Source organism: Strix uralensis, chromosome 4 (assembly GCF_047716275.1).
Source record: "Strix uralensis isolate ZFMK-TIS-50842 chromosome 4, bStrUra1, whole genome shotgun sequence".
NCBI classification, from domain to species: domain Eukaryota; kingdom Metazoa; phylum Chordata; class Aves; order Strigiformes; family Strigidae; genus Strix; species Strix uralensis.
The window spans coordinates 127,042,944-127,113,704 of NC_133975.1; the positions used below are offsets into that span (position 1 = coordinate 127,042,944).

General features: G+C 47.2%; 2 protein-coding genes and 1 long non-coding RNA gene across 3 annotated transcripts in view; 2 read left to right on the plus strand and 1 right to left on the minus strand.

Moving 5' to 3' along the window:
- Positions 1-1,916: 1,916 nt before the first annotated feature.
- Positions 1,917-30,061, plus strand: LOC141943545 (uncharacterized). The gene is made up of 3 exons (XR_012628990.1): positions 1,917-2,127; positions 29,150-29,226; positions 30,013-30,061. It is a non-coding gene; the product is annotated as an uncharacterized LOC141943545 (long non-coding RNA).
- AHNAK2 (AHNAK nucleoprotein 2) lies at positions 30,057-60,467 on the plus strand. Its single transcript, XM_074864978.1, has 6 exons — positions 30,057-30,102; positions 30,875-30,931; positions 31,525-31,666; positions 32,451-32,632; positions 33,282-36,271; positions 36,302-60,467. Exons 3-6 carry the CDS (start codon positions 31,531-31,533, stop codon positions 59,508-59,510), a joined length of 26,517 nt encoding a protein of 8,838 aa, XP_074721079.1. The 5' UTR covers positions 30,057-30,102; positions 30,875-30,931; positions 31,525-31,530; the 3' UTR covers positions 59,511-60,467.
- A 4,428-nt stretch (positions 60,468-64,895) lies between these two features.
- PLD4 (phospholipase D family member 4) overlaps positions 64,896-70,761 on the minus strand; it is a 16,014-nt gene continuing 10,148 nt past the window's right edge. The window contains exons 9-11 of the mRNA XM_074869063.1: positions 67,994-68,159; positions 66,879-66,975; positions 64,896-65,537 (exon numbers count right to left, since the gene is read on the minus strand). Of these exons, the coding sequence (XP_074725164.1) occupies positions 65,329-65,537; positions 66,879-66,975; positions 67,994-68,159 (472 nt within the window). The 3' untranslated portion in view covers positions 64,896-65,328. The remainder of the gene's footprint in view (positions 65,538-66,878; positions 66,976-67,993; positions 68,160-70,761) is intronic.

Consider the following 70,761-nt stretch of genomic DNA (forward strand, 5'->3'; position numbering starts at 1 on the left):
AGGTCTTGCTCCCTTTCTCAGCCTTCACAGTTTACTTTCCTGCTGCTGACCACACCCTAGGAGGCCTTTATTGCTTCTGGTGGCCTCCATCCTTGAGGCAGTTGCAGAATGTCTCGCTTGAAAGATGCCACCTTGAAGAGTCTTACATCCCCTGTGCTGATGCGGTCCCATCGCCTCGTCCCCTTCCTTCACTGCCATACCTCCCTGCACTGGCTACAGCCAATGTATTTCTTTTTTCCTGATGTGGATGCCACACTCACAAGAAGATAGAGATTGTGTTTGAACTGCATAGTACTTCACATAATATTTATATTAATTATATATTATTTTACATATAGTATATAATCACAAATTATATCTATTATATATTTTATATATACACAATATAATCATATAATAAAAGACACATTTTATGAGGTGCTATTGAGGTCATATGCAGACAAACTGTGTATATTAATTAGATAAAATTACATATAGTATTTCTAAATTAAGCTATCTGTGTGATCTTATATAATTAATATGTAATGTATAACTGGATATAATAGTATACTTAGTTACATAAAAATCATTACAGAATTGTCTTTAATATAAATACTGTAGTTCTGTTAAGACCCAGCTTTCACAAAATGCCCATGTTAAGTATCCACACAGGATGGAAGCAGAGCTGTACACTCAGTTTTCCCTGTCAGATTCCCACATGCCCTGTGTAGACACTACGTGCGCCCATTCTAAACTTGGGTCCAGAAATCCAACATCTACAGAATTTCACATCCTGAAACATATTCAGAGCCAACAGCATAAAAATCCCCAGCACAACATTTGCCCTGACATGAAACGAGGCTGCTCTGTAAACACAGGGATCTTCCTTTGGCTGGCATGTTTTTTTACCTGTTCACATCCTGCTCTGGCTGTTGGCAAAGCAGTCGGAGTTCTTGCAGGACACTCCCAGGGCTGTTTATGTGGTGTTTGCATTTTGCACCCTCTCTCACCTCACACCTATTTGACAGCATGCAAAGGAGCAGCCAAATACTTCTGTGAAACAAGGAAGCCTGGACTGAAATCTGTTGCTGTGATTTTTTTAAAGCTTCAGGGAGTAGGAATTAGAGGATCCGTGGAATTCCTCAGAGAGGGAGGAATCAGCTGTATTACAGATTTCTTTTCCTTACAGGGGGTGGGGAAATAGAAACAGGTGAGAGGAGGGGCTGGGAATTTTAATAAATCCTTCTCTTCTGGCACTAAGCGGCTTTCTTCATGTGTTGGTATCAGGACACGATGCAAAGGCAGCACTAAGCACACTGGCACTCCCATGCTGCGAGTCATGATAACGCTTCATTTGGTGCAAGGTCTGCCAGCAGAGCGTTCAGGGTTTTTTTTTTTCCCCAGAAGGAATTAAACATCTGACTAAAAATTATAAAGAAAAATGAACTTACAGAGGACACTAGAACAGCCTTGAAACCCTCCTGAACCACGCTGTTGTGACAGACTGCATCCTGTGTGTGTGCATGCTTGCATGAGAATTTACTAATACATATAACGTTAATTACCCACTTATGTCCTGAAACAAGGCTGGGAATGAATTTCAGGAAAAGAGATGTTTGTTTTGCGCGGGCGCCCACATCCCATATACTTTCAGTCCCGAGGAAATTGCCCTGTATCTCCACCCTGTGTACGCTCGTGCCTGTAGCTGCAGGCAGTGAGCAGGGAGAAGACACGGGAGCTTACGGAAACCCGTGTACCCCCGTTTCTCCCCGTCCCACAGCATGGAAAGCCTGACCAGCAACAAGTCCAGGGTCTATCCGCTGCTCCCGCCTCAGCTGAAGCCGTACAGCTGTTGCCTTAGTAGAAAAAGGGATTGGATTTCACAGGCTGTGTAATCTGCGACAGCGCTCTTTGGCTTGGGGATAGCAACAAGCCTCACCCAGGCTTAGCCATCCCTTTTCTGCCCGTAGAGGAACGCCCCGGTCGACATAGAAGGAAAATTGTTTGCTGAATTTCTGCACAGCCCTCCTTCCAATTGCTGGAGAGAGAGGGGGAGTGAGAAAGAGAAAGAGTTTAAGGCAGGCTCTGCACTGGTGTTCTGGGCTATTTCAACTTCAGGGCAACTTTAGAGAACTTCAGTTATTTTTGGTAAGTTTTTATTTTTAAAAAACAAATCCCCTCCCCTCTCTCTCTTTCTTTCTTTTTAATCTCTGATGCAGATTGCACGAGTTTGCAGTCGATGACGGGCTTTTAAAATTGCAAAGAGATGTGGGCGTGTGTATTTTGTGTCCTTCGATACAGAAACAGGACGTTCTGATTATAAAGATGTAATGTTCCCAGCTGTTGTACTTGATAAGCGAAACCTGAAGATGCTGTGCATTAAGTGATACCACCAGGAAAAAGTATGGCCAGAACTTCAGCCAAGGTGCATCCCACCTGGCGTAAAGCTTTGTCTCTTTCTTGTGTATGGCAAGAAGTGAAATCAGGGATGAACTAATGTGTTCAGCCTGCTAAAAAGTTTCTGATCCACATTCTTAATGCACGGGTTTCAGGCTTGTGCACTAAGCCTCCCAAAGCTTTCAGAGGGATGTTGGTTCTCAGTCCTATACACACCCCTCCATTCAGTAATCTCTATTCCAGATCATGCACGTTGTTTTTCTTACTTCCTCTGTCTGTATACTTAACCCATTTTAGGATCTCAAAGATAGTGAAACTCTTTTGCAGTGCAAAGAGCCAGTCCCAGCTGTTGCAATGCATTGCAAGGTGCAAACTGCAATTTACTTACAGTGAAGTTGGTTTCTGATGAATATGAGTTTTCTGTTATTTGTTTTCTGCATAGATATGTTTGGATTTTTATAGTATCTGTGCTTCTACAAGAGGAATTCTATTCATGTTGATATTATATCTCAATAGATACCATTTTCATTATATATATATATATCATAATATACTGACTTGGCACTAGACTCTCTGTATGTTAGTGGTATTAGAGACTATGATTAACTTTGAGGCATTTAAAAAACAAACCCGTAACCTTGTCAGTAGAAGTGGGAGCCTGTATGTGTTCACTGCAAGGCTGCTGAGGCTAGTTTAAAAAGTACTAGGAAATATGCTGGGTAAAATTATTCTGTCCACTTGTCTAGGTTCTTTGCCCCATCCATGTACCTTAACATGTTTCTGACTACACGTATACAGATGATCAGAAGTAGGATTTGTATCTGTAGCCACCTGTAGAGAGAGAATGAAAAGAACATGTTCTTAAAGCTTTCATAGAAAAGAGAAAAAACATTACTCACATGAGAGAAAATACCAAAAGTCTACTCCTCTACAACAAAATAACCAGTCTTCTTCATAATTTATGAAACAAGAAACACAGGAAGTTGGAAGGTGACTCTTAAGAGATACAGTACTTAGTTTATGATCACCTGTTGCATGCACAAGGAGAAACTTCTAAGTATTGCCTTGCTATATCTCTTACTATAATAAAGAAAAACTTTTGCAGATCCAAGCAAATTAGAGGGAAAGCAGCTTACAACAGCCAATTTACTTCCAAAATCTACCCTAACATAGGTCAAAAATCTAGCATGAAAAAGTTTCAGACGTTTAACAGCACAGGAAAACATATAACATCTCAGAATTTATTGGGTTTTATTAGCTATGTTTAAAAATGATAAGTGTGACTGGAACTTTTAATTGCAGTAACTCTATAACAATGGAGTTAACAATAACTCTTCAGCAATAAACTGAAAACCATAAATCTGCGCCAGGCACTCCGCAGTGCTGACATGTTCCATGATGGCTATAGCTTTTCTGTGGAAGCATGTAGATTTGTTAGCTAAAATTGCATTTTACTATCTTTGGTGTGGCAGTCTCATAAAGTAAACTCTACTATTAGATTACGAAGCTTGTGTAAATCTCCGACTGAAGTCAGTTTGACTCTAGTCAGTGCTCGTAAGCAATCCATCGAGGATGGCTGCCTTCCAACCTCCTCTAGAGCGGGTGTTAACATCTTTTCAGGCGGATGGGGCAGCAGTAATTTCTAGCACTGATTTGCCAGGGGTTTGGAGATGGCACGTATTTTCTGCTTTTAATTGTCTTGGACGCTCAGACTGTATTCACAACTATGAGGTCAACGTGCCTCTATTCACTTTTGGCTGTACTTGAAGCTCATCACTGAAACAAAATCCAACAGTCTGTAATACATGGTCGGGGGAATAGCTATGATCTGAGTTAACCTCCTGTTGACTTCAGTGGGTTCAGCCCCGTGCTCGGAGGCAGCCTCCTCTGGGAAGCCGCTCCAGGAACTGCCCAGGAACTTTACTTAATGTTGTCACTGCAAGTGGAGGGAGTGGGACGTACAGCATCACGATCTTACTGAAGTGTCATGTCTTGTAGGAAGCCACAGGAATGTATATTCCCTTGGTTTGGGCCTCTAAGGAACCATGGAGCTTTGGGTTGGTTATTTTTTTTCCTCATGTTTTCTACTAGGGCAAAGAAGTCAGTTCATCCTACGCAAGTGTAAAACGCTGAGGGATTTAAGTAAGATTTTTTCCAGGATTCCTCACATCAGGAGACCTAAATAATCAGAATATAAGGAAGTGTATGTGAAAGGTGTGAAAATTATTGTCTTATATTAAGAGTAAATATTTGAGTAAATAGATTTAATCCATTTTTTGAATCTAGCTATTTTTGCATTTCAGAATGTCCCCCACATCAGGGAGCAGCAAAATATGCACTGGAAAAATCAGGGTTTCCACCTCTGGAAAAACATCTCACTGTGTTTCTGAGCTCCATGTTGCAGGTTCAATCCAAACCAGTAAGGCTGCAAAAGGTTTCAACATTAGCCCTGCTCTGAGCGAGGAGGGGACCTGGCCCTCTGCACCAGCACAGGCAGATCGAGCAAGGGCAAGCTTTTGCTTTCAGACAGTTTGCCATGTCCCTGAGCCCTAGTGTGCTAAAAAACTGTTTTCCTGACCACATCATCTAACAACTACTGCCTTTCCTGCTTCCCTTAGCTGTAACTTCCAATCTGCCTAGCAGGCTTTTCCCTCCAAAGCCAAGTGGGGGAGCAGCACCGAGTGAAGTAGTGGATTGAGCTCCTGACACAGCTAAGATTAAAACCTACCAAGACTAGTTTGCCATGTCTCCATATTCAACAGGAATCAGGACAGTGCTCTTGTGGCAAGAAAGATCCTTTGGATGACCTGTCTCTGTGCCTAGCCCCAGTGCGGGAGGGTTACAGTTGCACCTAGGGAAACTTTCTAAATCCACATTTGCTCATCTCACTCCAGATCTTAAGGTCAAGGCTAGAATTCATTATTTTATATTGGAAAACAAAACTTCAAGCTAGAAGAGGACCTTTCACATACTAAATACTTCCTACCAACATTTTTACTTCCTGAAAGGAGGCTATAGGTAGCCAAATATATGGAAGTAACTGCTGACTTATTGCAGAGAATGGGTCTTCAGTTTTCTATCAGAGAAGGGGAAACCATGGGTTCACCATCCAAATCCAAACAAACGTGTAGTCTAGAGTGGCTGCAGGCAGTCAAAATGTGTTAAAGTTATTGTGGCATGCAAGTAATAAATAAGCCAAGGTAACTGATAGGGTACCCATCTTCTCCCAGGGATGGCAGCTCTGCAAGGAGTCCCAGGCCATGGTAACAGCCCAAATCCCAGTGAAATTCCATGGAGCAGGAATGTGAATGCCTAAAGAAGAGCAGCCACTAAGCCTACTTCATCTGCCCAATAAAGATAGCAGTGTCTTCAGAGGGCAAAGTTATCTGTTTTTCAAAAACACAAACAAGCAGATAAGGTTTATATGATTTCTAAGCCTGTTGATAAATGCTCGAGACTCCAAAGACATAGTAACTGTTCTTCACTGTTGGGCAAATGTTATTTCTTCTCTGTAGTTAAGAGAACAAACACCACTTGATTTTGATAGCAGTGGGCTGTGCCTGACAATCGCAGAGTCAGGGGAGCAGCTGTTATCCATGCAGCCATCTGATTTTAAATACCTTTCTACCTGCCCACTGACCTCTCAGCTCTCCCCCTTGAAGAACAGTGTGTTTGTGGTCTCAGTCAACCAGCACTGAAAAGCGAAGGTTTCAGTCTGCACATATGTATTCCCATTTCTACAAGTCTTAGCTAAATACTCTAATAAAATACTCTAGTAAACTACTCTAGATAGAAAATCTTCCACCTTGCAGTGAGTCCTTAAAGCTCACATATTTTATTAGTCCAACCATCCCTATTTTTCCTAAGTATCCCATACTCCATACCAGCCCTAGAAAGCTAATGTCATTCAGCTTTCCACAGGTCACCTCTTCATTTTCTTGCTGTGTGGCTTACCCCAGCACCCAGTCCTTTGACGCTCAGCCAGGCACAACACTCTACTTTTCCCTCAAAATAAGTACCTGCAGGAATTTTGCTTTTCCTTGCCTCATGTCATTCTCATTTTAATCCCAAGAACCAGCCTTAGCAAAATTACTTGCAGAAGTGAATTCCAAAATGGAAATTTTAACATGAAGAAGAAACTCAAAGGACATGCATGCAGGAGCAAAAATTAGTTTGGTAGAGAATAGGAAAATCACTTTTCTACACAACAAGAACTGCTTTAACTGTTTGCATTATATTCTGAAGGGGAAAAATGTCTAAGTGGGATTAGGCATCATTACTTTGAAAAATAGTTAGAACTCATGTTTTGGTGAACCTCAAAGAGGTTAGCAGCTCTCCCTCAGATCAGATAAGCATCAAAAGTTTGGGTTTGTCTTTTTGTTTGAAATGTGTGTGGCTTTATTGGAAGGCATAAGAGCTGGAGAACTGTGAAACTATCATGAGAAAGCTGGTGGTTTCGATTGCTGATACTTCCTGGTGTGAACTGAGCTTTCCCTATCCCTGCTTCTAAAATCAGCTGAAAGCAAATAATTTACAAGAACACAAATATGTCATTAAGCATTCCCCAAATATTTTCATATATGTCAGAGTTGATCTGATTTATGCTTTAGTGAAAGGTTGCATTGATTTTCATATGAACTGTGTTCTCATACTCCTTAAGATTGACTTTTTCACATAATGGGCTTGATTATGAGAAAAAAAAAAAAATTGCGCAATGAATAGCTCAGACATCTCAGTGCCTAATTAAAGTAACCAGTTTGTCAGATCCCATTTTGAGGCAAACTGGGCATTTTCACATGAGAGTGATTACATGCGGCATTTGTAATCATGATGATGGATGGCTACAAAGGTAATGATGTGTGCAGTTGTGATGCTGACATTAATCAGGCTTTCCATGAACAGACAGTGCTAGAGTGGTTGTGAAGGGTAATATGTTCTTAGGCTCTGCTATCATATCACTCTCTTGTTTTGGGGCATGTGTTGGACTAGAAAATTATCGACTAAGTGGTGTAAAACAGAGTTTTGAAAGTTATTTCACACACAGGTATTTATAAGGGGAATTTCAGGGATTTACAGAGCTGGATGGAGGCAAGACCCCCACAGAACTGTTATGAAAGGAATACATTTAGTAATGGCACTGTGATCTTACATCTATATTTGGATTATATGTCCATAGTGGATTTAAGAACTTCTTCAGTCAGTCTAAGAGGAATCTGTGAATGAAATGGTTTGAACAGAGATAGCAGAGAAATCATATTTTTCTTTTAAAAATTATCCTTTTTCAGAGATTAAAAAGAAGCTTTTGAATAAATGTACTGGGTTATGCCAGGAAAGCTCATCACAGAGATTAGGGCATTAATTACATAATTATAATGTATACATTGCATGCTTCACCAACCAAATATATAAACCTTATTTATTCTAAAGAAACCTTAAAGCCTAGAGAATAAGCCTAGCACTTGCAGATAAGCTCAAGAATGAACATAATCTCTCCTAAATATACCAGCTTGTTTCTTAGCAGGAAAACAGGGTGCTTGGTGCATGTGTCAACAAATCATCCCTGGGTCTCATGGTGAGGAGATCAGAGCAGCTGTCAGGAGTCTCTGAGGAGCCCAAGCAAACTGTCCACAGCACATTTTCCTAGGAGCTCTGCCCCGTGCTTCCCTCTCCTTCTCTCCCTTTCTCCCTTTTTCTGCTTTGCTACTGTGGATAAACAGTCCCAGTCCTGCAGAACTGCTCACATCCCAACCATGTGGCCAGCCCTAGTCCATGGGGCTCCTCCTGGAGACCTGGACCATCGTTGCCCTTCTGCTGCTGCTGAGCACAGCAGGACTGGGACCGTGGGCAGGGATGTGGACACATGGGGTAGAGGGCAGGGCAGCTGGGTCGATGGTTCAGCAGGTGGGGTGTTTGCATGCAGGCAAATGGTGCTCAGCCCAGCAGCATGATGCTGGCAGGGGTGTTCAGGGCATGCATCACTGAGGGATGCAAGGTACTCTGAAACGCAGGAGTTGAAGTGGCTGAGTTGGATTAACTTGTTGGATGTAGACCATAGCTGATGGCAAGGCTTGGGTAAGAAAACCTGTGGAAAAAATTTGATTTCCTCTTTTCAGTTTCTAGAGTTTTTTTCTGAATAAAAATTTAAATTCATAGAGCACCCGTGAAGGAAGCTTGTGACAGGCCCATCCTTAAGTCCTTTGCAGGCTGGTATCTCTGGGGTCAGTCTGCCCAGCAGAGGCAGCGTTGAAAGAAGATAACCTGACAAAAAGACACATTTGGGAGCTGGGGAGCCCACAGCATGCCCCACTGCCACAGCCCACTGCCACAGCAAGGCTGCCTAAAGGTGCCTGCAAACCCTTGTGATGCAGTGATGGAGTCAAAGATGACCCCGGATCAGGAACAGAAGCAACTGTGAGGGAAAGAAAACCCAATGATTGTGGATTATTTCTCAAGGGCACTGAGAGAGCAAACAACAGGGCCACGCACACAAACATGTCCAGCCATAAACCAGTGAAAACCAGTGTGGGTGAGACGACCCCACTCAGCAAAACCCCTTCCTTGCCCCTGTGGACAACCACAGCATTTCCAACCCAGGGGCAACACCTTGTAGTTGTTGCATCAGGTCCAGGTGCTGTGGAGCTGTATTGGCACACAAGCAGCGAGACATGCAGCCCTCCTCGCAGCGGTCAGGATTTTTGGGGTGTTTCTGCTGACCACTGCCCCCACCATTCTCAGCTGTGTTTTAATTTATTTGCACAATGAGTCTGGGGCTCATTGCTGGTTCACGTTCAGTCTCTGCCCTACTTTGAAAAATGGGGATTGGAGTCAGCAGATCTCCATCCTGCCATGTGATAGGGAAGCAGCGCTTTTGCAATGCTTTCCCAAGTTGTGACATGCATTGAAAACTGATCTTCTGCCAGCAGTCCTCTGTGTGGGGAACTGCAGGTAAATTTGGGTATGCATGAACACCTCTCCATTGTCACACTGTTATTTCATGGCCTGGGCTGACAAAAGTTAGGCCCCTGGGCAGCACACATGGATACAGCCCGTGAGCCTGGGCCTGGGGCTTCCATTTGCACCAGAGGGCAAAAGAAGTATAAAAAACTATGAGCATATTCTCCTTCCCACAAATCCTTTCAAATGCCTGATAAGAGATGGAGAGGGAGAGAAAACCATCATCCTCTAATCCAAAACAGGAGCTGGCTGTCACACCAGCACAAACAGACCACGCTAACTCCTCCACTAACTCTGTTCTTGCAAGGAGACAGAGATGGACTGCGATAAGATTTTGGCACTTGGACACACTTGGAACTATGTGCGAGGCCAGTCAGAGCCTGCGTGCGCAGGGGAAGGAACCTGGGACTTGATAAGTTGGCATTGACAAATTGCAGCAAGAAGCAATGTCCTTGACCTGGCTGTGATAGCTCTGAGAAGGAGTGAGAGTTTCCTGCTTTGCAGAGACTTTGCAGAAGGCAATGTGTCTGACGTGAAGGCAGACTCAAATCTGTCAAACCTACTATTGTTGCACAAAAATTCCACAACCCAGCCATATTTGTGAAAACTTATTCTTGTCTTTTATTGCTGCTACAGTCTGATGGCAGGTTAAGGTCCCCACTGTGTTAAGTGACATATAGCCACCTACCCAGATGTGCCTCAGAGGACTTACAAACTTTGTGTCAAGCAAATCGAGCAAAACGGAGGTGTCAGTAATGAGGAAATAGTGGAAACAGTTTTACAGAGAATGAAGGAAGGCTTTTTTGGGGCTGTGTTTTGGTTTGTTTCATTGTCTAGAAGATCTCAGAAATTCTCAGTCATAATAAATCCCTGTCGGCTGGAGCAAAGCTGTGGATGCAGTTATCCAGCACGTGGGTTAGCGCAAAGTGCTCATGGTGGAGGCACATAGTATGGCTGAGCACGAGCACTGTGGTCTTGCTGTGTATGGGATCTCCTGCTGCTGTCCTGCGGAGGGGCAGAGACCTCTGCTTGGAGACCTGACTGCAAAGTCCTGCATGCGTCAAGAAAAATGAGGGAGTTCTGCAAAGAGGAGTTAAGTATTTTAGGCAACCTGCAGCTGCTAAAGTTTTTGTGCCCACTGTCATGTCCCTTGGGTGTTTGGGGGACAGAAGGATACAATGTTCAATGCTGCTTTTCTTTTTAACTTCTGTCCAGCTCCCCTGAAGTACCCTTTGGTAGCCAAAGCAACACATTGGCACTGGTGTTATAGCAACAGCAGCACAACACCTACACTCCCAGCTGGACTTTTATGATGATAGGCAGGAAAAATTTATCTCAAGGGTGAAAAAAAAGGCAAGTAAGAGCATTCTCAACTGCTCAGAGACATGGACTCACCTTGGGCTGACAGCAGTAAGGATATTTTGCTGACAGGACATGACGTATTCCCTGAAAATGAGATTTACAATGCTTTTGGAAAATACATGGAATTGGTCCTCCACACAGACACCATAGATAGCTTCATAAGCAAATTTTAAATATATGGACATTTTGTTCACAGAATAAATTATTGGAAAATTAATGCTAATTAGCCATCAGTCTTTAAGCAGACCTGAGTGGGTTTAATGCAAGAACCATCCTGACAGACCTTCCTACCTTTCAACAAAGTAAAAAGGTATAGAGGCTTGTTTTAAATCTATACTTACAAAAGTCATGATGCAGTATTTTTTTTTTTTTTAATAGTAGTAGATCAGTCTATTCACTGCTCAGCTGAGTTATTGTTGTGGTTTAACCTCAGCACCACACAGCTGCTCACTCAGTCCTGCCTGGTGGGATGGGGAAGAGAATCAGAAGGATAAAAGTGAGAAAACTTGTGGGTTGAGATAGTTTAATAGGTAAAGCAAAAGCTGCGTGTGCAAACAAAGCAGACCAAGGAATTCATTCACCACTTCCCATGGGCAGGCAGACGCCCAGCCATCTCCAGGAAAGCAGGGCTCCATCACGTGTAACGGTTACTTGGGAAGACAAACACCATCACTCTGAATGTTGCCCACTTCGTTCTTCTTCCTCCAGCTTTATACGCTGAGCATGACGTCATACGGTCTGGGACATCCCTTTGCTCAGTTGGGGTCAGCTGTCCTGGCTGTGTCCCCTCCCAGTTTCTTGTGCACCCCCAGGCTACTCACTGGTGGGGTGGGGTGAGAAGTGGAAAAGGCCTTGACTCTGTGTAAGTGCTGCTCAGCAATAATGAAAACATCTCTGTATTATCAACACTGTTCCCAGCACAAATCCAAAACACAGCCCATACAGCTACTATGAAGAAAATTAACTCTCTCCCAGCCAAAACCAATGCAGTTGCAAAAATAGTATTTTTGTAATTAGTGGTTCTTTGAAAAGTCATGAAATACATATATATTTACAATGCTTATCTATATAAAAACAATATGTGCTTAGATGAGTTTTGCATTGATAAGCTAAGTTGGCAAAGAAATCACTTTTAGTTGTCCATTAGGGCTGGATTCAATAGAAATGTTGGCTGACTTCACTGCCAGCCTTGGAAACCACTGGAGTATTCAAGGCTTAGGCAGTCAGATGCCTGCTTTAATTTCTATTGACAAAGGAAAAGGAGGGATGAGTAAATGCAAAACATTTCCTTCCAGCATCGAGCTAAGAGAGGCAGCGTGGTGCAGGGAGAAGGTGGAATCCAGGACATCTGGGTTGTATTTATTGCTGGTTCTGCTGCCAACTTGCTCTGTGACTTTGAGCAAGTAATTTTTTTGCTTTGCTACCTTACTTTCTGTGAGGCAGGGAGAGCTTGCCTACTTTTACATGGTTCTCTAGGCAGGTGCAGGGGCTTTCTTGGTGACCGTGACCACATGCTGCAGTTGCCAAGCTGGCATATTCATATGCACCAGGCAATGCTGTCTGGGTGATCAATACCTCAGAGGGTGCAAGGGGTAGCTATGCCCTCTGAGAGCCCAAAGGGAAAGACACTCATTAAGTAGCACTGTGCCTGCATAAATACGTATCCATAAGCATGAGTAACCAGTGCCTTCTGCTACTACAGATCAGAACGTCATTCAGAGCAGGAGTTGGGTTGGCATCCCCTTTCACCTATACTTATTCATTTATTTATTCACTTTTTCTTATTTCATTTACTACACCCTTCCCAGGGAAGTCCAGTTGCTTTGGGGGTAAGTGACATGGAATGAGGGAGTTATTTTGAAATGGTGTCTGTATGTGAAGGAAAGAAGCCTGGCATTTTTTTTTTTTTTTCTTTTCTGTAAGATGCATTTTCTGCCAAATGTGAAGAACTAAAAAAGCGTGTGAAAGCAAAGACAGTCATATATGGCCTTCTGCATGTCACCAGCAATTGCTCTGTTGTCCAGAGTGATATTTAGGCTATAGCTGGAAAACTTCTGCCTGTGTCTTATTTGCCTTTGTTTTTCACTTTAAACAACACTGATGTCTTAATGCTACTTGCTGTATACATTAACTGAATTCATGGTTAATCTACAAAGTGCTTGCATTTTTTTTTAAAGTATTTACTCTTACAAGGATGCAGACATGATTACTGTGTGCGGTGCTGTGTGTTGTGCTGGATTTTACAAGATGGAATCAAAGCTGATCTCAGCCCATACCACAGTCTGAATTACAAGATGAGGGTGATGTAGCATGACATATATCGGTTTCATTGAGGTCAATGGATGTTTTGCTTGAGTAGGCACAGAATGAAATCTCAATACTTCACGATTTGATCCCGTGGCACTAAATGACCAGCAGGTATCATGAGAGTCCTACAGATTTTTGTAAACTTCCATTTATGACACTGCCTGTTTATCCTACTGATGGGTCAAGATGTCTTTCACGAACAACCCCTTGGAAATACCTGGAGCACTACAGCTTGGCCAGACCTACCTGTCCACAAAGCTATATATGATCTCAAGACTGTCTGCTGAGTGTTGGGATAGATGGTGGAAGAACTTGACATGAATTGTGATAATTATATGCCTTTATGCACAGTACAGATCTGTGAATAAAGATGTAATATGCAGTCTAGAGCCAGAGTAATTAATATCAATAGAAAACATTGATAGAAACTGATCTGTAGCTATACATTATACAGCAATATTCCCCTTTAATTTTTTTTAACCCATGAAAGAAAGACATTATTCAGAATAACAGGGCAACACTAGTATAAATTTTGCCTGACATAATGTAGCTTTGTTGTAAACTATCCTAGTTTAGGAATCACTTTAGCGGTATTATTTTCTTTCCTCTGCAGGGCACGTAATGTATTCTTCTTCCCACAGTAACGTATTTGGCAACCTGAATCAGTCAACTGAACTGGGGTGCAAGACACCTGGGTTCAACCTCTGATGTGGTGGGTGGTGCAGTCACATCGCCTCTCTGCCTCTGCCTCCCCTCTCTCTCTGTCCATTCTCCTCTTCCTCTAGCTCTCCCTGTTAGTTTGACAGAAAGCTCTTTGTGGCCAGCATTGTTCTCCATTGTGTGTTTGTACAGCTAATGGAGTGTCAGTCTTGGGACAGGCTCTTGGAAACTACCAAAGTATGAATTTTAATAGAAATCAATCAAGTGAATAACAGTGTCCTAGGTGTCAAGACAGAGTGTAAAAAGGATCTAGAGTAAAGAGGTCTGAATGTTTTAAAGAGTGATCCAAAGCTTCTCCAGACTTCAGACGCTTAAATCCATCCATTAACACACAGCCAGGACTTCCTGCAATGCACTCTAGTCCTGCACAGACAGCTTTGCAATGTGAAATAAAAGCTGTATTTGAATCATTGTGGGTTAAAGCCGGTTATTCCCACAGTTCCCATTTCCTAATGTTTTCCACTCATGATGTTCTTCTCTTTTAATGTTCGTAGTAACTCGTGCCAAAATAGGTGTTTCCTATCATGTTCTCCTCACATTGTGTGTTGTGGTTTTGGGTTTTTTTAATTCCATATTTTCAATCCCCAGAGAGCTAAGGTTAGTCATAAACATGCTTTTGGCTATCAGATTCATGTGTCATTTGCTATAGCAACAAACAAAAGCATTAGTCAGAAACTGGCATGAAGCTATAAACACATATTTTTTTGTGATATTACCCAGAGTTAGCTTAATTTATGTGGTACGCTGCTGCCACACAACTGCATCGTAGTTCGACTATTATCCTTGTTGAATAGGATCTTCATAGAAAACCCAGAGAATATATTACAGAGGAATAAGCAAGTCTGTTAAATGATGTTGTCATCTGAAGATCACAAGCCAAATTCTGCTATTGCCCTGGTATAAATCCAGCTGAACTCCTTCAGAATACACATTTAGATCAGAGGACAAAATCTGAATCTGTATCTCTTGAATAAGATGAAAATCATCATCAAGAAAATAAACATTCACTTTGCCTTTGCTGTTTTCACCTCCATAATTTTACTGCAGCAAAATGATTAGAGGTAAGCATTTATCAGATTGCGGTAGATGGTTTAAGTTCACTGCCAACACACTCGGAGAACATCTGCAGCATGGCAGGGAGAGTGAGGCTTAGTTAAAGATAGTGTGTCTCCAGTTGTGTACTGGGAAGGTGCAGTTTGTGCAGAGCCAGTGTCTACCCACCCGCTCTGGGGACAGGGAGGAGTGGCTTGTGCAGCGAGTACTGACTTCCCTGGGGAGTTGGTTAGGTTTGATGGCATTCACTGAAATCCCACAGCTAGACAGCTACTAGTCCCTGAGCCAGCTAGTTTAAAGGTTGCTCTGAAGGCTCTACAGAAGTGGTGATTTTTGCCTAGGCAGAGTAGACACATTCCTGTTAATGCTTTATTCCAAGCATTTGTCTTCACTGCGCCTTTTCAGGAACATGAGCCCTCCTCTTTTTTGACAGCTGCATTTAATAAAAAACACATGCATGAAAAATGTGTTTTCCAGTATCCCTGAGCTGGCACTGCTCGGCAAGGAGAGCTTAAACTTCCCTAGAAATTGTTCAGATACATTTTCAGACCCCTCTCTTCAGACATATAGATGTGAAGTGTTTGTGACCTTCGCTGCTGCAAAGGTGTGCAGAGTAACGTATAAGTAATAGCCACATGTGTCCAAGCGCTAGGAGTAACAAAACCTTCAGATCCTTCTTGTACCTACCAGTCTGGAAGTTTTTAACTGGGCCAGTGGTTCCAGCTGCAGAGGATAATCCTGCAGCAACATGTAGTTTGTATGCAGAGGCCCTCTGAGAATGGGCCTTCAAAGTCCAGGGATCAAGAACAAGATCTAGCACCAAGCATTGGCAAGCTGTGTTCCAAAAACAAAGACCTCTTTTCCCTAACCAAACCCATAAGCAGAAGAACATGCCCCAACAAATCCTACGTTTTAGCCCTGGCCTTGTTCACTGCACTTTGTTTAGTGTTGCTGGTTCTGGATCCTACGCACTTGAGATCCTGGCCCTGGTGTCTTTTCAAAACCCTTCAAGATGATAATCTTACCATGGTAGATTTACCTGCTGTAGAAGTGTAAAAGGACCTGGTTTTCAGTTAGCAGCTCCTGAAGTAGGACTGGGCTATGTGTAGGTTGTCTTTGCCCTTTTCCCATCTGTGCCCAGTTGCATCAAGCCCTGCATTGAAAAATGTCAAACACTTGATTTCTCTGAAAATGGGAGAGCTCTGACTGTTTGTCTTCTTCAAAGATCAGCCCAGTGCTTTTCTGTTTCCTTTATACCCCTTTGGTCAAATGGGGACAGACCTCCCCCATAAGAGTGTTCAAAGTGTGATGAAGTAGTGTTCAAAGTATTTGCAATGAAGAAAAAACAAATTCTGCTCTCAGTGTAGTTGCAGAATGCTGTCAAAACTGACCCCAACAGCACTATATAAAGCAAATATTTCAGTCATTGCTAAAATGTTATTGACATATCAGTTCATGGAGGACTTTGGGACTTCAGTATTTAAAAACGTCACAGTGAGATGGTGGTGGAGCTTTTTGTTCATTAACGGTAAAGTGAAAATTATTCCGCCTTGTAAACAGTCAACAGGATAATGTCATGGTAGCAATCGTTCTCCTTTTCAGGCTTTATTGACTGTAAGCTGTGTATAGTGGTGGGGCAAGGAATGCAAACGCACCTTCCTTAGGAGTGAGCAATAGTGTCTCTGCTGCATGTGATGAACTGCGGCTCACAGACAGAAAGCAGAGAGTCCTCGCTGGGGCCATTGGATGAGGCAGGGTGCAAGAGAGCATAAATAGTAAAGGACCACTGGTTTTAAAATAGTCTTTACAAGGGTGTGGAGAAAAACCTACAGATGGGCTGAGGGGCATCTCCATGTACCTCCCATTCTGTCCTCTTGCACTCAAACCCTCCACAGCTCCACAAATCAAGGTGGTAATTACCATTCTGCAAAGTAGGGTCAAGCCACTGGATTGTCCTCCTGTTGCACAGATTTAAGTGACTCTGAAGAAGCCACCTGAGGGAAGAATCAGATCCACCTACTTGCAGTAGATCTCAAAGACTGTAACTGAAGACATGGGGTCTTCCTTTTCTTTATCCTAGCTTTGTGTTGGTACAAGGCTGTTGATTTCAGTAGAGCACTTGATCTAGCTAAAGGACAAAATGTAATTTACTCTCCCTTATACATTAGTCTGAATCTAGCACAGCTATTCATTGAGAAAAATGTTACCATGTGCCTTCAAAAAGAATGCATCCTGTTTTAACTGAGTTAAAAAAAAAATAACCTGTGTGTGAATAGACCATTATGATAAAGAAACAGTTACTCATTTCCATAAGATATCATTATTTTCTTATTACAGAGAGGCTCTGAATGTTTGGAAATGTTATGAATCAGCCTTAGGGTTGATAATCAAATCCAAGAAATAGTCCTCTTAGTCCTTTCAAACAACTCCACCCATCTCAATTCATTCACTAGTTACTATATGGATGAACTGCAGTGTAGTTACTTTCTCACTATTTGAGTCTTTAATCAAAAAGAAATACAGAACTGCAGTAATGAGTCTTTAAAAAGTGTTTTCTACGTATTGTTTACACTAACCTCTGTGAAACATAAAACTGAAATCTATTTCCTTAACTAAACTGTGTTTTCCTCTAATCTATTAGACAAGCATGCTGGTTTGTTATTTTTGGGTGCCTTGGCACTGGCTAGAAGGCATGAAGAGAGAAAATGAGGACTGAATCTTTTAAAAACCACACACAAAGATTAAAATAATAAATTTTTTTGCAAAAATATAATGCAAAGAAAGTTTGTCATCTTCAGTTCTTCCTTCTATAACTTACCACTCAATTAAAATTCCAATGCTTTTCAGTCTAACATATCTAATTATTTCTAATTTCAAACAATAAAGATTAAGTTCACGGTTTTAATTTTTAAAAGACAGTTATCAAATGGCAAGTTTAGAAAATGCTGGGGAAAGGTATACATCTGCTAGGAAAAGAAATTCAAAAAAGAGGTGAAAACCAATGAACTGAAATACGGAGACAACAGTTTTGAAAAGAATTCGGTAGGTCACCTGTTAAATTCTTTTGAAATCTGACCTTTGTTGGACTGAAAACCAAGTTTATAGTCCATTTATTCAGGTTTGAATTACATTGGTGTAAACAGAACTATACTAATTAATTTATTTATCTGACTCAGTGGATTAATTTATCTGCAAATGAGCTTTTATGCTTTTGTAAACCCACTGTCCTCATCCAGAAATTCTCTGTAATTTTAAAGGGACTCTCCTACAGCACACAAAAACAAGAGAAAGTGAGCTGTGCCAAATACTATTTTGCTACCATCACTGTTTATTGACAGAAAAGATTTTTATCTTAACGCAGTGAGGGAACTGCTAACTTTATCTTTGATGTAAAATATTTTCCCATAATAATTTTCTGTCACCTTTATCCCATATCTCTTGTGTTACATATACATTAAGGAATTTGAAAGCTTAAAAGATATTTTCTTCTATGGTGATTTACATCCAAACAAGTTTCTCTCAAACTGAAAACCTGTTTCCAAGGGCAGATATTTATATAAAAGCCCCCATAAAAGGTTGTGGAAAAACTACAAGGTTTTTGTTGCATTCCTTTTTCGAGAGGGGCTATGCCCAACATACCAGAGAGACAGCCAAAGTAACATCACTCCATTAATATTGCTGCATCTGGGCACTTAATTTTGCACTGCTTTTTATCAGTGGAGTAAAGAGAAATAAAAGACTTCCTAGACCATAAGGATCTTTAATGTGAACTCTATATATATCTACATGTGTGTATAAGTTGCTATTTATATATAAATACAAAAATTTTTACTGTGCATTGATTCTGATGAGGATATTTTTTAAGCAGTGGTTTTGAAGAGCAGTTTGGGCTGAAAAGTCTGTTTCTAATTTGGAGTGGTAAGTGCCATTTATATAAAGCCTATATCAGTTGCTTTGGGCTTTTTGCGTAATGTTAGTAGATCATCTGCTCTTATTCTTATCTTAAGACCTATTCTTAGGGGATAAATGTGTTCTCTACTAAAAGCACCAAGAATTAGTATCCTCCTTCAATGTGTCAGAGAGAGGACAAAGAGTAGTCAGCTTCCCTTGCTACCTCTCTGGGTCAGTACTGGGCTCCCTTAAGAGACAGCTAGGGGTGATGGCCACTGCTTCTCAAGCAATACTGACTCTGCGGCCAGAGAAATTGAGTCTCCAAGTCTGCCAATCAAGCCTACATGGGCAGAATGATCATTTTTTAATAGATGTATTCATTTGATTCATTTCTAAATCTGAGCAGGGCTGTGCTTTGGCAGTGGAACAGGCAATCTGCTCTGAGAGAAGCCTGGATTCCTAGGAGGGTGAATCAGCAAGGAGAAGGAATGTGGGAAAGTTAATTTTTGTGAGCTTTATGGGCCTTATCTGCAGTAGGCACCCACCTGCCTCCACCTCTAGGCAAGTCATGATAAGGGCTGAGTTCACAGCTATCTAACAGGGAGGATAGGAGGTATCAGCTGCCCCTCACTCTGAGACGAAGGCAGCTTTGCATTCACTTTCCAAGACTAGTTTGTTATATAGGTGAAGGGATTTCTTTCAGAGGGAAAAAAGCTGCAACATGCCTGATCAATATATTGGATAACTGAATAACTGCAGAGTAGTTGCTACTAGCGTTTCTGAAGCTGTAAGCAAGTGAGAGCACTTCACTTGGAACATGCCCCTGAAGCCCTTCTTAAAATCCAGACCATCCAGATGGGCAGTGACACCCTGGGAGATTTTAGCTGGGTATCCGTGCAACTATTTACAGCACTGGTAGAGACTCAATCGCAAGTAAAAGCAGTATATCCCAAGAGATATAATTGTTGAGAGTCCCAGGAGATAAAACTGTTGAGGATCACAGTGGATTAGACCAGACTTTATTGCTTTATTTGGCTATGACTCTCTAATTTGCTTTTGCCCCATCCAAAAGGATGGTAAGCAATTTTGGCTCAGTCCAGGAGCTAGGACATACATAACAACAATTGCTAAAAAGTGATTCCTTTCTCTTACTGACTTTGTGAGAATAGAGGCCCTGCAATCCTGGAAAAAATCATAATGGATCATTATCAGAGAGGGTCCTAATGTCACACCATCATCACAATAGTTGTACACCAGAACACCATGGGAATTCACGCAGGAAAGTAAAACACACATTGGAAACCCATTCTGTCATGTAAAACTTGAGAGAGAGGAAAATTCCTGCTTAAGACAAGCAAAAACACAGACATGGGGCAGGACATTACACTTACCTTACAGGCAATTGTTGGACTAAAACTACAGAAATAATGCAGAACTTGTAGTGAGACAGAGCCAGTTGGGTAGGGGAAACAGCACTGAACCTCTGGTCATCTGGTGGCTGCCATGGGCATTTCTCCAGCTGCCTTCTTCACCCTGCCACTCGCAGCTGTATTTTAGCTAGTGAAAGGAGGAATGGACCAAGGGAGATGAATTCAGCTAGCAACCACTGCTGCCTGCTTTTGCTGTCTCTTTTGGACATTGTTCTAATCATGTTCTTACAATAAACTTTGGTGGAGAGGTTATTTTCAAACACTTTGTTACTCCTGTGAAACAGGTGAAATATCAGATTAATAAAATATTTTAGTAAATGTTTTATTCTTGTACCAGAATAGTTATGTGAATCTGGCCAAATTATATTTCCTATATGGCCAAGTAACCAAAAAGTGGTGACAGCTGAATGAAACTCATTAACCCAGGATCTGGGAAATTTCAGTGTGACAACTGAATAATAATAATAATAATAATGATGATAATAATAATAATATTTTTTAAAGTCCCCTGTGCTTTTCATATTTAAATATGACTCAAGCTGAGAAAGTCTGTGCAGAGCCCCACCAGAGTGATTTATTCTCATGCTCTGAAATGTCCTATGGATTCTATTAAGTTTATCTTTACCATCAGAGGAAAGATGGGCCACTATAAGAATAAAGAGCTCCTTTCTGACTAAAGGTTTTGCTTCTATTGTGAAGTGTGAGCAGGCATGCTTTTAATAGTTTTAAATCTGTGGGCAGAGCTTATCAATAAACACACACTCATGGGAAAGCCATTCACTCTCCTCTTCATCTGGGGGCTGTGAGTTTGTCTTTTTATGGTAGTGTTTATATCTGTTCCTAGTTGCCAGTGCTCTTCCACATCTTCCCTGATATTAGTCAACCTGTAGAAAATGCTCTGTAAAACCCTACAGAGATCAGTATGGTCTGTAGGAATCCTCGGTTCCCTAGACTTTTCTCTACTGTGATGTACTTTGCAGAGCAGAGTACTGTTCCTTTTGATAAAAGTAGGAGCTAACTTCATGAACAGGTCTCCAGCCGGGCGAGGAGAGTGATAATTGTAACTCACGTATATTTTCTGGTTTTGGAAGGTTTTGAGATTAGATGATTTGAAGGCTTTTAATGAAGTACTCTAACTGCCGACAAGGGCAGCTTAACATACCAAGGCATTGAATCAAAACATCTTGTTCATGCCTTGAATGGAAGGAAACTATTCACACATTGGTTATTTGGGAGTAGCTGTTCCTTGAGCTCTGCTGTGCTACAAGCCCCTGCTTTTGGCTCCAAAGTCTGAGTTACATTCATCACAGTACAAGTATGCAGCCCAGTGACAGAGTGCAGCCAGGGGGCATTACCAAACCCAATGCAAAACAAAGGCGGGAGTATAGCTTAAACACAGGCCTAGCTGGTTCTGATAGCATCCTGCAGATAATAAGGCCTGTTAAACCCCTTTAGCAGCAAAATCTTTATCTTCATTCCACAGACTAGTCCTTTGTCTTCATCCCACAGAAACACTTAGGGAGACTAGAATTTCAGGGCTTGGTGGGGAGGGTCCAACTCCCAGCACAGGGCAGAGGGGAAACACTGAAGGGGTGGGTGCTATTCCTTACTTTATCACTTTTTCTGAGGCAGAACGGCTGCTTTTTCCACTGTGGCAATGGTTCATTTCAGAGCCAACAAGCTGGTTCGTCTAGGTGGAGCTACCGGGTGCCCCCGCTGTCTCACTGGCAATGGTTCAAGTGAAGTAACACTACATTCCTGCGATGGAGGGCTGGGAGAGGCAGGCTCCTCCGTGACATTGCACCCGCATCTCCCCATTGCCGTGTATCCTGCTCGGATAGAGTGACAGCCACGGCATTCCTGCTGCAGTCCTGCCATGCCCCAGAGCCCTGCCCAGCAGTTGTTGTAACTCAGTCCGCGGGCTCTTGCAGGACAATGGAATGAATCCAGGTCTTTGGAATGTGCTAAGAAATCTCTGTAGAAGATGAACCTCTTGATTTTTTGCTGATGGTTTTCCCCAGCATATTTGGAGCTGCTATTGGGAGTGCCGTGGGCCTGATGGAGCTCATGGTCAAGCCTACACAGACTGTGAAAGAGCCTGTGCCATGACCTGTGCTTTACACCTCATGGCAGCTTCCTCAAGGAACACAGTGCGTGCATAGAAGTCTACTATTTGCAGACACTTTCAGATTCTTATCTTTGCCAGCTGATGCTTGCAGGATGGTTTTCCTCTAGCACTGCTTGCTTGTAAGGACATGAGTCCTCCACCAAACTTCCCACGAGGATTTGGGTGGTGGGGATGATTGGTCTAAACTGCCACGGCCAAGCCCCTCACGCTGGGCAGCTCTGCTGCTCGTGTGTTCCTAGTTGTTCTTGTTCATGCTCTTGGCATTTGCACTTAAGGAAATTCACAACAGAACCCAAGGTGCAGTGTTAGAGCAGATGCTCTTTGCTGTGTAGCCTCCAGACAGCAGTTTTGGACAACTAATCTGCCATGGTTTGTTTCTTTTTAACCATAGGCCTTGAAGCATTAAGTATGGGTAGGCTTTTAGTCCTCTTTAATGTAGCATTAGGTCACTTCCATTTGTAACTCAAGCTGAGGAAAAAAGCTCTGGGGGAAACAAAGAGAAATAGTGAAACATTTCAGGCTGCTGCTGATACTGAGTAACTATTTTTGTGCTTGTACATATCATTTGCACAACATTTTTAGCACAGGGATTGGCAAATTCTGTCTCATCAAGCCAGTTGATGCAATCAGCAGAACACAAAGATCTGCTTGTGGATTCAGAGATCTTTAACACAGCTGATTTTGGGAAGTAGTGAAAATAGTTCTTTGAAGTGCCAAAAATTCATGTTCGTAACCAGAAAATGGTGGCTGAGTCGGAAAAGGTGGTCCTTTTGTTGTCATTGTAACATTGTCTGTGAGGGCTTTTTTAAAAAAAATCTGATTTAGGCCATTTTTCAGTCATGGGAGCTTTAAGGAAACCAAACCAAAAATGAATGCTTGACAATAGTGCCTAGCTGAAGTGACTTTAATTAGCTGGTTGATCTACATTTATTCATCAGTCTCTAGTCTTCTGGGATATCCTAGGAAACCCAAAGAACCCACTGCAAGGTGCATTAATTTAGTAACTCATCAAAATAATAGAGACAGTGGATTGGGATGGGTATAAAAAAGAAGCAGACATGGAAACTGAAGCAGTGATGTTGCCGAAGAAAAAGTAGTGTTTGAATTGCTGCCTTTTTGCCCATAACTCCAAAGTGAAAAATTTCTCTTAGTACACTAAAGTCAGGTGAACTTACCTATCTGAAAAAGTGCTCTTGAAAGGCCAAAACGAATGCCAAGCATGTGCATAGTGTTCCTGTCATCAAGTGCTTTGCTGAACTGGGACCCACGATTTTAAATATTCCAACTATTCTAAATATTCCCTATTTCAAATATAAGAAGTGAATCAGAAGGGACTGCAGGGCTTCGCAGCAGCACTGCTCAGGCGGCCATGAGAGCTCTGAGGGAAGAAAAGGAATCCCAGTAATTGTGATACCTGCAAGAGAGGGAGAACAAGCTGTGAGGGGAAAAAATCAGGCATTTTGAGAAACGGGTTTAATTTAAAAAATGGGAGGAGTTCTGGAGCAGTGCGTTCACGGTGACTAGCCATGCACACATGAGAAGTAACAGACCCATGACAGGGTGCCTGAGGGCACAGGGACAGACAGATCCGCAGGTACAGGGACTGATGGCTGCTGGAAGAGAGGTCTGGTGCAGGAGCCAGGTGAAGCTGCCCGTGACAGTAGCGATGCACAACCTTATTTACAATGAGACATAAGCACATGAGGGAGCACTGTGAAAACTGCTGACCTACATGTATGAATTCTTTGCTGGGTCAAACACAGTGCCAACAAAGACAATGATATTAAATTATTATTGTTGTTGCTTGTCTTGCAATTATTCACTCCTCCTTCTCCTTATTAAGAATACAAATCAGGTTATGTGCCCAGAGTGTGTTTTGCACTGTCAGAAAAGACCTGATCTAAAGATGTCCCAGCCTTGCCCACATGTCAAGGAACAAGTCTTCTAACTGGCCATGGACTCAAAGCTGTTAATTTCCACAATACTGCACAAACAAACAGGACTGGTTTTTTCTTATCATAGCTAAGAAATGGTAACTAGCAAACACCAAGAAAAGAAAAGGCATAGGTTGTGACTTTCATATATTAACAAATAATAATAAATGAGTGAGCAAAGCATACAAGTTTTCACCTGTGGACAGATGTTTACTACAGATCAGGCTTCTGTCTGTTAAGAGAAACTATTTGTTGGAGTGCAGTTAAGATAATTCATACCAGCCAGTACATGGCAAGAAGGAACCTCTTCTGGTGAAGATATTACTTGAGAATGAGCAATATTTAACCTGCTTCTTTGTAAGAAATATGTGCGTTGCAGACGTTGCTACTCTTGGCAGTTTTAGCTGATATACACTAAAATCCCAGGGAAAACAAAACAACAACAGCATTTTAGTTCTCTACAACAAAAAGCAGAACAAAATTAAATAAAATAAAACAAACCAAAGCCACTTTTAGCAGGAAACATAATGCCTAAGAATTTGATGTAAAGAAAAATTATATGCTTGAAGATAAGAGCAGATTACTTAAATTCACTATCTGCATATGCAAACATAACTTCAGTATAAAATCTTGAAAAGCAGAAAGCCCAAGTCTAAGAATTGCAGAGAAAGGATATAATTTGTAATCAAGGAAGCTAGGATGATCAGCAAAAGACGTTATTGTTTCTTTTTTTTTTTAACAGCTCCAATATTCTAATTTGCTGTTTTATTTGATTTTAAAGTGTACAGGTTATGGTAATTTTGTATGCCAGTGTCCCAATTAAAGCTAGGCTTCTCTTCGGTTTGTACAATACACTTGAATTCAATGACACTGTCAAACTTGAAATTGATTATAATGTCCCAAATGTGTTTTTGGAGGCTGTTACCCACTGAATGTGAATACCAAAAAAATAACCTGGTTTTATGTTTTTGTGGTTTTACCCAGAACAGTCCGGCTGGGTTGCGAGAATATTTTTTTTTTTTTTTTAAATTGCATTTAAAAAAGCAAATACACTTTTCAGTCATATGAAATGAAAATATTCCAGCCTATATAATTCCTACTGCCTACTTTCAAAAAATTCCCTTGTTCTGAAGTCAGTTCAGTGCTATTAGAAGTAGTCACTGATGTAAATTCCATCTTGTTTATGAAAACATTTTGAACAAAGCATTTATTGTCCAGGGTTCATAAAAAAAGTTAAAACCTATAAAATGCTGGCATCACTACTATTTGGGGCATGAGAATGACATGCATATAAATCATAGTTTATTGGCACAGTCTTTTATACACAGAAAGAAAGCTTTGCTGAAAATGGAATTCATTGATGTGCTGTAATTCCCCTCTTTTATAGATTTGTTTTTAAAGTACTCTGAATCAAGAAAAAATCTGAAGCAAATCTTACTCTACAGTAGGAATCAGTGGCACAAGAAGTCTTTTATTACATGAGTTAGCTAAGGTAGAGGGGCAGAGTAGGCAGAGTTTGGGGAAATCAGGGTGGATGGAAAGACCGTGGTTTGAAGCTTTGGTAGGGAATGTCATTCGTGTATCTGATGTCCCTCCGTGCAATGTCAGCCACATCTCTATTAGTCCTGGGGACAGTAATCTGTTGCTCCATTTTGTAGGAAAGAGTCCTACTATCACCATTTTGGAGAGGTAACCGTTTACTAAAGGCTTTCACAGGAGGATTCTGTCCCTTCCTACCCATCATGAGGTGGGTGAAAGAGGCCTTTTATGCTGACAGGTTTTCCTCTTAACAGCAGGGAATTCTTCTGGTGATATTTTGGCAAACCTTGATCCACAGCCCCTCTAGCAAGGTCAAGCAATCACCTGCCAACACTTGGCCAAGTATGCAAAGCCACCCTTGTGCCTCATACACAAGCTTTGCTTGATCAACGGCTAGTGAAAAATAAGAGACTTCTTTCCTGGTCCAGGCCCAGATGAGGTGTCATCCATGCCAAGTCTGTCTCTCTACATCCACACTGAACAAGAATTGTCAGTATCATCTGTTGCTTTAAAATGGCATCCTGATGGGAAATAAGTGTTCAGGTCTCACTGAGGGAGGTGATCTAATTCTCTTGGATTTTATGAGTAGCCCAGTCTTAACAACAGGAAGATTTTGAAGGTGCTGGTCACCTAATCATTCTAAGAATCCTTTGTTCAAAACATCTGGTTTTAAAAGCTTCACCTCTGTTAGAACCTATAGGATAGCTGCAGTACCCTAGACTCAAAGAATATGTGCCACTGGATAGTGAAAAATCAGTGGTACAAACTATACAGGACCATTCAAGTCCTGAGAACAGAGCTCCCCATATTTGCATTGCTCCAGTTCTAGACAGCTATAATGTCACTGAAGTTACACCAGAGTAAAACAAGAGAAACAGCAGTGAACCAGCTCAAGAATTCTCCCAGATAATTCTTTCCTTTTTCTTTTCCAGTAGTAAAATTATTGGCAACCACCAGGGATCAATGGTGTAATTAGTCTTGAAGTGCTGCACTGAAGAGCAAACGCACAGGCAATCCAAGCAATATTCTGTTAAGTCATTCTACTGGACTTCAGGACTTTTGGGTGGGATTCTCCCAAGTGAAAAATACAGCAATGCCACAAGGTTAAGTCCTTACTATTTCTTGGAATTTTAGTAACAGCCATAAAATTTGCTCTTGGCACCTGAATGTTTAGAAGCACTAAGCAAATTCAACAATCAAGCCTCAGTCCTGCGGCTCTTTTCCTCATATGATGCTTATTAAAACACATGTGGTGAAGAGCTTCATGAATGGATTCCAGAATTTTCAAGCAGAAATGCCTAAAATCGAGTTCATAAATTTTTTTAGTAAGGTTATGCTCATTTTCCAATTTTCTTGAGCTTCTGAAAATTGCAATTGCTAGAACTTTTGAAAAAAAAATGATCAAGCCAATTTATGAAGGTTTTTAATCTGAATTAGGGTCCAGATTAAGACCATTTTCTAGAATTGTCCATTGTAGGCGTCAGGACTAGTCCTGTGAAGGCTAAAGGAGGCTTGGTGTGGCAGCCCTGATGTGTTCTGAGTTGATCCTAGTTCTCTGGAGCGAAAATACCACAGGAGAGCTGATTAAGATGATGTACATATGGCTAATGATGATGCCTTCTATCAAGTGTGGAAACTTGGCCCGTAGACTGACATTGAATATTCCCACTGGAAGCACACTATTTCCATTCGTTTTAACAAAGTGGTCCATCACTGATCACGTGGCATAACTCTTTCAAAACCCTGCCTGTACTAAATAATTTCATCTTAAAAAAAGTCAAGGAGAAAATAAACGTAAGCGACCAGAAAACTGTGAACAAAGTCCAGCAAAATCACAGCCATTTTAACAAGAGCTTGGCAACTGGTGTATGTTTAGAGTGATTGCATACATGCATGAACTGTGCCAGCTTGTCTGCACATACAGCATGTAATATCCCCATCCAGAAATGTTGTGTTCCAGCCCAAGGATTCTTCATTTAAAATAGGCAATGAGTTGCATAGTTCTGCTTGTGATGGTCTTCTCTAGTGTCTGAGCATATTTTTAAGCCAGAGGATCTGTTTCGGAGAGCCAAAATTATGTATACTAAAGGCAGTTGCAGAACTGGGTGTAAGAGAGCTAGACAGACTGATGGCTTGGCAAAAATGGAGCATGGAGACAGGAGAGAGCCATAGTTATCAGGACCAGGACTTGTGCATGAATTAGAATAGCCTGTGCATCAGGGAATGTGTCATTCAGTCACACTGTCCTCTACTGGCTAAGCCTGGATCTCTGAAAATGATGATCTTTTCATGCTTTTTCATTCTTTAGTGCCCAATTTAAGGCATTTCAACAGAATCATACTTTCAAACAACTCATCTCCTTCACCTCGTCTCTTTCTGTCCTCAGTACTTTTAAAAACCAAGAAAGCAGAGGCTTTATTACTATCAAAGCTTCATGATGTTTACTCTACAGCTTTTGTCTTATGATCTCTGTCAGAAGCAAGGAAGAGTTTCAAGATGGGGAGTTTCAATCAATTTAACATATTGCCAATTAACGAACTTTTTATTACTAATTCTGATATTTTAAAAAAAATAAAACCTCTTAGGGAAAAAGCTCCCTTCCGTACACTTCTCCTCCCCTCTTTCTGGTCTCCTATCTCCTCACTGTGGGCTACTTGGGGAGGTGAGGGCTGGTGCAGGAGACAGGGGTCAGCAGATAGTGGCTGCTTTTCTTTTTTCATTCTTTGCTTCATGCTCAGTTGCACCAGGGTTGCTTCCTATGCTAGCTGCCGACCCATCAGAGTCGAGCCTCCTCCTCTCTGCCCTCGCTCAGGCAGCTTTTCTTCCTCCAGCCACTGCTTGAGGTCCTATTTTGCTCCAGCATTTCTCCTGCTCTGCCATCTCTCCTCTCTCCTCCTGCTCTGGTGTGGTCTTCTCTGTTTTTCTCCTCCTCCTCTAGTGGTGTTGTCTCTTTTTCTCAGCATTTATTGCTCTTTTTGAAACACGTTCACAGAGGTGCAGAAACTCCTCTGATGGATTCAGCATTGCAGGTGGAGCTGTCTGCAAGCAGCTGCATTTGGCTCAGGGTGGTCTGTGTCCTCCTCCCACAGAGACCACCCCACAGCCACACCTCTGCCAAAACCTTGTCAATTCTACCCAATACACACCTTGAGTCCTCCTTGGTCATAAAAAAAAAAAAAGATCTGGTCATCTTCTAGTTCTACATTTTCTCCAATCTGGGGATTTTTTCCTTCACAAAAGCCTTTACATTTCTGGATACGAATATTTCTGGTATCTTTGGAAACATTGGCCTGATGAGATCTGAGATAAGGAATCTAAATGAAAGCAGGCCTTTCTACAGCTGGCCCATGCACGTCCCCTGGGTGTGCTGCTCCAGAGGGCTTCAGCTTGCAAGCCGACTGCTCTGTGCCCTGTGTGGCTCCCGCAGACACCAACAACCTGTATGCTGCTTTCAGGTTCTGGACGGCAGCTGAGACCAGCCGAGCCTCCAGGAGATGCTGATGCTGATGCAGATGCAGAAGACGAAGATTCTGTGAGTTTTTTTAGAGTTGGGGTTTTTTTGGGGATGGGGGTTTGGGAGTTACCTTGTTAAAAAGGGATCTTAAATATTTTGTTTATACCTGGATCTTGCTGGCGATTTTTCTTCCTATTAAAGATGTTGTATTCCTGATTGGGATTATCCTGCCAGCTCAAAAGCCAGAATGGTGCTTCAATATAAAATGATCTGTTCTTTGCCATGATTCACCAACATAAGTTTAATACCAAGACTTAGCAAGCTATTACATGGCCTACCGTAACTTTCCTTTAAAGCTGTAGCTGGTTTAGGTTCCCTATTGTTTATCTCCAGAAGGAAGCATGCCAAGTGCTTGTCAGCAGAAATTCCTGCTGGGACTCTTCCATGGTTTTCTTCGTTATAGAGGGCAATAAAGTTTGAAGCTGCAGGATGCAAAGGTTAGGTGTGAAAATAAAGCAGGGGAGGGAATTTTTATTGCCTTTTTCAATTGTTACTAGTTGACATCTCAGTATTTTCAGTCTGTTCAGCCCATAGATGCATACAATACATAAAGAAAACCAAAATCAGAATACCATTGGTTTTGTCTCTCAGGAGTCTGTCACTTGTCTTCTTGAGTAACATACTTAAATGAGAATTGTATTTGTTCTTGACCTTAGGAAAGAGTTATTGATTATTCTACATCCACGATTACTAATGAAAGATTTGTACACAGAAGGAGACTATGACTAAGTAGAAAAACTCCTAAAAAAATGTGTCATTTTAATGGTGGCTGTTCCTTTCCCACCACTCATTTCTTTTCCACAGGTTAATGAAGTAGCAGTAGAAGACATCCGTCCAAGGCCACAAGGATCCTCTCCAGTTTATGAATATTCCATAGAAGAAGAATATTTAAAGGCAAGACACTGAGTTTTCATGCAGGCATGGCTTTACCAAGTTGATTCAAGAGGTTTTAGCTCCTACAAGTATCCGAGAGTCATATGTCATGTAACAGGATGTTGCTGCAGCCATATTGTCTTCCTGCCCCCACGAAAATCAGGGCCGTATTCATTGATGGTTTTACACTGTAGGGAACTTGTTGTTGGCCGTGTTCTTGTTTCTTGACAAGAAATGCATTTGACTTCATTCCTTAAAGGACCTAGGGCAGACAGGGTTAAGAAATCACAATGCTTTTCCTATTAGAATATTTAACTGGCTTGCATTTAACTAATACATATTTCAAAACTACCTGTACTTCTTGGTTATTCAAAGTTAAAGATTTAATTAGTACAGTCATGTTAAGATAAGTAGGCAAAAGTTTGAAATTCATTCTGAAGTCAAATAAATGAAAAAAATGTATGTTCACAAAGATAAAAGCATGAGAAATGTGCTACATGGGTAACACACAGAAAAACTCCCAACGTCTTAATCCATTTGGTTTCTGGTGTTCTTTTCATGCAAATTTTGGTACAATGCAGGGAAGCCCTGGCATCTAATTTACTACTGTGAATAATATAGTTAAATCATTCATGGTGTACATTGCACTCATAGATCCCAGTTTTGCTCTGTTGCCATTAAAGTCAGCCTCAGTTCTTAATCTAAACCAGGGATTTTAACTGATGTAGGACTTCTGTTGTACTTTACAACAGCATGACTTCTGAACACTAAAAAATTGCAAATTATTTTTCAGCTTCAAGAAGAAAACAAAAAATATTCTACAGACAAATCAAAACAGAGTGAACCACAGGTCAGTCTAAAAACACTCTAGTTTTAGGCATGTGGCTTGCAAAATAGTAAAGTCTATTACAACACACAGACATGGATGGGTGGGCAGAGGGAAGGACAAATGGGCAAAGAATCACTTTAGACTTGTTTCGACCAGGAACTTCACAAATTGCCTAGTTGTGGCACAGGCATGAACACTTACTTGTCCTATTTGGGGTCCTTCCATAATTCTGTTTTGCCTTCTCTCATTTGAGTACAGTACAGCATTAGCTCTTAGTCTGACTTTTCTGGCCCATTAGCTCTAATTCAGGTGCTTAACATCTTCGCAGAAGATACAATCTTTCAGCCCTAAAAGATTCCATATGCTTCGTGTTTTAAAATTATAAACTATTTTCCCTATGGTCCTGATCCAGCATAACCCTAACACATGTGCTTAATTCTAATTTTTAGCAGAATCAAACCCACACCGAATAGGTACATTCTCTATTTTAGATAATCTTTCTTGAGCTACTGAAAATATACCTGAGGAGACTCAATTTTTTATTGTAGAATAATGTAGAACACTTTGATACAAATGAATAAAAATTATAAATTCACACCTTTTTCTATATCTAGGAAACAATGGAAGTGACCCTGAAAACAGAAGTGGAAGCTGGTGCTAGTGGTTTTAGTGTGATGGGTGGAGGAAATGAAGGAATATTTATTAAAAAAGTACTTAAGGAATCTCCTGCTTCAAAAATATTTAGTCTGAGAGAAGGTACGGTCTGATTTTCTGTTTTGGTTTGTTGGGTTTTTTTATATCTTGAAATAATCGGGTATGTAGCTCTGTGTGTGTATAGATACCTAACTGATCGGTCATCTCTTTAGGTAATAGAAATAGTAGATCCCAAACCAACCAATGTTAGGTGTTAGCTTAACCTTCTCATATTAATAATTTCAGAGATCAGTATCTTAAACAATAATGAAATGTGGTTTTTTTATATACCATAAAAAAAAAAAGTATAATTTTCACTGGAACAGTGAACAAGATACATAGAAAGTAGTATATACACAACTAAAATGAAAAAAACCCCAGCTCATAACATTCATGAAGAACCTGCCTTTGATTCTTTCACGAAATAGTGTGCCACAAAAATACAATAAATAATGATTTAAACAAGAACAAAAGTCCAAAGTCTAAATACTGAAAAATGTAAGAAAAACTTTGTTACTGTCAGGGTGGTCAGACACTGAAACAGGTTTTTCAGAGAGGTTGTGGAGTCGCCATCCTTAGAAATCTTCAAAACCTGACAGCACACAGACCAGAGCAACCAGCTGTAGCTGACCCTTCCCTGAGCAGGGCAATTGGACTAGATGATCTTCAGAGGTCCTTTCCAGCCTTAACTATTTTGTGATTCTATTATGTGAACATAATTTCATATTTTAAATAAATAGAATAAATAAGATGTGATTATTTTTTTCGGTGGGCATTAATTTAACAGAATTTGAAAAAATGCAAGAAAACACAAGCTAATTAAAATGATGTCTGAATCCACTTGCAGGTGATCAGCTTCTAAGTGCTACAATATTTTTTGATAATATCAAATATGAAGATGCACTCAAGATTCTCCAATATTCCGAGCCATACAGAGTCCAATTCAGCCTGAAAAGAAAAATTGCTGGGAAAGAAGAGCTAGAACATATTCACTCTACAGTCCAGTACAAAAAGGAAAGAATAAGCCAGGTAGATATTTGATTAGTTTACAAAGTTTGTAGTAATGTGCTCTGTGGAAGTAGACCAGAAAATACACACTTGCATCTTCTTAAGACTTAGTCATGAAAAACATTCTCTAGTGAGTCTGCATTTTTTTGTTAAGTGTCCACCAATAGAAAAGGCTCAGATAAGATCTGTAATATTTATATTCCGTATTTTCCAAAATGTAAAATATCAGTAAGTATTTTTCTCAAAAGCTCATCAATGAAATTTTCTCTTTAAAAAATATGTTTAATGACTGATATCTCCATAAACATGATATGCTTATAGTTCATCATCACATTCAAAATTATTTTTCTCTTCATATACATATATATAAATATTTTATATATGTATTTGTACAGCCATATGTAGAGAGACATATAGAAACCTCTATTTACTGAAGTGTTTTACAAAGAACATAAACCTTCAGAAATCCACATATTACAGTCAGAATCCATTTGGGTTTTGTAATTTCTACCTGCATTACATACACTCTTTTCAGGAATTTTTGATATAGCAAGTAGATACTATGAATTAAAAGCACATTTTCCTATATATTTTATAGTATGTATTTTGTTCAGTGTCGCATCTATATTTAGTTTACTTTTAATCTTCTGACTACTCTTTGTTGTTTCAGGAAAAAGAACTCAGTGAGAGCATTCCTGAAGAAACAGTGCATGTTTCAGGAAAAGCCATTTCAGAAGAAGACAGGGAAACATTAATTGTAAGCCAAAGGGTAGGAAGAAGCAAGAGACCTAAAAAAGATAGGTTATCATGGCCAAAATTCCAGTCAATTAAAAATAAAAAGATACTGGGGCACAGAAGATCTCATAGTACCTCAGATGCATATGAGCCTGCTATACAGGATATTTCCCCTACAAGCACAGACACAGAGTCTCAATTTCAACAAGAAGTGCATATTAAAGAAAAAAAAGGAAGCCAAAAGAAACTGAAGTTCCCTAGCATTGGATTCAAAATGCACAGATCCAAACCAGAACCACAAGACAAGCAAAAAAAAGAAATAAAAACTACACTGTTATCCGAAAGAGAAAAAACACATAAAGAAGATATCAGCCTGGAAAATCCTGAAATCCTAACTGTTGAATATACTACATCTCCTGCTTATGAAATTAAAACAGGGGAGGTACACGAAACTTTAACAAAAGAGTTAAAAGACATGAAAAATGGCATTCCATCTCACACAAAAAAACGCCCTGAAGTTGAAATAAGCATTAAAAAAGACAAGGAATCAACATCAAAATTTACTGTACCTGAAGTACCAGCTGTAACAACACAGATATCAAAGCACAGTTTAGAAGCACCTGATCTGAAAGAAAGCCCAACTAAACAAACAGTAGCCTCATCAAAATCCCGAAAAAAGAAACAGAAAGGACCAGCAGATAAAACAGAAGGAGAAAGTGGAATTAACATAGACATGATGGGTCACACAGCACAAGGATCTATACAGGTAAAAGGTCTAGAAATAGGCACTGCTAAAGCAGAATTACACACAACATCTGACACACTGGAAACAAAAGAAAAAGAAGCACAAGACACACAAATACTAACAATTCAGAAGACAAAATTTGGGATTTCAATGCCCAAAAGAAAAGAGACAGAGACTGAAAATGCCAAACCAAGAGGTGATGTTCCACATTCAGTACCAGAAAAAATAGCTGATACAAGTTCAGAGGACGGCAGCAATTTGGATGTGAAACTTCACATGCCTGATGCAGAATCAGAAGTATCTACTTGGAAAATACAAATGCCATCATTCAAAATATCCAAAACGCCTAAAGCTGATATGAAAATTCCAAGAGAAGAAAGCACAGTTCAATCAGTAGATGCTACAAAAAAGCCAGAGACAGAGGAAGATGGCACACCCACAACTGATAAAACATTGAAGACAGACATCAGCATGAAGGCAGGAGAAAAGGATATAGAGGGAAAAGAAAGCAAATTCAGACTACCAAAGTTTAAATTACCTACATTTACCTGGGCAACTACAAAGGATGAGACAGGGCAAACAGAAGGTCCATTAAGTGATAGGGAAGGAAAACTCCTAGAAGTCGGTACGAAACCAGAGATGAGTGTATCAGCAGAAGAAATGAAGATTCCAAGTGCTGAAATCGAAATCGGGATTTCCAAAGGAAAAACAAGTGAAAAGGATATACGACAAATACCAGAAGTCCAGATATCAAATTTGAAAACACTAACTGTGAAAACTTCTACAAGGAAGAATAATTTGGAAGAAAAAGATGAAGAAATATTGATTACAAAACCTGATATTGAAATAACAAAGGGTGAAATAAGTATAGTATCAAAGAAAACAGAGGAATTATCTGAAAATAGACAACGTGACATCAAAGCTCCCAAGGTGGACATCAGTCTCCCCTCCGTCGACATCACCCTTCCAAAGGCCAGCGTCGACCTGCAGGCGCCCGAGGCGGCCCTCACCCTGGAAGGGGAAGCCAAAGCCCCCGAGAAGGAGGCCGCAAAGACCAAGGACGGCAAGTTCAAGATGCCCAAGTTTGGCATGCCTTCCTTTGGCTGGTCCAGCAGCAGAGAGGCCAAGGGCACCGTGGCCGCTGATGTGGACGTCAGCCTCAAGGAGCCCCAAGTGACGCTGCCCTCGGGAACCGCCGAAGTCGACGTGACCCTGCCCGGGGCCGAGATTCAAGCGCCCGGCGTGGAGGTGACCGTCGAGACGGCCGCCGCAGGAGACGGCGAGAAAGGTCGATTCAAGATGCCCGACGTCAAGATGCCCAGCGTCAAGCTGCCCAAAGTCAAAGCTCCCCATGTGCAGGTCAGCCTGCCAAAGGCCGAGGTCTCGCTGCCCAAAGCCCAGGCCGAAGTCCAGGAGGGCGAAGTCGCCCTGCAGGGCCCCGAGGCCGAAGGCGGCCTGGAGGTGGCTGCCGGCAAAGTTGAGGGCAGCGGCATGAAAATACACATGCCGAAAGTCAAGGTGCCCAGCGTGGTCTTCTCCAAGCCGACCGTCAAGGCTCCCAAACTGGACGCAGACGTCAGCCTGCACAAAGTCGATGCCAGCCTCCCAGAGGCAGACCTCAAGGCCGGCGCCGGCGCCGTCAGCATTGCGACCCCCGACATCAAGGTGCCCTTCGTCGAAGGCTCCCTCGAGATCCAGGCACCCGAGATAGACCTGAAAGTGCCCTCTGCCGAAGGCTCGCTCGACGGGGCCGAGCTGGAGGCCGCGGGCTTGAAGGGGAAGTTTAAGATGCCCAAGTTCGACAAGCCCAAATTCGGAGTGTCGCTCCCCAAGGCGGAAGGGCCCGAAGGCGACGTCAGCCTGCCCTCCGCAGAGGTCGAGCTCCCCTCCGCCACCGTGACGGCCGCAGGGGAGGGCCCCGCGCTGGGCCTCAAAGCCGACGTCCCCGGCGCCAAAGCCGAAGGGGCCGGCTTGAAGCTGGAGAAACCTTCCTTCAAAATGCCCAAGGCTGACATCAAAGCTCCCAAGGTGGACATCAGTCTCCCCTCCGTCGACATCACCCTTCCAAAGGCCAGCGTCGACCTGCAGGCACCCGAGGCGGCCCTCACCCTGGAAGGGGAAGCCAAAGCCCCCGAGAAGGAGGCCGCAAAGACCAAGGACGGCAAGTTCAAGATGCCCAAGTTTGGCATGCCTTCCTTTGGCTGGTCCAGCAGCAGAGAGGCCAAGGGCACCGTGGCCACTGATGTGGACGTCAGCCTCAAGGAGCCCCAAGTGACGCTGCCCTCGGGAACCGCCGAAGTCGACGTGACCCTGCCCGGGGCCGAGATTCAAGCGCCCGGCGTGGAGGTGACCGTCGAGACGGCCGCCGCAGGAGACGGCGAGAAAGGTCGATTCAAGATGCCCGACGTCAAGATGCCCAGCGTCAAGCTGCCCAAAGTCAAAGCTCCCCACGTGCAGGTCAGCCTGCCAAAGGCCGAGGTCTCGCTGCCCAAAGCCCAGGCCGAAGTCCAGGAGGGCGAAGTCGCCCTGCAGGGCCCCGAGGCCGAAGGCGGCCTGGAGGTGGCTGCCGGCAAAGTTGAGGGCGGCGGCATGAAAATACACATGCCGAAAGTCAAGGTGCCCAGCGTGGTCTTCTCCAAGCCGACCGTCAAGGCTCCCAAACTGGACGCAGACGTCAGCCTGCACAAAGTCGATGCCAGCCTCCCAGAGGCAGACCTCAGGGCCGGCGCCGGCGCCGTCAGCATTGCGACCCCCGACATCAAGGTGCCCTCCGTCGAAGGCTCCCTCGAGATCCAGGCACCCGAGATAGACCTGAAAGTGCCCTCTGCCGAAGGCTCGCTCGACGGGGCCGAGCTGGAGGCCGCGGGCTTGAAGGGGAAGTTTAAGATGCCCAAGTTCGACAAGCCCAAATTCGGAGTGTCGCTCCCCAAGGCGGAAGGGCCCGAAGGCGACGTCAGCCTGCCCTCCGCAGAGGTCGAGCTCCCCTCCGCCACCGTGACGGCCGCAGGGGAGGGCCCCGCGCTGGGCCTCAAAGCCGACGTCCCCGGCGCCAAAGCCGAAGGGGCCGGCTTGAAGCTGGAGAAACCTTCCTTCAAAATGCCCAAGGCTGACATCAAAGCTCCCAAGGTGGACATCAGTCTCCCCTCCGTCGACATCACCCTTCCAAAGGCCAGCGTCGACCTGCAGGCGCCCGAGGCGGCCCTCACCCTGGAAGGGGAAGCCAAAGCCCCCGAGAAGGAGGCCGCAAAGACCAAGGACGGCAAGTTCAAGATGCCCAAGTTTGGCATGCCTTCCTTTGGCTGGTCCAGCAGCAGAGAGGCCAAGGGCACCGTGGCCGCTGATGTGGACGTCAGCCTCAAGGAGCCCCAAGTGACGCTGCCCTCGGGAACCGCCGAAGTCGACGTGACCCTGCCCGGGGCCGAGATCCAAGCGCCCGGCGTGGAGGTGACCGTCGAGACGGCCGCCGCAGGAGACGGCGAGAAAGGTCGATTCAAGATGCCCGACGTCAAGATGCCCAGCGTCAAGCTGCCCAAAGTCAAAGCTCCCCACGTGCAGGTCAGCCTGCCAAAGGCCGAGGTCTCGCTGCCCAAAGCCCAGGCCGAAGTCCAGGAGGGCGAAGTCGCCCTGCAGGGCCCCGAGGCCGAAGGCGGCCTGGAGGTGGCTGCCGGCAAAGTTGAGGGCGGCGGCATGAAAATACACATGCCGAAAGTCAAGGTGCCCAGCGTGGTCTTCTCCAAGCCGACCGTCAAGGCTCCCAAACTGGACGCAGACGTCAGCCTGCACAAAGTCGATGCCAGCCTCCCAGAGGCAGACCTCAAGGCCGGCGCCGGCGCCGTCAGCATTGCGACCCCCGACATCAAGGTGCCCTCCGTCGAAGGCTCCCTCGAGATCCAGGCACCCGAGATAGACCTGAAAGTGCCCTCTGCCGAAGGCTCGCTCGACGGGGCCGAGCTGGAGGCCGCGGGCTTGAAGGGGAAGTTTAAGATGCCCAAGTTCGACAAGCCCAAATTCGGAGTGTCGCTCCCCAAGGCGGAAGGGCCCGAAGGCGACGTCAGCCTGCCCTCCGCAGAGGTCGAGCTCCCCTCCGCCACCGTGACGGCCGCAGGGGAGGGCCCCGCGCTGGGCCTCAAAGCCGACGTCCCCGGCGCCAAAGCCGAAGGGGCCGGCTTGAAGCTGGAGAAACCTTCCTTCAAAATGCCCAAGGCTGACATCAAAGCTCCCAAGGTGGACATCAGTCTCCCCTCCGTCGACATCACCCTTCCAAAGGCCAGCGTCGACCTGCAGGCGCCCGAGGCGGCCCTCACCCTGGAAGGGGAAGCCAAAGCCCCCGAGAAGGAGGCCGCAAAGACCAAGGACGGCAAGTTCAAGATGCCCAAGTTTGGCATGCCTTCCTTTGGCTGGTCCAGCAGCAGAGAGGCCAAGGGCACCGTGGCCGCTGATGTGGACGTCAGCCTCAAGGAGCCCCAAGTGACGCTGCCCTCGGGAACCGCCGAAGTCGACGTGACCCTGCCCGGGGCCGAGATCCAAGCGCCCGGCGTGGAGGTGACCGTCGAGACGGCCGCCGCAGGAGACGGCGAGAAAGGTCGATTCAAGATGCCCGACGTCAAGATGCCCAGCGTCAAGCTGCCCAAAGTCAAAGCTCCCCACGTGCAGGTCAGCCTGCCAAAGGCCGAGGTCTCGCTGCCCAAAGCCCAGGCCGAAGTCCAGGAGGGCGAAGTCGCCCTGCAGGGCCCCGAGGCCGAAGGCGGCCTGGAGGTGGCTGCCGGCAAAGTTGAGGGCGGCGGCATGAAAATACACATGCCGAAAGTCAAGGTGCCCAGCGTGGTCTTCTCCAAGCCGACCGTCAAGGCTCCCAAACTGGACGCAGACGTCAGCCTGCACAAAGTCGATGCCAGCCTCCCAGAGGCAGACCTCAGGGCCGGCGCCGGCGCCGTCAGCATTGCGACCCCCGACATCAAGGTGCCCTCCGTCGAAGGCTCCCTCGAGATCCAGGCACCCGAGATAGACCTGAAAGTGCCCTCTGCCGAAGGCTCGCTCGACGGGGCCGAGCTGGAGGCCGCGGGCTTGAAGGGGAAGTTTAAGATGCCCAAGTTCGACAAGCCCAAATTCGGAGTGTCGCTCCCCAAGGCGGAAGGGCCCGAAGGCGACGTCAGCCTGCCCTCCGCAGAGGTCGAGCTCCCCTCCGCCACCGTGACGGCCGCAGGGGAGGGCCCCGCGCTGGGCCTCAAAGCCGACGTCCCCGGCGCCAAAGCCGAAGGGGCCGGCTTGAAGCTGGAGAAACCTTCCTTCAAAATGCCCAAGGCTGACATCAAAGCTCCCAAGGTGGACATCAGTCTCCCCTCCGTCGACATCACCCTTCCAAAGGCCAGCGTCGACCTGCAGGCGCCCGAGGCGGCCCTCACCCTGGAAGGGGAAGCCAAAGCCCCCGAGAAGGAGGCCGCAAAGACCAAGGACGGCAAGTTCAAGATGCCCAAGTTTGGCATGCCTTCCTTTGGCTGGTCCAGCAGCAGAGAGGCCAAGGGCACCGTGGCCGCTGATGTGGACGTCAGCCTCAAGGAGCCCCAAGTGACGCTGCCCTCGGGAACCGCCGAAGTCGACGTGACCCTGCCCGGGGCCGAGATCCAAGCGCCCGGCGTGGAGGTGACCGTCGAGACGGCCGCCGCAGGAGACGGCGAGAAAGGTCGATTCAAGATGCCCGACGTCAAGATGCCCAGCGTCAAGCTGCCCAAAGTCAAAGCTCCCCACGTGCAGGTCAGCCTGCCAAAGGCCGAGGTCTCGCTGCCCAAAGCCCAGGCCGAAGTCCAGGAGGGCGAAGTCGCCCTGCAGGGCCCCGAGGCCGAAGGCGGCCTGGAGGTGGCTGCCGGCAAAGTTGAGGGCGGCGGCATGAAAATACACATGCCGAAAGTCAAGGTGCCCAGCGTGGTCTTCTCCAAGCCGACCGTCAAGGCTCCCAAACTGGACGCAGACGTCAGCCTGCACAAAGTCGATGCCAGCCTCCCAGAGGCAGACCTCAAGGCCGGCGCCGGCGCCGTCAGCATTGCGACCCCCGACATCAAGGTGCCCTCCGTCGAAGGCTCCCTCGAGATCCAGGCACCCGAGATAGACCTGAAAGTGCCCTCTGCCGAAGGCTCGCTCGACGGGGCCGAGCTGGAGGCCGCGGGCTTGAAGGGGAAGTTTAAGATGCCCAAGTTCGACAAGCCCAAATTCGGAGTGTCGCTCCCCAAGGCGGAAGGGCCCGAAGGCGACGTCAGCCTGCCCTCCGCAGAGGTCGAGCTCCCCTCCGCCACCGTGACGGCCGCAGGGGAGGGCCCCGCGCTGGGCCTCAAAGCCGACGTCCCCGGCGCCAAAGCCGAAGGGGCCGGCTTGAAGCTGGAGAAACCTTCCTTCAAAATGCCCAAGGCTGACATCAAAGCTCCCAAGGTGGACATCAGTCTCCCCTCCGTCGACATCACCCTTCCAAAGGCCAGCGTCGACCTGCAGGCGCCCGAGGCGGCCCTCACCCTGGAAGGGGAAGCCAAAGCCCCCGAGAAGGAGGCCGCAAAGACCAAGGACGGCAAGTTCAAGATGCCCAAGTTTGGCATGCCTTCCTTTGGCTGGTCCAGCAGCAGAGAGGCCAAGGGCACCGTGGCCGCTGATGTGGACGTCAGCCTCAAGGAGCCCCAAGTGACGCTGCCCTCGGGAACCGCCGAAGTCGACGTGACCCTGCCCGGGGCCGAGATCCAAGCGCCCGGCGTGGAGGTGACCGTCGAGACGGCCGCCGCAGGAGACGGCGAGAAAGGTCGATTCAAGATGCCCGACGTCAAGATGCCCAGCGTCAAGCTGCCCAAAGTCAAAGCTCCCCACGTGCAGGTCAGCCTGCCAAAGGCCGAGGTCTCGCTGCCCAAAGCCCAGGCCGAAGTCCAGGAGGGCGAAGTCGCCCTGCAGGGCCCCGAGGCCGAAGGCGGCCTGGAGGTGGCTGCCGGCAAAGTTGAGGGCGGCGGCATGAAAATACACATGCCGAAAGTCAAGGTGCCCAGCGTGGTCTTCTCCAAGCCGACCGTCAAGGCTCCCAAACTGGACGCAGACGTCAGCCTGCACAAAGTCGATGCCAGCCTCCCAGAGGCAGACCTCAGGGCCGGCGCCGGCGCCGTCAGCATTGCGACCCCCGACATCAAGGTGCCCTCCGTCGAAGGCTCCCTCGAGATCCAGGCACCCGAGATAGACCTGAAAGTGCCCTCTGCCGAAGGCTCGCTCGACGGGGCCGAGCTGGAGGCCGCGGGCTTGAAGGGGAAGTTTAAGATGCCCAAGTTCGACAAGCCCAAATTCGGAGTGTCGCTCCCCAAGGCGGAAGGGCCCGAAGGCGACGTCAGCCTGCCCTCCGCAGAGGTCGAGCTCCCCTCCGCCACCGTGACGGCCGCAGGGGAGGGCCCCGCGCTGGGCCTCAAAGCCGACGTCCCCGGCGCCAAAGCCGAAGGGGCCGGCTTGAAGCTGGAGAAACCTTCCTTCAAAATGCCCAAGGCTGACATCAAAGCTCCCAAGGTGGACATCAGTCTCCCCTCCGTCGACATCACCCTTCCAAAGGCCAGCGTCGACCTGCAGGCGCCCGAGGCGGCCCTCACCCTGGAAGGGGAAGCCAAAGCCCCCGAGAAGGAGGCCGCAAAGACCAAGGACGGCAAGTTCAAGATGCCCAAGTTTGGCATGCCTTCCTTTGGCTGGTCCAGCAGCAGAGAGGCCAAGGGCACCGTGGCCGCTGATGTGGACGTCAGCCTCAAGGAGCCCCAAGTGACGCTGCCCTCGGGAACCGCCGAAGTCGACGTGACCCTGCCCGGGGCCGAGATCCAAGCGCCCGGCGTGGAGGTGACCGTCGAGACGGCCGCCGCAGGAGACGGCGAGAAAGGTCGATTCAAGATGCCCGACGTCAAGATGCCCAGCGTCAAGCTGCCCAAAGTCAAAGCTCCCCACGTGCAGGTCAGCCTGCCAAAGGCCGAGGTCTCGCTGCCCAAAGCCCAGGCCGAAGTCCAGGAGGGCGAAGTCGCCCTGCAGGGCCCCGAGGCCGAAGGCGGCCTGGAGGTGGCTGCCGGCAAAGTTGAGGGCGGCGGCATGAAAATACACATGCCGAAAGTCAAGGTGCCCAGCGTGGTCTTCTCCAAGCCGACCGTCAAGGCTCCCAAACTGGACGCAGACGTCAGCCTGCACAAAGTCGATGCCAGCCTCCCAGAGGCAGACCTCAAGGCCGGCGCCGGCGCCGTCAGCATTGCGACCCCCGACATCAAGGTGCCCTCCGTCGAAGGCTCCCTCGAGATCCAGGCACCCGAGATAGACCTGAAAGTGCCCTCTGCCGAAGGCTCGCTCGACGGGGCCGAGCTGGAGGCCGCGGGCTTGAAGGGGAAGTTTAAGATGCCCAAGTTCGACAAGCCCAAATTCGGAGTGTCGCTCCCCAAGGCGGAAGGGCCCGAAGGCGACGTCAGCCTGCCCTCCGCAGAGGTCGAGCTCCCCTCCGCCACCGTGACGGCCGCAGGGGAGGGCCCCGCGCTGGGCCTCAAAGCCGACGTCCCCGGCGCCAAAGCCGAAGGGGCCGGCTTGAAGCTGGAGAAACCTTCCTTCAAAATGCCCAAGGCTGACATCAAAGCTCCCAAGGTGGACATCAGTCTCCCCTCCGTCGACATCACCCTTCCAAAGGCCAGCGTCGACCTGCAGGCGCCCGAGGCGGCCCTCACCCTGGAAGGGGAAGCCAAAGCCCCCGAGAAGGAGGCCGCAAAGACCAAGGACGGCAAGTTCAAGATGCCCAAGTTTGGCATGCCTTCCTTTGGCTGGTCCAGCAGCAGAGAGGCCAAGGGCACCGTGGCCGCTGATGTGGACGTCAGCCTCAAGGAGCCCCAAGTGACGCTGCCCTCGGGAACCGCCGAAGTCGACGTGACCCTGCCCGGGGCCGAGATCCAAGCGCCCGGCGTGGAGGTGACCGTCGAGACGGCCGCCGCAGGAGACGGCGAGAAAGGTCGATTCAAGATGCCCGACGTCAAGATGCCCAGCGTCAAGCTGCCCAAAGTCAAAGCTCCCCACGTGCAGGTCAGCCTGCCAAAGGCCGAGGTCTCGCTGCCCAAAGCCCAGGCCGAAGTCCAGGAGGGCGAAGTCGCCCTGCAGGGCCCCGAGGCCGAAGGCGGCCTGGAGGTGGCTGCCGGCAAAGTTGAGGGCGGCGGCATGAAAATACACATGCCGAAAGTCAAGGTGCCCAGCGTGGTCTTCTCCAAGCCGACCGTCAAGGCTCCCAAACTGGACGCAGACGTCAGCCTGCACAAAGTCGATGCCAGCCTCCCAGAGGCAGACCTCAAGGCCGGCGCCGGCGCCGTCAGCATTGCGACCCCCGACATCAAGGTGCCCTCCGTCGAAGGCTCCCTCGAGATCCAGGCACCCGAGATAGACCTGAAAGTGCCCTCTGCCGAAGGCTCGCTCGACGGGGCCGAGCTGGAGGCCGCGGGCTTGAAGGGGAAGTTTAAGATGCCCAAGTTCGACAAGCCCAAATTCGGAGTGTCGCTCCCCAAGGCGGAAGGGCCCGAAGGCGACGTCAGCCTGCCCTCCGCAGAGGTCGAGCTCCCCTCCGCCACCGTGACGGCCGCAGGGGAGGGCCCCGCGCTGGGCCTCAAAGCCGACGTCCCCGGCGCCAAAGCCGAAGGGGCCGGCTTGAAGCTGGAGAAACCTTCCTTCAAAATGCCCAAGGCTGACATCAAAGCTCCCAAGGTGGACATCAGTCTCCCCTCCGTCGACATCACCCTTCCAAAGGCCAGCGTCGACCTGCAGGCGCCCGAGGCGGCCCTCACCCTGGAAGGGGAAGCCAAAGCCCCCGAGAAGGAGGCCGCAAAGACCAAGGACGGCAAGTTCAAGATGCCCAAGTTTGGCATGCCTTCCTTTGGCTGGTCCAGCAGCAGAGAGGCCAAGGGCACCGTGGCCGCTGATGTGGACGTCAGCCTCAAGGAGCCCCAAGTGACGCTGCCCTCGGGAACCGCCGAAGTCGACGTGACCCTGCCCGGGGCCGAGATCCAAGCGCCCGGCGTGGAGGTGACCGTCGAGACGGCCGCCGCAGGAGACGGCGAGAAAGGTCGATTCAAGATGCCCGACGTCAAGATGCCCAGCGTCAAGCTGCCCAAAGTCAAAGCTCCCCACGTGCAGGTCAGCCTGCCAAAGGCCGAGGTCTCGCTGCCCAAAGCCCAGGCCGAAGTCCAGGAGGGCGAAGTCGCCCTGCAGGGCCCCGAGGCCGAAGGCGGCCTGGAGGTGGCTGCCGGCAAAGTTGAGGGCGGCGGCATGAAAATACACATGCCGAAAGTCAAGGTGCCCAGCGTGGTCTTCTCCAAGCCGACCGTCAAGGCTCCCAAACTGGACGCAGACGTCAGCCTGCACAAAGTCGATGCCAGCCTCCCAGAGGCAGACCTCAGGGCCGGCGCCGGCGCCGTCAGCATTGCGACCCCCGACATCAAGGTGCCCTCCGTCGAAGGCTCCCTCGAGATCCAGGCACCCGAGATAGACCTGAAAGTGCCCTCTGCCGAAGGCTCGCTCGACGGGGCCGAGCTGGAGGCCGCGGGCTTGAAGGGGAAGTTTAAGATGCCCAAGTTCGACAAGCCCAAATTCGGAGTGTCGCTCCCCAAGGCGGAAGGGCCCGAAGGCGACGTCAGCCTGCCCTCCGCAGAGGTCGAGCTCCCCTCCGCCACCGTGACGGCCGCAGGGGAGGGCCCCGCGCTGGGCCTCAAAGCCGACGTCCCCGGCGCCAAAGCCGAAGGGGCCGGCTTGAAGCTGGAGAAACCTTCCTTCAAAATGCCCAAGGCTGACATCAAAGCTCCCAAGGTGGACATCAGTCTCCCCTCCGTCGACATCACCCTTCCAAAGGCCAGCGTCGACCTGCAGGCGCCCGAGGCGGCCCTCACCCTGGAAGGGGAAGCCAAAGCCCCCGAGAAGGAGGCCGCAAAGACCAAGGACGGCAAGTTCAAGATGCCCAAGTTTGGCATGCCTTCCTTTGGCTGGTCCAGCAGCAGAGAGGCCAAGGGCACCGTGGCCGCTGATGTGGACGTCAGCCTCAAGGAGCCCCAAGTGACGCTGCCCTCGGGAACCGCCGAAGTCGACGTGACCCTGCCCGGGGCCGAGATCCAAGCGCCCGGCGTGGAGGTGACCGTCGAGACGGCCGCCGCAGGAGACGGCGAGAAAGGTCGATTCAAGATGCCCGACGTCAAGATGCCCAGCGTCAAGCTGCCCAAAGTCAAAGCTCCCCACGTGCAGGTCAGCCTGCCAAAGGCCGAGGTCTCGCTGCCCAAAGCCCAGGCCGAAGTCCAGGAGGGCGAAGTCGCCCTGCAGGGCCCCGAGGCCGAAGGCGGCCTGGAGGTGGCTGCCGGCAAAGTTGAGGGCGGCGGCATGAAAATACACATGCCGAAAGTCAAGGTGCCCAGCGTGGTCTTCTCCAAGCCGACCGTCAAGGCTCCCAAACTGGACGCAGACGTCAGCCTGCACAAAGTCGATGCCAGCCTCCCAGAGGCAGACCTCAAGGCCGGCGCCGGCGCCGTCAGCATTGCGACCCCCGACATCAAGGTGCCCTCCGTCGAAGGCTCCCTCGAGATCCAGGCACCCGAGATAGACCTGAAAGTGCCCTCTGCCGAAGGCTCGCTCGACGGGGCCGAGCTGGAGGCCGCGGGCTTGAAGGGGAAGTTTAAGATGCCCAAGTTCGACAAGCCCAAATTCGGAGTGTCGCTCCCCAAGGCGGAAGGGCCCGAAGGCGACGTCAGCCTGCCCTCCGCAGAGGTCGAGCTCCCCTCCGCCACCGTGACGGCCGCAGGGGAGGGCCCCGCGCTGGGCCTCAAAGCCGACGTCCCCGGCGCCAAAGCCGAAGGGGCCGGCTTGAAGCTGGAGAAACCTTCCTTCAAAATGCCCAAGGCTGACATCAAAGCTCCCAAGGTGGACATCAGTCTCCCCTCCGTCGACATCACCCTTCCAAAGGCCAGCGTCGACCTGCAGGCGCCCGAGGCGGCCCTCACCCTGGAAGGGGAAGCCAAAGCCCCCGAGAAGGAGGCCGCAAAGACCAAGGACGGCAAGTTCAAGATGCCCAAGTTTGGCATGCCTTCCTTTGGCTGGTCCAGCAGCAGAGAGGCCAAGGGCACCGTGGCCGCTGATGTGGACGTCAGCCTCAAGGAGCCCCAAGTGACGCTGCCCTCGGGAACCGCCGAAGTCGACGTGACCCTGCCCGGGGCCGAGATCCAAGCGCCCGGCGTGGAGGTGACCGTCGAGACGGCCGCCGCAGGAGACGGCGAGAAAGGTCGATTCAAGATGCCCGACGTCAAGATGCCCAGCGTCAAGCTGCCCAAAGTCAAAGCTCCCCACGTGCAGGTCAGCCTGCCAAAGGCCGAGGTCTCGCTGCCCAAAGCCCAGGCCGAAGTCCAGGAGGGCGAAGTCGCCCTGCAGGGCCCCGAGGCCGAAGGCGGCCTGGAGGTGGCTGCCGGCAAAGTTGAGGGCGGCGGCATGAAAATACACATGCCGAAAGTCAAGGTGCCCAGCGTGGTCTTCTCCAAGCCGACCGTCAAGGCTCCCAAACTGGACGCAGACGTCAGCCTGCACAAAGTCGATGCCAGCCTCCCAGAGGCAGACCTCAAGGCCGGCGCCGGCGCCGTCAGCATTGCGGCCCCCGACATCAAGGTGCCCTCCGTCGAAGGCTCCCTCGAGATCCAGGCACCCGAGATAGACCTGAAAGTGCCCTCTGCCGAAGGCTCGCTCGACGGGGCCGAGCTGGAGGCCGCGGGCTTGAAGGGGAAGTTTAAGATGCCCAAGTTCGACAAGCCCAAATTCGGAGTGTCGCTCCCCAAGGCGGAAGGGCCCGAAGGCGACGTCAGCCTGCCCTCCGCAGAGGTCGAGCTCCCCTCCGCCACCGTGACGGCCGCAGGGGAGGGCCCCGCGCTGGGCCTCAAAGCCGACGTCCCCGGCGCCAAAGCCGAAGGGGCCGGCTTGAAGCTGGAGAAACCTTCCTTCAAAATGCCCAAGGCTGACATCAAAGCTCCCAAGGTGGACATCAGTCTCCCCTCCGTCGACATCACCCTTCCAAAGGCCAGCGTCGACCTGCAGGCGCCCGAGGCGGCCCTCACCCTGGAAGGGGAAGCCAAAGCCCCCGAGAAGGAGGCCACAAAGACCAAGGACGGCAAGTTCAAGATGCCCAAGTTTGGCATGCCTTCCTTTGGCTGGTCCAGCAGCAGAGAGGCCAAGGGCACCGTGGCCGCTGATGTGGACGTCAGCCTCAAGGAGCCCCAAGTGACGCTGCCCTCGGGAACCGCCGAAGTCGACGTGACCCTGCCCGGGGCCGAGATCCAAGCGCCCGGCGTGGAGGTGACCGTCGAGACGGCCGCCGCAGGAGACGGCGAGAAAGGTCGATTCAAGATGCCCGACGTCAAGATGCCCAGCGTCAAGCTGCCCAAAGTCAAAGCTCCCCACGTGCAGGTCAGCCTGCCAAAGGCCGAGGTCTCGCTGCCCAAAGCCCAGGCCGAAGTCCAGGAGGGCGAAGTCGCCCTGCAGGGCCCCGAGGCCGAAGGCGGCCTGGAGGTGGCTGCCGGCAAAGTTGAGGGCGGCGGCATGAAAATACACATGCCGAAAGTCAAGGTGCCCAGCGTGGTCTTCTCCAAGCCGACCGTCAAGGCTCCCAAACTGGACGCAGACGTCAGCCTGCACAAAGTCGATGCCAGCCTCCCAGAGGCAGACCTCAAGGCCGGCGCCGGCGCCGTCAGCATTGCGGCCCCCGACATCAAGGTGCCCTCCGTCGAAGGCTCCCTCGAGATCCAGGCACCCGAGATAGACCTGAAAGTGCCCTCTGCCGAAGGCTCGCTCGACGGGGCCGAGCTGGAGGCCGCGGGCTTGAAGGGGAAGTTTAAGATGCCCAAGTTCGACAAGCCCAAATTCGGAGTGTCGCTCCCCAAGGCGGAAGGGCCCGAAGGCGACGTCAGCCCGCCCTCCGCAGAGGTCGAGCTCCCCTCCGCCACCGTGACGGCCGCAGGGGAGGGCCCCGCGCTGGGCCTCAAAGCCGACGTCCCCGGCGCCAAAGCCGAAGGGGCCGGCTTGAAGCTGGAGAAACCTTCCTTCAAAATGCCCAAGGCTGACATCAAAGCTCCCAAGGTGGACATCAGTCTCCCCTCCGTCGACATCACCCTTCCAAAGGCCAGCGTCGACCTGCAGGCGCCCGAGGCGGCCCTCACCCTGGAAGGGGAAGCCAAAGCCCCCGAGAAGGAGGCCGCAAAGACCAAGGACGGCAAGTTCAAGATGCCCAAGTTTGGCATGCCTTCCTTTGGCTGGTCCAGCAGCAGAGAGGCCAAGGGCACCGTGGCCGCTGATGTGGACGTCAGCCTCAAGGAGCCCCAAGTGACGCTGCCCTCGGGAACCGCCGAAGTCGACGTGACCCTGCCCGGGGCCGAGATCCAAGCGCCCGGCGTGGAGGTGACCGTCGAGACGGCCGCCGCAGGAGACGGCGAGAAAGGTCGATTCAAGATGCCCGACGTCAAGATGCCCAGCGTCAAGCTGCCCAAAGTCAAAGCTCCCCACGTGCAGGTCAGCCTGCCAAAGGCCGAGGTCTCGCTGCCCAAAGCCCAGGCCGAAGTCCAGGAGGGCGAAGTCGCCCTGCAGGGCCCCGAGGCCGAAGGCGGCCTGGAGGTGGCTGCCGGCAAAGTTGAGGGCGGCGGCATGAAAATACACATGCCGAAAGTCAAGGTGCCCAGCGTGGTCTTCTCCAAGCCGACCGTCAAGGCTCCCAAACTGGACGCAGACGTCAGCCTGCACAAAGTCGATGCCAGCCTCCCAGAGGCAGACCTCAGGGCCGGCGCCGGCGCCGTCAGCATTGCGACCCCCGACATCAAGGTGCCCTCCGTCGAAGGCTCCCTCGAGATCCAGGCACCCGAGATAGACCTGAAAGTGCCCTCTGCCGAAGGCTCGCTCGACGGGGCCGAGCTGGAGGCCGCGGGCTTGAAGGGGAAGTTTAAGATGCCCAAGTTCGACAAGCCCAAATTCGGAGTGTCGCTCCCCAAGGCGGAAGGGCCCGAAGGCGACGTCAGCCTGCCCTCCGCAGAGGTCGAGCTCCCCTCCGCCACCGTGACGGCCGCAGGGGAGGGCCCCGCGCTGGGCCTCAAAGCCGACGTCCCCGGCGCCAAAGCCGAAGGGGCCGGCTTGAAGCTGGAGAAACCTTCCTTCAAAATGCCCAAGGCTGACATCAAAGCTCCCAAGGTGGACATCAGTCTCCCCTCCGTCGACATCACCCTTCCAAAGGCCAGCGTCGACCTGCAGGCGCCCGAGGCGGCCCTCACCCTGGAAGGGGAAGCCAAAGCCCCCGAGAAGGAGGCCGCAAAGACCAAGGACGGCAAGTTCAAGATGCCCAAGTTTGGCATGCCTTCCTTTGGCTGGTCCAGCAGCAGAGAGGCCAAGGGCACCGTGGCCGCTGATGTGGACGTCAGCCTCAAGGAGCCCCAAGTGACGCTGCCCTCGGGAACCGCCGAAGTCGACGTGACCCTGCCCGGGGCCGAGATCCAAGCGCCCGGCGTGGAGGTGACCGTCGAGACGGCCGCCGCAGGAGACGGCGAGAAAGGTCGATTCAAGATGCCCGACGTCAAGATGCCCAGCGTCAAGCTGCCCAAAGTCAAAGCTCCCCACGTGCAGGTCAGCCTGCCAAAGGCCGAGGTCTCGCTGCCCAAAGCCCAGGCCGAAGTCCAGGAGGGCGAAGTCGCCCTGCAGGGCCCCGAGGCCGAAGGCGGCCTGGAGGTGGCTGCCGGCAAAGTTGAGGGCGGCGGCATGAAAATACACATGCCGAAAGTCAAGGTGCCCAGCGTGGTCTTCTCCAAGCCGACCGTCAAGGCTCCCAAACTGGACGCAGACGTCAGCCTGCACAAAGTCGATGCCAGCCTCCCAGAGGCAGACCTCAGGGCCGGCGCCGGCGCCGTCAGCATTGCGACCCCCGACATCAAGGTGCCCTCCGTCGAAGGCTCCCTCGAGATCCAGGCACCCGAGATAGACCTGAAAGTGCCCTCTGCCGAAGGCTCGCTCGACGGGGCCGAGCTGGAGGCCGCGGGCTTGAAGGGGAAGTTTAAGATGCCCAAGTTCGACAAGCCCAAATTCGGAGTGTCGCTCCCCAAGGCGGAAGGGCCCGAAGGCGACGTCAGCCTGCCCTCCGCAGAGGTCGAGCTCCCCTCCGCCACCGTGACGGCCGCAGGGGAGGGCCCCGCGCTGGGCCTCAAAGCCGACGTCCCCGGCGCCAAAGCCGAAGGGGCCGGCTTGAAGCTGGAGAAACCTTCCTTCAAAATGCCCAAGGCTGACATCAAAGCTCCCAAGGTGGACATCAGTCTCCCCTCCGTCGACATCACCCTTCCAAAGGCCAGCGTCGACCTGCAGGCGCCCGAGGCGGCCCTCACCCTGGAAGGGGAAGCCAAAGCCCCCGAGAAGGAGGCCGCAAAGACCAAGGACGGCAAGTTCAAGATGCCCAAGTTTGGCATGCCTTCCTTTGGCTGGTCCAGCAGCAGAGAGGCCAAGGGCACCGTGGCCGCTGATGTGGACGTCAGCCTCAAGGAGCCCCAAGTGACGCTGCCCTCGGGAACCGCCGAAGTCGACGTGACCCTGCCCGGGGCCGAGATCCAAGCGCCCGGCGTGGAGGTGACCGTCGAGACGGCCGCCGCAGGAGACGGCGAGAAAGGTCGATTCAAGATGCCCGACGTCAAGATGCCCAGCGTCAAGCTGCCCAAAGTCAAAGCTCCCCACGTGCAGGTCAGCCTGCCAAAGGCTGAGGTCTCGCTGCCCAAAGCCCAGGCCGAAGTCCAGGAGGGCGAAGTCGCCCTGCAGGGCCCCGAGGCCGAAGGCGGCCTGGAGGTGGCTGCCGGCAAAGTTGAGGGCGGCGGCATGAAAATACACATGCCGAAAGTCAAGGTGCCCAGCGTGGTCTTCTCCAAGCCGACCGTCAAGGCTCCCAAACTGGACGCAGACGTCAGCCTGCACAAAGTCGATGCCAGCCTCCCAGAGGCAGACCTCAAGGCCGGCGCCGGCGCCGTCAGCATTGCGGCCCCCGACATCAAGGTGCCCTCCGTCGAAGGCTCCCTCGAGATCCAGGCACCCGAGATAGACCTGAAAGTGCCCTCTGCCGAAGGCTCGCTCGACGGGGCCGAGCTGGAGGCCGCGGGCTTGAAGGGGAAGTTTAAGATGCCCAAGTTCGACAAGCCCAAATTCGGAGTGTCGCTCCCCAAGGCGGAAGGGCCCGAAGGCGACGTCAGCCTGCCCTCCGCAGAGGTCGAGCTCCCCTCCGCCACCGTGACGGCCGCAGGGGAGGGCCCCGCGCTGGGCCTCAAAGCCGACGTCCCCGGCGCCAAAGCCGAAGGGGCCGGCTTGAAGCTGGAGAAACCTTCCTTCAAAATGCCCAAGGCTGACATCAAAGCTCCCAAGGTGGACATCAGTCTCCCCTCCGTCGACATCACCCTTCCAAAGGCCAGCGTCGACCTGCAGGCGCCCGAGGCGGCCCTCACCCTGGAAGGGGAAGCCAAAGCCCCCGAGAAGGAGGCCGCAAAGACCAAGGACGGCAAGTTCAAGATGCCCAAGTTTGGCATGCCTTCCTTTGGCTGGTCCAGCAGCAGAGAGGCCAAGGGCACCGTGGCCGCTGATGTGGACGTCAGCCTCAAGGAGCCCCAAGTGACGCTGCCCTCGGGAACCGCCGAAGTCGACGTGACCCTGCCCGGGGCCGAGATCCAAGCGCCCGGCGTGGAGGTGACCGTCGAGACGGCCGCCGCAGGAGACGGCGAGAAAGGTCGATTCAAGATGCCCGACGTCAAGATGCCCAGCGTCAAGCTGCCCAAAGTCAAAGCTCCCCACGTGCAGGTCAGCCTGCCAAAGGCCGAGGTCTCGCTGCCCAAAGCCCAGGCCGAAGTCCAGGAGGGCGAAGTCGCCCTGCAGGGCCCCGAGGCCGAAGGCGGCCTGGAGGTGGCTGCCGGCAAAGTTGAGGGCGGCGGCATGAAAATACACATGCCGAAAGTCAAGGTGCCCAGCGTGGTCTTCTCCAAGCCGACCGTCAAGGCTCCCAAACTGGACGCAGACGTCAGCCTGCACAAAGTCGATGCCAGCCTCCCAGAGGCAGACCTCAAGGCCGGCGCCGGCGCCGTCAGCATTGCGGCCCCCGACATCAAGGTGCCCTCCGTCGAAGGCTCCCTCGAGATCCAGGCACCCGAGATAGACCTGAAAGTGCCCTCTGCCGAAGGCTCGCTCGACGGGGCCGAGCTGGAGGCCGCGGGCTTGAAGGGGAAGTTTAAGATGCCCAAGTTCGACAAGCCCAAATTCGGAGTGTCGCTCCCCAAGGCGGAAGGGCCCGAAGGCGACGTCAGCCTGCCCTCCGCAGAGGTCGAGCTCCCCTCCGCCACCGTGACGGCCGCAGGGGAGGGCCCCGCGCTGGGCCTCAAAGCCGACGTCCCCGGCGCCAAAGCCGAAGGGGCCGGCTTGAAGCTGGAGAAACCTTCCTTCAAAATGCCCAAGGCTGACATCAAAGCTCCCAAGGTGGACATCAGTCTCCCCTCCGTCGACATCACCCTTCCAAAGGCCAGCGTCGACCTGCAGGCGCCCGAGGCGGCCCTCACCCTGGAAGGGGAAGCCAAAGCCCCCGAGAAGGAGGCCGCAAAGACCAAGGACGGCAAGTTCAAGATGCCCAAGTTTGGCATGCCTTCCTTTGGCTGGTCCAGCAGCAGAGAGGCCAAGGGCACCGTGGCCGCTGATGTGGACGTCAGCCTCAAGGAGCCCCAAGTGACGCTGCCCTCGGGAACTGCCGAAGTCGACGTGACCCTGCCCGGGGCCGAGATCCAAGCGCCCGGCGTGGAGGTGACCGTCGAGACGGCCGCCGCAGGAGACGGCGAGAAAGGTCGATTCAAGATGCCCGACGTCAAGATGCCCAGCGTCAAGCTGCCCAAAGTCAAAGCTCCCCACGTGCAGGTCAGCCTGCCAAAGGCCGAGGTCTCGCTGCCCAAAGCCCAGGCCGAAGTCCAGGAGGGCGAAGTCGCCCTGCAGGGCCCCGAGGCCGAAGGCGGCCTGGAGGTGGCTGCCGGCAAAGTTGAGGGCGGCGGCATGAAAATACACATGCCGAAAGTCAAGGTGCCCAGCGTGGTCTTCTCCAAGCCGACCGTCAAGGCTCCCAAACTGGACGCAGACGTCAGCCTGCACAAAGTCGATGCCAGCCTCCCAGAGGCAGACCTCAGGGCCGGCGCCGGCGCCGTCAGCATTGCGACCCCCGACATCAAGGTGCCCTCCGTCGAAGGCTCCCTCGAGATCCAGGCACCCGAGATAGACCTGAAAGTGCCCTCTGCCGAAGGCTCGCTCGACGGGGCCGAGCTGGAGGCCGCGGGCTTGAAGGGGAAGTTTAAGATGCCCAAGTTCGACAAGCCCAAATTCGGAGTGTCGCTCCCCAAGGCGGAAGGGCCCGAAGGCGACGTCAGCCTGCCCTCCGCAGAGGTCGAGCTCCCCTCCGCCACCGTGACGGCCGCAGGGGAGGGCCCCGCGCTGGGCCTCAAAGCCGACGTCCCCGGCGCCAAAGCCGAAGGGGCCGGCTTGAAGCTGGAGAAACCTTCCTTCAAAATGCCCAAGGCTGACATCAAAGCTCCCAAGGTGGACATCAGTCTCCCCTCCGTCGACATCACCCTTCCAAAGGCCAGCGTCGACCTGCAGGCGCCCGAGGCGGCCCTCACCCTGGAAGGGGAAGCCAAAGCCCCCGAGAAGGAGGCCGCAAAGACCAAGGACGGCAAGTTCAAGATGCCCAAGTTTGGCATGCCTTCCTTTGGCTGGTCCAGCAGCAGAGAGGCCAAGGGCACCGTGGCCGCTGATGTGGACGTCAGCCTCAAGGAGCCCCAAGTGACGCTGCCCTCCGGAACCGAGGTCCAAGACCCCAGCATGGAGCTTGTTATAGATTCTTCCTCCCGAAAAGAGGATGATACTGGTAATCTTAAAAGTTCTCTTTTTAGAATTCCTACGCTTTCCCTTTCTAGAAGCTCTAAATCTGAGGCACAGAGTAAATCTGGAGTTGAATTTTCTGTGTCAGAAGCTGTTTGTTATTCTTTAACTGAGGAAAGTCCAGCTGTTCTTTCAGGCAGTGTCAACTCTAAGCTCCTTCATGATATTAAGGGAGATAGTGGCTCTAAATCTACTAAATTCAATATTCCTAGCTTGGGTTTCTCCAAAGTTGATATTGGTTCTTCTAAAATTGAACAGGATTCCCCTTTACCAAAAGGGGATATTACTCTTACTAAGTATCAAATAAATGTAGTAGAATCAGAATCAAAGATATCATCTCTTGCTGATAAGGATCTTTCAGAACATGGTTTTGAAATTTTAAATGAAGATGGTTCTTTGGAGCAAGGAAATCTGAAGCAAGGAGAGAAAACATCAGCTGCTGAAATATCTGTGTGTGACACAGAGATTACAGTTAAAATTCCTAAATTCCGAAAACCAAAATTTGGAATTTCTTGGTCTAAGGGAAAACCATCAGAAAGTATTGCTGGTTCCAAAGTGGAATCTGACATTTCCCAGGGAGGGATAACATCTGATATGACTTATACTGATACTGACAAACCAGCTCAGATCTCTAATGCCGAGTTAGATGTGAAGATGCACAAGCCTTCACCTGAATTTGGTCTGGATGCACCAATGTCGGATGTCAGTCTCCCATCAATGGAAGTTACCATGCCAAAATTAGAAGCAGAAATCCATGGCCCAGATTTAGAGTGCAAGGGAGAACAAGATGTAGCTTCAGGAGAGAAGGACACTGAGGAGAAAGAAAAATTTAAAACATCAAAATTCAAACTGCCTTCATTTAGTTGGTCACCAAAGAAAGAAGCTATTGCTCCTTCTGAAGTTGAGGGACATCTGGAAGAACCCACTTTGCCTACTTTATCTGGAGACACAGAATCTGAATTAACATGTCCCACTCATGAGAATAAATACCCTCATGTGGAATTTGATACATCAAAAGAAAAAGATGGTGAAAAGGTCAGAAACAAGAAGTCCCAATTTATCATTCCAAAGATCTCATTCCCTAAAATTAAGGGTCAAAAAGTCCAGGTCTCTCTGCCCATACTGGAAACTGACATTTGTGGTCCCAAACAAGAAAAAGAAGGTGTTTCAGTACAGAAATCTGAGAAAGGGAGTAGTGGAGAAGGGGCAGGAATGGGCATAAAAATGCCAAAAGATACAGTCCCTACTTTGGAATTTTCCAAACCAGAAGTCAAATCTCCCAAAATAGACATGGATATTACCATGCCTACAGGTGAGGTCATACTTCCTATATGTGAAGAAGATAACCTAACATTGAAATCAGCTGCTGCTAATGCCAGCCTCTCCACCTCACCTATTAAGATGCTAACTGAAGGCTCCCTTGAGGTGAAGAGTCCTGACAGAAGTGTTGAAAGAAAACCAAATGAAACTGGTGTAGGTGATGTAGAAATAAAAATTGAAGGTCCTGAAGGGAAAACAAAAATGCCTAAATTCCAAATGCCAAAGTTTGGAATTACACATTCTAAAGGGAAGGTGTCAGAAAAGGAGGTCAGCCAATCCAAACCAGAAGTCAAGGTTCCCCAAATAAAAGCAATGATAGAAATAGCTGACATTGCTGTTGAAGCACCAAATTTGGAGGTGGAATATGGTACAGGAACAGAAACTTACAGCCCTGAAGTCAAAATGACCAAAGATGATAATAAGGAATCAGAGGCTGATGTTCACCTCCCATCAGCTGACATTTCTATTCCAAAACCAGACAGTGATATTCATGATTCAGATGCAGCACTAAAAATGAAAGGGGAAATAAAGCAAGATGGAGATGGAGAAGAAAAAGAAGGACATTTCAAAATGCCAAAATTCAAACTTCCATCCTTCAGTTGGTCACCAAAGAAGGAAGCAAGTGTTAAACTGGATTCTGGAGCAAATTTGGAAGATCATAAACTTGCTCTAATATCAGGCGGAATAGACTCAGAAGTGAGAGGAACTGCAACTGATGATCAAGGTACTGGGCCAGCCCTTGATCTGGAAATATCTGCAGGAAAAGTTGAACAAAGAAGTCCAATTAAAAAGCCCCAATTTGTCATGCCTAAAATTTCACTTTCCAAGATCAAGGTTCCCAAATCTCAGACTCATTCACCAAAAGTTGAAGCTGATGCTACTGTTCCTAAAACAGAAAGAGAGGGTGATGATTCAATACAGATACCTGATATGGAAAGAAGTCATTCTGAAAGAACAGAAGAAGGGGCACAAATAAGCATAAAACTGGCTGATGTTAAGATCCCCACTCTGGAGTTTTCCAAAACAGAAACTGGAACTTCCCAAACTGAAATGGCAGTCAGCTCAGCAAAGATTGGTGCTGCTCTGCCTCCCTCAGAGGGGAGTTTTCAACAGGTTGTCCTAAAATCAAGTTCTACTGATGAAGATACCATTCAAAAAACAGGTATTAAGTTCACCAAAGGAGAAGCTTCAGTTGAACTGAGGAGCCCTGAAATAGTAACAGAAAGGTCATCAATTGTGGATGGAAGAAAGGTGAAGTTGGAAGGTCCTGAAGGGAAGATTAAAATGCCCAAATTCCAGAAGCCAAAGTTTGGAATCTCCCTAACAAAAGGGAAAGGCCCAGAGCCAGAGATCAGCTCTCCAAAAATAGAAGCTGAGCTACCCCAGCTGAAAACAACAAATGAAAGTGCTGACATTGCTGTGGGAGTTCCAGCAACAGAACTTACATCTGATATGTCAGATCCAGGAGTAGGTGTTTCTAAGATAAAAACACCCCAAGTTCTGACAGCTGACATTGAAGCTCCGAAGGTAGCCATAAGCCCTCAGTCGGTGTCTAAACCAACGGCAGAGGGAGCTATTGAGAGCCTTGAGGAGAAAGAAATCAAATTAAAACAAGAACAAGAAATAAAAGCTGAAGAAGTTCAGACTGAAGAACACCAGGGATGGTTTAAAATGCCAAAATTTAGAATACCCACATTTGGCAGGACATCCTTAAAGGAAAAAAAAGGTGCTGATATTGAAAGAAGTATGGAAAAATCTCAGGCAGGCATTCCCTCTGCCAAAATACAAACTGAAACAAGTATTGCTGAAAATACCTTCTCATTACCACATGCAGTTGCTGAAATTACTATTGGAAAAGAAGGGATTCCAAAAGTAGGAGATTCTGTGAAGAGTTCTGATGCTAGCTTGTCAAAGATAGAAGGAGATATTTCATTATCCACAGAAAAAACAGATAGAGTGAATATTCCTGAAACTTACGCAGACATAGTTAAGCATGGTGCTGAAGGACAAAAAACGCATACTTCAGAATTTATAGTGTCTTCCGCAGAATTGTCTAAATCATACCTAAGTGCTTCAGAAATTGACAAAGACAACAGTCTAACAAATAGGTTTCCTACATGTACTCTGACTCCTCAAGAGCATAAAGTCAAATCACAGGATATAGAAGTCCCAAAGGTAGAAAGTTCCACTAAGTTAGAGACTTCAGGAGTAGGATGTAAACCACCATCAGCTGAAATTTCTCTAGGTGCAACACAGGACAAAATAGATGTTAGTCTTCCAACAGGAGAGCTAGATATTCAAAATCAAGAGGCAGTAATTAAAAAAGGAAAGATAAAGGGTGAGATGAAAATTATAGGAAAAGACAGTGAAAGAAGCCAATTAAAAAGGCCTACATGTGAATGGTCTACAACAAAGGGATCAGAAGATGGTACTTATGTTACAGCTAAGCTGGAAGATCTAAAGGTAGAAGTTCCAGAAGTAAAGATGGATGTTAGAATTGCTAGAGTAGATCCTGAAATGAAACTTCAAGTGAAAAGTGTTGAAAAGGACATGTCTGCAGGGGTGGAAGTGCAAGTAGAAGATAGAGCAGAAACAAGTAAAATTAAAACATACAAGTTTAAGGTTCCAAAGTTCGGAGTGTTGCATTCAGAAGTGAAGGATTTTGCAGGTGATATCAATTTGCCAAAGTCAGAATCTGATTCAGTATCTAAAACTGAAATAGGCACAACAGAAATACAGTTTCAAAAATCAGAAGGATCTATTGGCCTGAAAAGTCCAACTCTAGATCATATGGAAACATCTGCTAGAATAACAGCGGAAACAGTGGACAAAACACAAGGTGGCCCAGAAGTAAATATAAAAATTCCAAAACTAAAAATACCAAGATTTACTTTCAAAGTTCTCCCAATTGAAGCTGATGTTTCAGTGTCAAAAGTGGTAACAGATCCAAAGGGATCTAGTACTGACATTGAAGTAGTGCAACTGCAAGCAAGCTCTGCTATCTCTGAAGAAACACTAGAGGCTCTAGAGGGTGGTATCCAAAAAGCAAAAAGCAAAATTCTAACACTGAATGAACCTGACATTAAAACAGCACAGATGACTACTACGGTAGAGTCCTCCCCTTCAAATGTAGGGCAAGACATTCATTGGTCATATGTAGAAGGCCAAGAAGTGAGTGAGAAAGTAGAACCTGAACATGTTGCTATTGAAAGGTGTGAGATTTACACTACTGAAATACTGAAAGAATCAGAGATTCTCTCATCAGAAGTCAAAACTGCTACTTTGGGATTCTCATTGCTCAAGGTGAAATTGCCTGAATCACATAGCAACTTAGAAGTGCTAGTCCAGCAACCATCTTCAACAGAAAGTGTATCAGTGAGCAAACCTAAATGTGCTGATGAAAGCTTTGGAGCACAGAGGACTGGCAGTGCTGAGCTTAAACTATCTGACAAACCACACAGTGAGACTGAAGAATCTAGTGGGGAAGTAAGTTTGCCAAAGTTAAAAACATTTGCTGTTGAAGTAAAACCTTCCAGTAAACTTGAAGAGAGTCTTCCTGATAAGTCACCAGAGGGAATAACTGCAGGTCCTCTCTCTAAAGATGAGGATGTAGCTGAAGCACTAGAAGATGAAGAAAAAGACATAACCAATGAAAAAGAAAAGACTGATAGTAAAAGGTCTCCTGGAAGATTCAAATTTTGGCTTCCAAGTATTGGCTTTTCATCTTCTGGTGACGAAACAAGCACAGATTCAAAAACAGAAGTAAAAAAATCAGTTCCAGAAGATGTGAAACCTGCTGACGCACCAGATAATGATTCTTCTAAGCAAACTGAAAAAACTGGATGGTTTAAATTTCCCAAGCTTGGTTTCACATCTCCTTCCAAAAAGGCTAAGACTGTTGACAAAGAAGAGATGGATCATAAAGAGGGAAGAATCTCGGATGAAGATAGCCCATCAGATAAACCTGATATATTTTTTGATGCACAAGAAAGCTTATCACCTAAAGAAACAACAGAGGGTGAAAAAGTTGAAATTGATGGGACCTCATCTAATGTTCCAGTTTCTCGAACTATCGTGACATCTTCAGCAAGAACTGAACTAATCTTGTTGGAAGAAGAAAAAGACAGTCAAGCTAATATTCCTGGAGATACAACCAAATGAATATTGTCTTTTCTCAACGCTCTATGAAAATAAAATAATCTACATGTACAGAAAAGAATGTTTTCTTAATTTTCTAGTAACTGAAAATTAAACAAAACCCAAAGCTGATGTTCATGAAAATAGTTGAACAGAATTTACCACATTTAAATTTTCAAGCTATGCTGTGCGCTAATGAAAGTACTGATTTCTTCGAATCTGCCCCAAAGGCAACAATTACTGCAGGTACAGTGAAGCCCATAGTTTTAGCAAAGTCTGAAAAGATAACTGAACCATGAAATTAGACCATTGAAAGGCTCGATGATAGCAAAAGACTTGTTAAATAGGCTTCTCAAAAACACACTGATTATGTTTAGATTATAGATTATTTTCACAATGGAGTATAAACTAGTACTACGAGAACTATATTTACCTGTTTAGATTTTGGACCTTTCTGACCTACTTTTGCTTTCTTATTAAAATATTTTTCTTTATGTCAGCTAAGGTAATATGTATATTCCACAAACATTTTAAAATGCAAAATAAAATCAAAATACTAGTGTAGAGAGACTAAAGCTTTACCTTTTCCTCTCTTCTCATTTTTTTTATTATTGTGGTGGGTCATATTTAGCCTTAAAATAACTTAAAAAACTCAACAGAATAAATTCAAGACCAAAAACCGTATAACTACTTCACATTTTTAAGATACCAAAACAAAACATGTTAACAATTGTGGATAAATAAATTTTAATGTATATATTTACTGGATAGTTAAATGCACAGAATGATCTGCCACACTGGTGGAATTGCTTCAGAGATTTTCTGGGAAAGGAGATGTATATAATCATTTGCTTCTTTGTTTATATTAATGCTTCTCTCAAGTACACAACAAAAACCAGAGTGCATATGTGACAGCCTTCACATGTATTAAAACACTGTCTGTATTCTTAATTCACAATAAACTCACCATATGAATCATAACTCGAGTAGCATGAGTTACTGTTAGTGCTGTTAGCGTTTTCTGATTCTGAAAATACCAGCTTAAGTTTGCAAAAGGTTTGAGTATGCCCCACTATCTGCTGAAGTGACAGCAGTTTCTAAATACAGTGGTAATGGAGACTTTTCACTCATTACAATCCTGAGTTTTATAGATTTGCATGTGCAGACATGCTTTTTACAGCACTTTTCTCAACCTGTATTTCCTTTCTTTGTGTTCTACTTTGTACAGGGAAAGTAGACACAGCAAAACATTTAGAAACTGAGTTGTAAAGGAACTGAGTGTACTTGGTTGTCTAATCATCTGTAGCTTGAGATGTTCTTCATTTCTATATCTTTGTAGTAGGCTTAAATATTCTAAAGAGAACTGCTAGCAGTTATTCTGAAGAGAACTCTAATTCTCTATGACGAGACTGTTCACATAAGTGTTAGACATGTATCATTTATAGATGATAGATCCAAAATTACCACATCAGACAGTAACAACATATACCAGGACTGCGGAAAACATTGTGATCAAAACAGAAAAATTAAGTCCAGAAAAAGGCGATGTATGTAATAAAGGACATCTCATTCTAACAGCAGCTCTTATCTGCCTGCAAAGCAGCCTTCACATAAAATGTTTCTCAAGGTAGCATCCATTTACTTAGACCCACAAATAAGAGTCCACCTAGACAGTACTGCATGTAGGAGTCTGTTTCAAAGGTGACAGAATCAAGACAATTAAAATTGAGATCTGACAGCAATGACCACAGAGCAATAACCACTATGACGTTTTTAAAAGATTAATTTAGTTAAGGGAAGAGTAGTCCAGAAAAGAAGCAGCAATAAAATCTTCCTTCAAAGAGGCTACTGTCAGCTTTGGGAAAGGTGAATGTTAGTGAAAAAACAAGCAGGTTAACAAGGTATTACCCAGAGATCAAAATGTGCAAGAAGCACAGACAGAAACCTGCAGAACATAGACATTTTGTGAACGGGCTGATTCTGACCCCACTTGTATACTTGAGATGCTCAGATTGTTCTTTTAACTGTGGTTTTCTTGACTTATTTTTTAACATCTGAAAAAGTGGACTGTTCAGCTAAACATCTATGTACAGTCTCCAGCCAAACAAACATACAACTGTGATCTGACATGCAAAAGAAGGTATAAATGCATTAAAGACACTCCCAGCTCGGTAATTTCTTGCATTGTTAAGACATGAATACATGTCTATTGGTTGATTATTTTGTTGTTCTATTTGAAGCAGGACTTCTGATATATCCTAAAGGCAAGACAGCCAAAAATAATCCTGAATGATAATACATATGAAGAAGAATAGACTAGACTAGACTCGACTAGAATAGAATAGTTCAACTGGAAAGGACCTTCCACTGTCATCTAGTCCAACAGTGTGATCACTTCAGGGCTGACCAAAAGTTAAAACATGGTATTAAGGGCATTGTCCAAATGCCTCTTAAACACTGACAGGCTTGGGGCACCGACCACCCCTCTAGGAAGCCTGTTGCAGTGTTTGATCACTCTCTCAGTAAAGAAATGTTTCCTAACATCGTCTGAACCTCCCCTGATGCAGCTTTGAACCATGTCCCGTGTCCTATCACTGTATACCAGGGAGAAGAGGGAGAAGACACCAGCACCTCTCTCTCCACTTTCCATCCTCAGGAAGCTGCAGAGAGCAGAGGTCTGTGAGTCAGTGCCCATGACAGAAGAGCTATCTTCCAAGGATTATGGAGATATTTATGACTGTCAAAAAATTAAGTGTACATTGATATAGCAGGTGAAAAATTTTCTAGGTACCTGGATGAAAGCAACAAGGGTATGATTTATCTGGAACAACTGGGAAAGGAAAATTCTTGGGTAATAGGGGGAAGAAATTGAAAACAAATAACACTAAAGCTTTTGGAACAAACTGGTGTCTAATGTATGAAGTCAGGTCACTTGGTAGTCCTGTCAGAACTCAAACCTATGGAGCCATCTGGGTTCTGTCTTGCTGTCATCTGCACTGCTGCCAGCACTGCAGCGGTCTCAGAACCAAGCGGTCTCGGAAATGAAACTGCTGAGAGGGCAGTGCAGCAGTTCTGCATGAAAGCCATACAGGCAAACTAGGGCTGGTTCACTTAAGTTGTACTCCATCATAACACAGGTACATGAGATGAGCTGATCAGAGGACAGTCTGCATGCTCAAGATCCAAACCAGCAATTTTTTCTAGACATGAATAAATGAATACCGAGAAAAATCTAAACTGCCTGAAATAAAGCTAGAGAATCTATCCAAGGATAATAAATAGATGCTAATGAATACTACTAGAGGGCCCAGCTTACATTTAGTACAGTCCTTAGCTTGAAGAAATCACAACCTAAATGAAAGAGACAAGCAACAGGTGGGTGGATAAGGGCTATTATTAACCCTGTTTCATAAATGGAAAAGTGCTAAGAGACTCAAAGTCTGGTAATAATTTACACGCTATTCTACCTTTGTAATAGAGAACAAGTAAATTAGAATCAAGCTATGAAAGGGCCTAAAAAGTCTCACAAGAAACCAGGGAGATAAACTCAAATTCCTCTTAGATCCAGTTCATTGTCTTAATTGTAAACACCTCCTTTATATGTGGCGGAAAAACAATGCACATGATGCTGGTAAAGAAAATAAAAGAGCACTCCCATAAACATCAATTTTCCTCTATATGAACCTTACCCCACGCGAGTCTTATATTACCAGAAGACAAGTCTCCCAGCTTGCCCAGAAACTGCCCCACTGAACAATTTATCCAGCACTGACAGATCGAGGCTCAAAAACCTCCTCAAAAAACAGTGAAAACAGAGCTTCGAGTGCCATCTAGAGGAGTGCCCTCCACTACAGAAAATAGTTTTGCTGGTTAAAGATGTAACTTCTCAGAAAGATTTTCCAACTGATTCACCATTCACCTGTGCTCACTGCACTGGGAAAAATCTGTCCAATGTCGTTCTTGCATGCAAGTATTAATACAGCACATGGTCAGATTACATTTGTTGGTACAGGATAATAAACCTGTGAAATGGAGCTAGTGAAAACCAGCTGGGGAGGTTCTACTTTGCCAGAAATTTTAATTAATGAATGGAAATCTCAAAACATTAAGCAGCCTTTAGAAAGGAAATAGGGGAGGAGAGTGCTAAAAGCACCTGCATCTTCTTCAATATGTTTGCACTTATGTGAATACTCACAAAATGTCAGTTTACTCACCTGTAAATGCAACTACATGTATAAAAATCTGCCTTAATAACAACAAGCATTGATTTGTAATGATGAATAAAACAATCCAAGGACTCTTGGAAGGGTCTGGAAAAGACAGCTAAGGAGCACCCTGGAAACCAAAAAATGCAAAATTTGTTGGGAACATCTCCAAAAGACATGGGGAAAGGGTCTTATTTGTGTGGGGATTTGTGTGTATTCACAAAGATATAAACCAGTCCACAGACAGACCATCACAGCACGTCCCTTTGTCATTCTCAGCACAGGGCAGGGATTCAAAAGCACCAAAACGCTTCCTCTGGAGGATGGGGAGGTTGCACCTTGAGGGGGAAGCCTGTACTCCTGCAACCCAGTGCTGTGTCTGTGTCAAGAGAGACAGCCTCAGAGCCAAAAGGCAACTGAATGAGGCCCTGCCAGGATGGGAATGAAGCCACGAGCTGCCACATGCCTTTCGGGGCTGGAGCGGTCCACAGCACTTTCAGAGCTCAGAGACAGGGTGCCAGGACAAGAGGTTTGCCCGACCCTTCTGTGGAGCCACGTTCTCTCGCCTCTGTGGTACATCAGTCTCAGAGCAAAAAGTTCACTTTGCAGCTTCATTTCCAATGTCAGGCAAACGTGCACAGCTCTGGGGAGGTTCACGGAGCTCCAGCCCAGTGTCACTCACACCGCTCCACGGCTGGAGCACGTGCCTTGCTTTCCTTTTCTGTCAATTCTGAGAGTCACCCAGAACAGAGCCACTACGCAGGGGCAGATAAAGTCATAAGGCACCAGATGGCTCAGGGTTGTGGTCACTGCGTGATTGCAGAAGAAAAGGCAGGCCAGAAACAGAACGCTGGTCAGGACCAGCACAAGGACAGCCCTAAAGGAGCAAGGAAGCTCTCCAAGCACTGCCCACAGTGCAGGTGAGATGCCTTTGCCACACCAGCACTCATGCAGCAGCTTTGCCCCGCTCCTCCCATCCTATTTGCTGCATGAGGCCAACGCACAGACATCCAAATATCCCCAGACACTCAGAGGTCCAGGGCAGCTGAGCTGAGAGCTGGCCCCAAGATTTAAATCCCAGGCATTTAACTCTGGTAACTAGCCTCAACACTTAAATACAGGTATTTCCCTGTACCTCTAATTCCTATATTATTTTAAAAATCTGCCCTCACTATTATAGGCGATTACTTACATGGCTCAAATCTTAAAGTGGCCAGGAGTTTATTAAAAATATGCTTAAACACATGCAAGCAAACACTGTTAATGGAACATTAAGGTTGAAATACATAGCTTCCTAAGATAAAATAGCACAGCAACGATGATCTGCGTCTCTGATGTATTAAGATCTGGTTGTATCTTCCCTGTTTTCTTTAATATCAGACAGCTTGTCACATAACATTGGATGCGTGTCATTAACTGGGATGAGGTAATCACACAAAAAAGGAAGTGTCACACACTGAGTAATGGTTTTGCAGGTAGTCAGCCATGAAAAGTTCTCGCGTCATCAAACAATGTGGACACCGCAAGGAAGCGATTTCTCTGACAAAGACGTGAAGAAGAAAGCTCCTTGTTTTACATGGAGAACAAGATTCAAATGTATTTTTTGTTTCTATTTTAAATGGCTATTTCAATTCACTTCAGAGTCTGCCTCTCCAGTTACAGTCTTTCTGTCCCTGCACATCTTCCAGATTCACTGCATATTTGGAATTCCAGTCTCGCTCAAAAAGGTTTTTTAATTGTTCCTGGATAGGCAGTTGTCTTCTTTGCTGGTTGGTTGAATTCTGTTTGATAATTAGACCCACGCCAGCTGTATTAATGAAGTAATCTTCTGACCAATTGGAAGTCCCTATGCAATGGAAAAGTAGCTAATTAGAAAACATTCATTTCCCAGTATTCTGTTTGATCTCCATACTTGTTAAGTCCACATTGCCTGGCTTCGCTAATTTGCTGTACAACTGCAAATCTCATTAGGACCAACGGAGCAGCAAAAATCAGGTCACCCCCTTCCTATTACAGGCCTCAGGTTTCGGAAAGTCAGTATTAACTGCAACCCTGAAGCTTCATAACCTTGTGATTCCTTACAGCCTGTGACAGAGATGCACAAATCTACTCATTATAAACATGGGAATAGAGTGCAACATTAGGTTATGAAGAGGGGTAAAAGCCATTGTTCGTATGGGTTTCTGTGTTTAAAGAAAAAAATCCTTAATGGCCTTAATTATCTTTACTTGTTAAAGGAAAACGAGGAGAAACTGCACCCTTGATCAATGAATCCTCAGGAGCTGTTCTGAGCTCAGTAGGCAAAGCCGACTTTTAAACCAGACAAAGCTGTGAATCCAGCTGTAGACATTGTCCAGGCTCTCTCCAAAGCTACCACAATTCAGAAAATCAGACACTGTGAAAAACCACACATTTTATCACTTAGCACTTCTCTTGGTGTTCACCTTAGCCAGGAAAGTCTACTGTCAGCTCCAGAAGGTGCTTAGGCATGAAACCAAATTATCTGCATATTTGTCTTCAAAAGACAACTCAGTAAGAAACAAGTTTTACTAAAGGCATTTGGAGCTGCAAGTCCTCAGCCCATTGGAAGACTGGGCTACTTGCTGTTTTGCATTGTTTGGAGGATGAGCTGACTGAAATGACAGAGCCCTTTCACATTCCCTTTTTTGAGGGATCCTAATAAAGAGTGAAAAATAAGCACCATCCTGACTTTCAGGAACTGAGCAGCGATTGACATTACTGTTTTCTCATTTCCTTTCCTAGAGTTCTGTTCAATAAACAGTGCGTGGAATTAATTCCTCCCAGCAATTTATTTTTATTAAAGCACAATAACGTTATATACTAGAGCATCAGCTATCACTGCATCATTCTGAGCACACAGTCTGTGAAATTCCTGCTGTGCTTGTCACAGGCTGTGCACTCAGACTTGTCATGCTCTGTTCTTAATGGTTCACAATCATATGAAATAATCTCTTTCTTACTGAACTTGACCTACATTATTGTCTCCCTTTTACATCCCCACTTCTTTACCCAGGGCAGACATTCTGATAAAGCCATATACTTTGATATGTTTATCTGCCTTACACGGCAAAATGAGGTCTTTTTTGATATTGCAGCCCATCCTATCTCAGTCTCAGTCCCATAGATCTGAAGATACCGTAAGTGTTTGGAATAATGGAATACATACCAATATAGGCTACTTTATCTGTGACCATATATTTGTTGTGATTCACTCTCCCATGAGGAATATTTGTGTGATTCAGAACTGGAACAATGAAGAGTTTCTGGAGGGAGAGAAATTAAAAACATAAATAGAAATACCAGAGTGAGGAACAGACTGAATAATTGGACAATGCAGATTATCTATATTTCCAAAGAATAGAATAGTACAGAAAGAACAGAAGAGAATATTCCATACACTGTTATTAAATGTACCATAAAAGAGATTGTATTCTTATCCAAGAAAACTAATAAATAGTACTTCCACTATACATAAAATTGGTTAAGCAATTGAGATCAGATAAGGATAATGTTTGCTTCACAATGTTCCATTAGTGGCACAGCTATTATCATTACAGGGCAGACAATTAAATGCAGTTTTAGGCAGCTGTTTAATAGATCTGCATTTACCACTGATTGCTGCTCTTATTTTGTGCTAGAATGGGCTGATCACAGACACCATGGGTACTGCAGGCAACAATAATGCCTAACTTTTTGTGTTAACTCCCACTAAAATCTACATTTCTGTTCCCTTTTTTTTGGTAAAAAACATTCCTCCTTACTCCTGTGACTTCCCTCTGTTATGGTAACTGCATCATGTTGGGAGCTTCCACACCATCCCCACTCCACTTTGTGCATTCCAGCCTAGTGCCTATGGCCTGTGTGTAATACGTAGTGTTCAAAAATGGGTCCATTTGTATAGGCTCTCAATTGTAAAAAACTGATAGTAATTAGACCCATTTAAGAGTCTTCATATAGGAAAAGGTCTATGAGAAGAGCACTAAGTTGTCATGTAAACTGTTACTGTCACGGTGCTCAGCAAAGGTGACTGCCTGGATAATGTTGCAAGTGCTGCAGCCAGGCACATCCCTTGATGTCACTACTTGCTTGCAATAGCTGCTACCTCAAAGATTATCTCTTGGGCTTTATTTTCTCAAGGACCCGAAACAGTTGCTGCAACAATGGACAATCTTCTTCCCTAAAACCTGATACTTGCACACACAACTGGGATCTTAGACTCAAAGATCAGTGTGGGGCCCATATCCTCAAGTTGTCTTCCTAAAATCAGGTTTCTTAGCGTACCACGTCGACACTGATGTGGGCATGTGGGTTGTTGAGAGCACGCAGGGACCTCAGATAGTAGAGCATGGCTGGGTCAGAGTGGGTCCAGCAGCTGACCAGAAGCCGGATTTGTACTCTGTAGTTGAAAGCTGCACGTCTCAGAGCATTGTCAATGGCTGGCCAGTATCTAGAGAAAAGTAGGTGGGTGGAAAAAGGGGTATTTTTGAAACTGTTCAGTAGAAAGCTATGACAATAAACTGAGAATACAAGTGACGCCATGCACAGGTGGAATCTTGAATGTCTAGTAAGAGGAGCACTTGTGCCTTCACTGGAGATATAAATAAGATTTCTGCTTTCTACCCAGCCAGTTCTTTTCAGAGTGTGTTTTGAGACCTCCAGTCTCTGCCAAATCGGGTTGAAATTGATTAAAAAGTTTAAAGCTCGGTAAAATGCATGTACACAGATACACATACAGCATGGTGCCATCATGCTCATTTCCTCAGGAAATTAAAAATAGCAATAACAACTTCAATGTAAATCCAGATCATACAGCACAAAGTAAAAAGGACAAAGCCCAGACGAAAGCGTAAGAGACATTTTGCAGAATAGGGCCGTTTTGGGATCCTGGAGGCTGTTTCTAGTGTCCGCAGTGGTCCTGTGCCATCAGCCAGAATGGACAGACTCTATCCCTCCCCATCTTTCCTTGCCCTCTTTAGTCTGACGTGTGCCCCCGAGGTGACAAACACAGCTGTGCTCTTGTGAACATGGGGCTGCCCATTTTCCTGACACTTGTGTTGGCAGCAGCATTGGGGAAAATTTTTTAAATCCTTCACCCAACTACACAGCCCTAAGAGCTGGACAACGTACATCCCAGGACTAGTAACTCCAGAAGCCCATGTAGCATTTTCATTCCGTAGATCCTAACGAGTGCTGCACGGAAGAAGATAAGCATCTTTAGTACAGATTGGAGGACTGATACAGAGAAAGGTCTGACACTCGCTCACAGTCCCATGAGCAATGGTGAATTCATTTGCCTAACTTACTCCTTTTGGTCTTATGTACAAAGGACTGAATTCTCTAATCCTCCCACACACATTGTTCTATCGTGATCAACAGACCAGCCATGTGCTTTCAGGCTCAGGCTGACTTGTAAATCCTAAAAAACCTCAAAAAACATGCTATTTAGAAATGCTGGTTTTGAACAGTTTCCATTTTTTAAATATATCAGTTTCTAGTTGATTAACACTTAGGCATTAAGACAGCAGCTTTGTTCCCTCTGCCTCAGCTGCTGGAGGAACCTAACCTGAACTAATCAGCCTCAATTCATTGCACTACAGCTGGTTGCTGTGGAGATAGCCCGAGGCCCCGTGCCACTTTCCCTAGGCCTTTCAAACTCTTGTTTGCATCTGATCAGGCCCTAGTTGTCACAAATGGTGGATTAAGGCTTCAGATGAAGAATGAGGAGTATTAACACACTCATTCCTAAGGGGAAAATAGCCTTCTGTAAACCTGTTCTTAGCTAAAAGCAGGAGATGAGAAACCCAGAGATTCAACCATAAAACATAGAAACTGAAAATCCTCTAAGCTCTTTGATTTATAAAAAATATCCTCAAACTGGAAGCTAGTCTTTGACAATTTGTTTCAAGGACAGTGGAATTAGCTGTGTCTATCTATTATCCTACATTCTTCCTGCTAACAAACACATGCCCAGCTGAACAACAGAGGCTTTACACAGTCATGCCACAGGACATGATGCACAGCATAATTCTGGCTAAATGGCAACCTAGAGCTCACCCTACTCTTTCCAAGCCATGTTGTACATAATTATTTTTCCTGAACTTCTTTCTCAGTCAGATTATTTAGATGATTGGAAAACTCAGAAATGTTATAAGCAGATAATACTCAGAGCACTTGGTTGCATGTAAACATCTTAATTCCAGCATATCTAAGAGGATTTGGAGTCTTAGCAGTTTCCCCATGACTGACTAACTTTCTGTGTTACTCAGATTTGAGTTGATGTGCAGAGTCTGCATAATTCTGCTGTGACCTTGGGCAGCCCACTAGAGCCATGGCAGTGGTCCACCACACACAATTTGTTCACTCCAGATCAGCACTACCACCATCTCTTTGAGAGCTGATGCTGCATGCATCCAGCACGCTTCAGGAATTTGCATGTCCTTAGATGGATGATAAAAAAAGGATAATAAAAGCCCAGAAGTTTCTTTTAGAAACTGTTCAAGCTATCATTGCAGATCTTGACAAGGACAGTTAAGAATCATCCTCTAAACTATGGGTCAAGTATGTCAAACAGGCAGTAGAGCCAGAAGGAAGAGTCTTCAGATGTAAAGAACAGAAAGAAACAGAAGCAGAAGAGGAAAGCAAAAAGCAAAAGAACAAATACAGGCTGGGTGATAAGGGGATTCATAACAGCCCTGAGGAGAAGGACTTGGGGAATTAGTGGATGGAAAACTTACTGTGAACCAGCAATATGTGTTCACAGCCCAGAAAGCCAACTGTGTCCTGGGCTGCATGAAGAGAATTGTGTGGAGGGTGATTCTCCCCCTCTACTCCACTCTCATGAGACCCCACCTGCAGTGCTGTGTCCAGCTCTGGGGCCTCCACTATAAGAAACACATAGACCTGCTTGAGCGGGTCCAGAGGAGGCCACGAAGATGATCAGGGGGCTGGAGCACCTCCCCTGTGAGGACAGGCTGAGAGAGTTGAGGTTGTTCAGCCTGGAGAGGTGAAGGCTTCAGGGAGACCTTGTAGGGGCTTTCCAGTACCTGAAG

What these genes read in the sequence shown, in the direction of transcription:
- AHNAK2 (XM_074864978.1), top strand. Translation starts at nt 31,531, where the DNA reads ATGGAAGTGACCCTGAAAACAGAAGTGGAAGCTGGTGCTAGTGGTTTT. An exon ending in AAAAGGAAAGAATAAGCCAG is followed by an intron (nt 32,633 to 33,281) that starts GTAGATATTTGA and finishes TTGTTGTTTCAG; the next exon opens with GAAAAAGAACTCAGTGAGAG. An exon ending in GGCAAGTTCAAGATGCCCAA is followed by an intron (nt 36,272 to 36,301) that starts GTTTGGCATGCC and finishes TGGCTGGTCCAG; the next exon opens with CAGCAGAGAGGCCAAGGGCA.